Source organism: Phaseolus vulgaris, chromosome 1 (genome assembly GCF_051622355.1).
Source record: "Phaseolus vulgaris cultivar YP4 chromosome 1, ASM5162235v1, whole genome shotgun sequence".
NCBI lineage: Eukaryota > Viridiplantae > Streptophyta > Magnoliopsida > Fabales > Fabaceae > Phaseolus > Phaseolus vulgaris.
The window spans coordinates 27,739,361-27,811,449 of NC_143498.1; positions in this window are offsets into that span (position 1 = coordinate 27,739,361).

The following is a 72,089-nucleotide window of genomic DNA, read 5'->3' on the forward strand; positions in this document are numbered from 1 at the left end:
ATTAGTTGGGTTGAAACTCGTTGTTCGGAAAGTGGTTTCGCGCTGAGGTTCATTATCTTAAAAGTCCACAAGTTGTTAGAAGACTATCGTTCGAAAGTTGGTAGTTTGAAGCAGTTAGTGAACAGTCGCGCTCGCAGAATTGGTAAGTCAATTTCGCTTAAGCGATTTATACAAGAAGAAATAAAGCTAACAGGGAGATTATATAAAGAAGCAGGAAATGTCATAACATAGTGGCATCAGTTCAAAATACATGTACCAAAAGGGGAAATATTATTACAAGTAAGTGTGTGTAAGAGAGAAAACAGATGAATAAGTGATGGAGGGAAGCAGCTAGTCTTCAGAAGGAACGATCTTCCCATCCACCACTTCATTGTTTAGCGACACCATGGAGAGATCCAAATCAGGGTACTGGCAGGCAAATTGCTCCAGGGCAGCGTCAAACCCAGCAGCGAGGATTTGAGCAGAGCTCAGCTCGAGCTCTTCAGTTTGCTTCTTGAGCCCCTCGGTCTGCTGCTCTAACTCATCAGCTCGTTTCTTTAGTTCTTCAGTTGTCTCACGAGCTTAAAGGAGGTCTTCAGTAACCTTCTTGTTTTCCGCCTGCGCCTGGGCCAGCTCTGCGGCGATCCCTTCATTCTCCTTTTTGGCCTCGGCGAGCTTAGCCATGGTGTCATCTCTCTCTTTTTCAACTTTGCCTGTTCTGTCCAGTTGACCGAGACGTCTTCGTGCGCGACCTCAACCGTCAGCTAGGGACTCCTTCCCACTGGTTGCCTGTGGATTCCTGCAAAAAAGAGGACAAAGAGGCGCCCTAGCGGCCGTGTGCACTCCGACGCTCAAGTCAGCCAGCAAGAAACACCAAAACTGTCCACCTACGTCTCTGAGCACCGCGTATGGCACTCTGAAGGTGGTAAAAGAACTGCGTATATGTGTGTGTGTGTTGTCTCTTTCAGGCAAAAATATTCCCCAGTCACTTGTACGTAACCTTGAAGCACGAGCAAGCAACTAGAGAGTTCTCTGGTAAATTTGCCAAAAGTTCCAACCCCGTTTCCAACATTCCCCGCGCTATTTAAACCTCCCAAGCATTTAAAGCGCCTTAAAGCGCTTTTAATCACAAACGTAACGCACTCATTAAAGCGTTTAATTAGAAAACGTAGCGCATTTAAGACGTTGAAACGCTTGGGAGCCATCATAGTGCCTGAACGCTCGAAACGGAAACTGTATTGAATGACTTTAATTACCTGGCACCTGACCAAGGGGTGTTTCCATTCTGATCTGGCTGTTGTACACGTGAAGGGCCTCACGACGCCATGACCCCATCTGGGGGCGCTTCTGCCCACCTGGGGACGTTTCTACGTGTGAGTCCTCCTGCTGGGAGTGCTACTGCGCTAGGGGTGACTTTTTGGGTGCCAACTCATGCGCCCAATCATCTAGTCACTCACTCTGAGAGCGTATCTGCCTTCCTCTTGCACCCTGCACCCGGTTACCCTGGGCGTGACCTTCCTCTTGGGTCGTATCTGTCCCGAAGGCATCTCTGGGGCGGCAGGGGTACTTCACGAGTCAGGCTGCCCTACCCTGATGCTATCACTATGGCCTTGAAGCCACCTTTTCATTCTCTTTATCACTTTCCCGAGCTATCGGGACCTGAGGCCTTCCCACGGTGTCGCTCCCTCCATGGTCTTTCCTACCCATGGGTATCGGGGAACCGCACTGTGATTGCCTTGTTTTTACACTGTTTCATCTGGCGACGCCCTAGTTGGGCGACGCCTTCACCTGGGCGACGCCTTCACCTAGGCGACGCCTTGCCTTGGCGACGCTTCCTCTTGGCGATGCTGGCACTTGGCGTCTCTCCACCTAGGCGACGCCTTGCGTTGACTTTGACTCTTCAGCCGTTGACTTTGACTTGATTTAGTCAACGCCCGGATACGGGACGGTACACAAGCCCCCTAGTCTTAAGCCGAAGACTTGTCTTCAGCGCAAAGACTAAAGCCTCGCCCACGCCGTCCACGTGCCCTCCTGATGACGTGTCATTCTCTGCTGACTCAACAATTCTTCGAATTACTGACGTGACACTTTCTGAACCACTGGGGTATTCTTAATGGCTGATTGGACATCCCCAGAAATGGGAAAAATAATGTCCTTTGAGTCTGCGCTTAATCGCGTGCCACGTGGCTCATCGTGCGGTCATCTTTAAGAACCTCTTGCGCTCCCCCTGAGCGCTTAATCTTGCAACACGTGGCATCATCACACGGTTATCATTTGTTGCCCCTCGCGCTTCTCGTAACGTTTAAGTTACCAACCCCGCGCTTGCCACTACTGTTACATCCACTTTCTCTGCCCTTTCTCACTGTTCATCTTCTCTAAATCCCTTCTCTTGCGACCCCTGTTCGTTCGTGCTTCCGCTCTCCACGCCCTTCAGCACCCAAAGGTACAGTTTTTTCCCTCCTTGATGATTCTCTTTACTGTATGAACTGCCTGGGACTGTCCATATTACCGCATTTCTCTGGATATTGTTTGTGTTCTTCTTTGTTCCTCTCGTTTCCCTTCGTTCTCGTGTGGGTAGGGCGCTCCTAGGGTCCTTCCATTTTTCCCTTTTCTTCTCCCAAACCCCTTTTCTCTGAACCCTTTCTTTTTCTTTTGATCTTCAGCTTTGGCATTGATGGCGAAAACTAAGACCGTCGCGCCTCCCCCGCTCCCTAAGTCTTATTATAAGGGCGAATACGACTGGGCTCCCGACGAACTTCTGGACGAATGTTCCCTCCTGAACTCTGTTGAGGACGTGGAGGCTCACAGGGGGGACCCTGCGCTTTATAATTTCAACGCTTTCCACAAAAATCACGACTCCCAAGTCCTGGTAAGCCGGGTGCGACCTGGGATGCCCGTTTGTGCGGACTCACGGGATACTGGGGGATGCCCCTTCTTCTTCCTCTATCAAATGGTGCTCAAGAGGGTGGGCCTGCGTCTGCCCCTCACTTCTTTCGAAAAAGAGCTACTTACAGAGATAAACACTGCTCCCGCCCAGCTCCACCCCAACAGTTGGGCTTTTGTGAGGGGGTTCCAAATTCTCTGCGGCTATCTAGGTGTTCCCTCTTCTGTAGACGTTTTTCTTCACTTCTTCGAGGTAAAGAAACAGGGGAAGAGCCTATGGATGAGCTTTTCTGGCATCGCCGGGTGCATCATTCTTACGCTCTTCCAAAATTCGTTCAAAGGATGGAAGGGGAAATTCTTCAAGGTACGTGCGACCAAGCGCGATCCTACCATCCTAGAGGGCTTTCCCCTATACTGGACGGATAAGCCCATAACCATGAAGCCCCTGGCTTTGGATGAGCTTGCCCCCTCCGACCGGGATGTGTGCAAAGCCTTGGCGGTACTGGGGATAGTCTTCGATACCGCCAAACTCATCGCAAACGAATTCAACGCCCATGGGCTTTCTACCTACTTCGGTATCTGCCCTTGATTGTTTATGATACATTAGTTGTTGTGGTTATCTGCGTGTGTTTGGCCATAGAATTTTCCCTCTGCTTCCTCTGAACCAACCTTTACCCTACTATTTTTCGCTGTTGCAGGTTCAGTGATGACTTCCTCGAGACGGCTGGCTCTTGCCAAATTTTTGAAGAAGGCAAAATCTACCAAGGAAGGCGGGGACGTCGTAGCCTCCGACGTGCCCACCGTTGCTTCCCTGCCGATCCCTCCACCATCTGCCTCTCCTTCTCCCATTGCTGCGGTTCCGTTAGCCATGGCGTCAACCCCTGCCTCAGCGCGTCCTAACAAAGGGAAAAGGGTGTTGATAGTAGACTCCGACAGCGAAGGCTCGAGTTCTGCTCTGGTTCCTCATAAGAGGAGGGCTACGGGTCTCATTGCCTCACCCGCCGCGCCCCCCCGGCGATGGGAACTCTCTCAGGGACGATCCTCCCAGTGCCACCTCACCGCCGCCTCCGCCAGCCCACGAGGAGCGAGAGGAAAGGATTGACTTGGTTCCCCCACCTTCGCCGTTGCCGCATCGTGACGTAGCTGAAGCGTCGGGCTCCGCCCCTCCTGTATCAGTCCCTGGCTCCACTTCGCGCAAACCCCGGATTCCTCGCTCCATTCATAGGGAGTTGACGCAGGGCTTCACCGAAGGGATGACGCCGACTGATCCTCAAAAAGGGGGAGGTATGCCTTACTATATGGGGGCCTTCCTGGCGGTGGCAATCAAATGGCGCACTCAGGCTCGAAATGCTATCAAAGGGAGGGAGGTTCTTCGCAAGCTGAGGCAAGAGGTGGTGGCGCTGAAGGAGGAGAAGCAGAACTGGGGACTCAAGGAGGAAGCTTCCCAATCTCTGCTAAGACTGGCCCATGAGGGCAGGGAGGGAGCTGAGGCGTACGCGCGAGAACTGAAACAGGCGCATGCCGCTCAACTAGCCCAGCTCACCTCCTATCAAATCCAAAACATTGGCCTCCAGGAGGCGGCTCTCACATCCGAGGTGCAGCGGAAAAAACTTGATGAGTTGGATGCTGCTTGGGGGCAGAAACTGGGTGAAAAAGAAGACGCCTTGACTGCCAAGGTTGAAGCTTTGAGCCTTCTACAAGCCGAGGCTAATAAGCTCCGGGTGGAGAAGGAATTTCTGGAGAAGCAATTCACATCCAAGGATTCCAGGATTACCGAACTAGAGGGGGAGGTCCAAGAACTGACTGGGGAGATGGCGGGGGCGTTTGAGGAGGGTTTCCAAGAGGCTCTGGCCCAGGCGTCCTGCGAGAACGCGGGCATTAATATTTCGAACTGCGACCCCACTCACCATGTCGTCGACGGGAAGGTCGTGCCCATGGACTTGGAAGACTGAACCGCTGTCTCTCACCCGCCACCTTCAGCTTCACGCTTAACTGCTTTATACTTCACCTTCGTTTTTTATTTTATCTGTTAAAACTTGTAATTCTTTGAACTATCCGTACTCTTGTTACTGATTTGGGGCGTTCGCATGATTGCCTTTATGTCTTTGCCATATACGATTCTGCTTGTGCGATCTCATTCTCATCTTTTACCTTCGCGCGCTTCGATTATTTTATCTGTGTTCTGCCTATTTCTTTCACTTCGTTAGAGGGCCTTGTATGCCCGGGAGAGGTCACACGCCAATCCTCACGCCCATGGAGAGGCTCACTTAGTGACGCCGTATCGTCCACGGGATGTCTCTGATACCGAAAGGTCCTTTCCTTGATCCTTAACGCCCAGCGCCCACGCCTAAGGAGAGGCCTGCTACAGCAGCACCGTATCGTCCCCGGGTGTCTAAAACGCCGAGTGCTCTGGGGGGGGTCTGTTCCCTCCATGGTCTTTCCTTCCCAAAGGTATCGGGGAACGCCCTGCCAGCGATTCGCTGGCGTTTGGCGGTCTTATCTCCCTCCACAGTCTTTCCTACCTGTGGGTATCGGGGAGGCGACGCCAGTGACTAACTTTGCCTTCTTTGATTTCGTCTCCCTCCACAGTCTTTCCTACCTGTGGGTATCGGGGAGGCGACGCCAGTTGGTATTTGGGTTGGCGACGCCAGTGACGTCTCACGCTGGCGTCCCCCTTCACGTCCTTTCAGGCGACGCCTCGGGCGTTACCTTCACTTCGACATTGACTTTGATTCTTGCCTTGGTCGACGCCTGATGACAGCGAAGAGCTCAAGGTTTTGTCTGTGCCATCCACGTGGCGCTTCTTGTATGGCTGATGGGACGTTCCGTCATTCGACTTGATCCACGTGGCGCTGCTTGTATGGTTGATGGGGCATTCAGTCATTCCATTAAGTTCTGACTCCTGCTGTGCCCCTGACTCACTTTCGACGGCGCATCGTACCACTGGATATTCTGTTGATACGACGTTTTCTGATTTTAACCAGTGGTGCCAGGGTCATCCTTCCATCTTCTGCCACGTGGACCAATCGTGCGGTGTATCCATTCGCGTCGTTTGGCGCTCTAACCGCTTTATTTAACTCTTCAAACTCTGAAACTATCCTCATCATTTTCCCACTCTTCATAATCTACTTACGTTCTTTCTTCTTGCACCCTTCCTTCTTGCACCCTTCTTTCTTGCACCCTTTCATTTTCACAAAGGGTTGTTCCAGCATTCGCTTCCCACGCCCAACTCTTGCATTTCTTGCGATCTCTACACTCTTGACAATCCCTGATCTTGTTAAAGAATGTCTTCTCACGCTGCTTCCTCCAGGGTCCGTCCCAAAGACTTGTACCCTTGGGCCTCGAGTGAACTTCTTGACGAGTATTCATGCTTGCTCTCAACCAGGGCCATACGGGAACACAAAGGGGATTCGTGTTCCTATGACCACCAGGCCTTCACGAGGAGGCATGACGACGACATCGTTGTGCTCCCTTGCACTCTAGGGGAGCCAGTATGTGGAGACGAACGGGCCAACGAAGGGGTCCCTTTCTTTTACTTTTACCAGGTGGTGTTCAAGACCATCGGAGTGCGCTTACCCTTCTCCTGGTTCGAGAAGGAACTGCTGACGGAGATCAACGTTGCTCCGGCCCAGTTATACCCCAACAGCTGGGCCTTTGTCAAAGCCTTCGACATTCTCTTCGGGTTTTTGGGTTGTGCACCCTTGGTTGACCTCTTTCTTCACTTCTTTGAGGTGAAGAGGCAGAGACACAACCTCTGGGTAACTCTCAGCAATGTACCCGGGAGAGTTCTCTTCACACCCTTCCAAAGCTCGTTCACCGGGTGGAAAGGCCGGTTCTTCAAGATCTGTCGTACTGATCTTGTTCCCGACGCTCTGGATGGGTTTCCGCTGTACTGGGTGAGAGAGGAGAAGGTCCTCAAAGCCAAACCCCTCAAGAAGCTGGGTCCAAGTGATCAAATAGCTTGCCGGATTCTTGCTGGGCGACGCCATGACTTCTCAGGGGCGACGCCTTCTTTCTGGGCGATGCCATGACCTAGGCGACGCCTTCTTTCTTGGCGACGCCATGACATAGGCGGCGCATCACATTACTTCAAACAGAGAAAGATAAAGGCTGAAAACCAAGGCACTTCTTTTTCTCAAACTGGTTTTTCCTTTTATTAGGGTGACCTTATTAAAAAACCCCCAAGAGGGAAAAAGAGCGTCCCCTTCAACTAAATTGTTACATACTGCTTACATAAGTCAACTGAAATAAAATTTTAAGTTGGCTGCATTCCAACTGCGCGGGATGGGGCCTCCATCTAAAGTCTCCAGGTTGTACGAACCGTTGCCCTAAGCCTCAGTAACTCTGAAGGGCCCGGTCCACTTGGGAGACAGCTTATTCTCCAACTCGTATGGGTGAGCTTTCCTCATCACTAGGTCGCCAACCTGAAACTGTCGCGGCTTTACCTTAGAGCTATATTGCCGCTCTACTCTTCTCTTCATCGCTTCAGCTTTTATTCTAGCTTCTTCCCTGGCTTCTTCTAGCAGATCCAGGTTTACCCGCCTCTCTTCATTGGACTCCTCCACCACAAAGTTTTGGAAACGTGGTGAGCTTTCATGTATTTCTACTGGAATCATCGCGTCCGACCCGTACACCAAACTGAAGGGCGTCTCCATAGTAGAGGATTGGGGCGTGGTGTGATATGCCCATACAATTCTTGGCACCTCTTCCGCCCACGCCCCTTTGGCTTTCTCTAACCTTCTTTTTAACCCCCTCAGCAGAACTCTGTTTGCCGACTCTACTTGTCCATTGGTCTGGGGGTGTTCAACCGATGCGAACACTTGTTTGATTCCTACTTCAGCACACAGATTTCTCAACTGCTGACTGGCAAAATGGGTCCCGTTGTCAGATATCAGTCGCCTAGGTACGCCAAAGCGACACACAATGTTTCTCCACACGAAATGCTGTACCTTATGCGCAGTGATCTGTGCCACGGGCTCCGCCTCTATCCACTTAGTGAAGTATTCGATGGCGACGATCAGATACTTCATCTGCCTGATTGCCAGTGGGAAAGGGCCCAGGATGTCAATTCCCCATGTATGGAAAGGCCACGGGCTGTATATGGACCGCAACTCTTCTGGCGGCGCCTTGTGCCAGTCGGCGTGCTTTTGGCATTGCCTACACCGCTGGGTGTGCCGTGCGCAGTCCTCTTTCACTGTTGGCCAGAAGAAGCCTGCGCGTATTACCTTGGAGGCTAAGGATCTTCCCCCTACGTGGCTTCCGCAGATGCCTTCGTGTAGCTCCGCCATTATCCTGGTGCACTCATCGCCACTGACGCACGTTAGGATAGGGTGAGTGAAACCGTGCCTGAACAGCACCCCATCCACCAAAGTATATCTTGCGGCATTTCTTTTGACTTTTTTACCCTCTTCAGGGTCCACTGGAAGAGCCCCATCCGCCATGTATCGCTTATAGGGGGTCATCCAGGTGTCTCCCTTGGACAAAACACATACCTGCATCTGCTCTTCCTCAGGCACACCCGCGTACATGCTGATGCGGGGCGCCCTCTATGTATCTTGGGTCAAAGAGGAATGACTCCTCGGCCTTCCCCTTGATGTATAAATCTGGAGGGCATCCACCCTGTTATCTTCCACGAATCGACGCGGAGCTTTGAGAGTCTCCTGGATCACTGTCCTCTGTCTACCCCCGTTGCCTGAGCTGGCCAGCTTTGCGAGCAGGTCAGCTCTGACATTCTGCTCCCTCAGGACATGTATCAGCTCAAGAGCGTTGAACGCCCCCTTCAATTACTGGACGTATTTCAGATACGCCGCCATCTGTGGGTCCTTCTCCTGTAACTCACCCGACACCTACCCCGTAATCAACTGAGAGTCGCTCTTCACCAGGAGGTTCTGTGCGCCCATCTCCTTGGCCAAGAGCATTCCTGCTATCAGGGCTTCATATTCTGCCTGACTGTTACTTGCCTTGAAGGCGAAGCGCAGGGCCTGCTCGATCAGTATGCCGTCGGGTCCCTCCAAGACTATTCCCGCACCGCTCCCCTGTTGGTTGAAAGAGCCATCAACCGAGAGCAACCACTGCGAACTCGCTTCCACCTCTTGCTCGCCTCCGGGCGAAAGTTCTGCTACAAAATCTGCGTAATGTTCTGTCCGGTTGACCGGGACGTCTTCGTGCGCGACCTCAACCGTCAGCTAGGGACTCCTTCCCACTGGCTGCCTGTGGATTCCTGCAAAAAAGAGGACAAAGAGGCGCCCTAGCGGCCGTGTGCACTCCGACGCTCAAGTCAGCCAGCAAGAAACACCAAAACTGTCCACCTACGTCTCTGAGCACCGCGTATGGCACTCTGAAGGTGGTAAAAGAACTGTGTATATGTGTGTGTGTGTTGTCTCTTTCAGGCAAAAATATTCCCCAGTCACTTGTACGTAACCTTGAAGCACGAGCAAGCAACTAGAGAGTTCTCTGGTAAATTTGCCAAAAGTTCCAACCCCGTTTCCAACATTCCCCGCGCTATTTAAACCTCCCAAGCATTTAAAGCGCCTTAAAGCGCTTTTAATCACAAACGTAACGCACTCATTAAAGCGTTTAATTAGAAAACGTAGCGCATTTAAGACGTTGAAACGCTTGGGAGCCATCATAGTGCCTGAACGCTCGAAACGGAAACTGTATTGAATGACTTTAATTACCTGGCACCTGACCAAGGGGTGTTTCCATTCTGATCTGGCTGTTGTACACGTGAAGGGCCTCACGACGCCATGACCCCATCTGGGGGCGCTTCTGCCCACCTGGGGACGTTTCTACGTGTGAGTCCTCCTGCTGGGAGTGCTACTGCGCTAGGGGTGACTTTTTGGGTGCCAACTCATGCGCCCAACCATCTAGTCACTCACTCTGAGAGCGTATATGCCTTCCTCTCGCACCCTGCACCCGGTTACCCTGGGCGTGACCTTCCTCTTGGGTCGTATCTGTCCCGAAGGCGTCTCTGGGGCGGCAGGGGTACTTCACGAGTCAGGCTGCCCTACCCTGATGCTATCACTATGGCCTTGAAGCCACCTTTTCATTCTCTTTATCACTTTCCCGAGCTATCGGGACCTGAGGCCTTCCCACGGTGTCGCTCCCTCCATGGTCTTTCCTACCCATGGGTATCGGGGAACCACACTGTGATTGCCTTGTTTTTACACTGTTTCATCTAGCGACGCCCTAGTTGGGCGACGCCTTCACCTGGGCGACGCCTTCACCTGGGCGACGCCTTCACCTAGGCGACGCCTTGCCTTGGCGACGCTTCCTCTTGGCGATGCTGGCACTTGGCGTCTCTCCACCTAGGCGACGCCTTGCGTTGACTTTGACTCTTCAGCCGTTGACTTTGACCTTGATTTAGTCAACGCCCGGATACGGGACGGTACATTGCCCAAGAGGACCTCCCGATCTACTGACCTCTTCTCAAGGTTTTCTACCTTGGCTGCGTCTGCTTTGATCGACGCCTCCAGGCTAGCCACCTTGAGACGGTGTGGGACCTGCTTGCTCTCCAGCTTAATTTTCTCTTGAGCTAGGAGGTGCACCCTATGGCGTAGATCGGTGGCCTCCCTGCGCGCCACCCTCAGCTCAGTGCTCATAGCGTCCTCCACTCTCGAATGGTCGATCTCTGCCAGCATAAGGTTGCAAGACAACTTCTCCGCCTCGATCCTTATTAGGCGATTCTCCTCTTGGAGCACGGAGATGTTGTCCTGAAGTTTCTGGCTGGAACTCTCCACAGCTTTTGATATGATGGAGGGGAGGTCCTCTGCCATCATCCTGAGTTTGGCTGTGAAAGGTTCCCAGATTCCCTTAACCGCAAGGGGCAGGTTTGCAACCGCTGTTTGTGGAGGCGCTAAAGGAGCCTGGTGCTGGCTCTCACCACCGCCCTCTTGGATTGGTTGTTGGGTTGGAGCTTCTTGGCGTGGTGGCGACGAGGGGGACTCAGTGATGATGATTGGCGAGTTGTGAGCACCTTCATCCCCCCCTGGCGCGGCTTCGGCGATCGAGGCAGTTGAAGGAGGACCCTCTCCAGCGGATATGAATGGCGTGGAGGCGCTTGAAGGGTTCTCCATGAAGTTGGGCTCAGCAGCCTCAACCACAGGAAATGCAGCCCGCAAAGGTACTGCTTGAACTGGCGGTGTTGCAGCTGGGGGAGAAGGCGGTGTTGGAGTGGGAGCTGGTGGTGAAGACGGTGTTGGTGTTGGAAGAGGGGGTGGAGCAGGTGGTGAAGAGGGTGCCACCCTTCTTCTTTTGGTAATGAGTCCTTCTTCAGTTGCCTCATCGTCCTCTTCTTCATCACTTACCACCTGAGGAGTTTTCCTCTTTGGCTTCCTGAGGATGAGTTTCTTGCGTTGTTGGGCGGGCAAGGCTTCTGAAGGAGCTGGGCCTTGAGGGGGCGATCTGCCCTGAGCAGCGGCGATCTCCACCACTGAGTTGGGCACAGTCTGGGAGCCCGACGCCAACCCATGAGCTCGGGCGAGCGCCCTCAATTCGGCTAGTTTGCCTTTACCCAGCATGAGATTTGCATAATGCGAAGGTATACAGGTCAGCTCAAAGACAAAGATACACACATGGGTAAGTATGCAAGTGAGACAAACAAGTGGTGCAGAAAATAAAGACCAAGTCTAGTGCGCAACAGACAAGACGCCCAGTAGCAGATAACAGAGGTGCAGCACAGGGCAATAACTTAGATGTTAAGATAAGCACTAACCTATGCGAGCCTCGAGTTGGCCCTCGAAGAACTCAAAGGAGATGATCGCAGAAGTGAGAAAGGTAATGTTCGCGGCTGCCACGCTCTTCCAGAAGAGGCATAGGTCCTTGTCCAAAACACCCATGTTGTCGGGGCTTCTTGGCTTTCTGAAGCTTCCCTTGGAGTCTTTATTTCCCTTGTTTACCCAGTACAAGGAAAGCCGTCGAGCAGCGAAGTGTCCCGATCATTTTGGCGCACTTGGACGAATTTTCCTTTCCAATCCTTATAAGATTACTGGAAGATAGAAAGGATCGACCTCCCAGCGATTCCATTCAGGCTCACCCAAAGGCGATCTCCAGGGTTCTTGGCCTCGAACAGGAAGAGGAACATGTCTACCGAGGCCGGTAGTCCCAAATGTGCGCATATAATTTGAAACGCCCGCACGAATGCCCAGCTGTTGGGATGGAGCTGGGCGGCGGCGATGTCAAGCTCGGTTAGTAGTTCCCGTTCGAAACGGGTAAGGGGGAACCTAAGTTTCACCTTCTTGAATAAGGTGGTGTACACAAAGCAGAACAACTCGCCGTTGTTCCCTTTGTCATCTGCGCAGACTGGCACGTCGGGGGGGCAAGGCAGCACTGTCAGTTTGTCATCGTGCTCCTTGTGGAACGAAAGGTTGGGCTCGTCCCCTTTCTTCAATCGAAGCACTGCCACAGCAGAGTTTACTGAGGAAGTCTCCTTCAGTAAAGTTGAAGTGGCCCATGGGTATAACTTCTTATAGTCTGGGGAAGGAATGGAGGCACCTCCGGCGATGGGTGGAGTTGCCTGAGCAAGGTTGGGGTGAGAGGTTGCAGGCCTCTCAGCCTGGGAGGAGGAAGCACCAGGTGCTCGCGGTGGGTTATGAGCTTGAGATGGAGGGTTTCGTGACGAGGGAGGAGGATTCGCGGTGGTCTTTGTTCGAGCCATCGCAGGAACTGCAAAGGAAAAAGGAAAAGAAAGGTGAGCGAAGGTTGCAAAGGTCGACTTGATTGTGAACGAAGGATGAAAAAGACGAACGAACGAAAGTTCGTTATGATGGGAGAAATGAAAGACGAAGCCCTAAGTGCGAAAAGGGAGAAGAAGAAGAAACAACCCACAGTGTATGCACCAGGCAGTTAATGGATGATGCGAATCGGTTAAAATGCAGCAAATATCAACAGAAGAAGTAAAGGGAGTACCTTTCGATGATCAGACGAACGCTGAAGGAAGTTGGGGATTCAGAGAGTTAAAGAGCGTCGTGGGTTTTGCAGAAGAAACTCAGAGCGTTTGAGAAGGCAAAGAGATGATGGAACAGTAGAAATGAAGTGGGTTTAAGGGTTTTTCAAATGATTTTTGGAAGCGTAAACGACAGCTAAAGATGACCATTGATGAAGCCACGTGTCGGGCGATTGGGAAAGTGTTCGGTGGAGCATCAGGAAAGCAGAAAGTGCGAACGTTTGGAATTCTGCGCCAGCGCCACGTAGATCGGTAGTGACGTGACTCCTTTAGTCTTTTCGTTGGACAAGTCTTCGCTTAAGACTGGGGGGCTTATGTGCCGCCCTGGTAGTCGGAAGTGATGACGTGGCATCGAGCTATTATATAGGCGTGTTGAGCAGGACACCTGGATGGCAGAAGGGAAGGAAGTCGGGGGGCTCGTGTAGTCGCCGGTTATTAAGTTGGCGTGCTCCGATCTCCAGCATACCTAAACCGACGGTCACCGGGTTGAAGATGAAGTCGCCAGATGTGAACCCAGGCGACCAAGTGATTAGAGATCGCCGAAACAAGGACATAGCCGAAGATGAAGTCAGATAGTCATTTCCTAGCTAGCCAGAGGATGAGCTCGGGAGACAGCTTACCTGAACATACACGGTGAAGCAGGTAGAGTAGATCATGAAGGCGGCCGGCGAGACCACAGGGAAGGTGTGTACGAAGGCACCCGAACTCGCCACTCAGAAGAGATCACGCTCCAGGGCAACTATGCACTGAGTTGTGTCATGCATAAGTAACTTAGCCGAAAAACCTGAAGAGTAAGAAGTGGCGCCCAAGTCAAGGATACTCCAGATGGTGACACGTGTACAGCTAGATGCGAGCCACGTGTCCAAATGCGTAACTGTCTGGAGAGAGAAAGTGCCCAGGTATATAAGAGATTCTAACGAACTTCTGAGGTACGCACGTTCAGATTATTTCTTTACGCTTGCGAGTCTTGAGTACATTGAGAGAGAATCTTTGCACGGTTCCTTAGAGTTCTTGAGTTTTCTCTTAGTAATTGGTGGTTCAGTCGCTGACTGGGCGTCGGAGCGTGATCGGCCGCAGCGGCGCCGTTCTGTCTTTTGCAGGTTCTTGAGGTGGATCGCGGTGAAGGACGGAGGCTAACACGGTGCAGAAGTCGATCCAGGTTTGACGAGGCAAGGCTCCAGCGTCTTGGTCAGCAGGCAGGATCAGTCCAACTTCTCCAAATTGATGTTCTGCTCATCCTCTCCTGTGTTGTTCTTTGAGACTTGAATGCTTCTATGATCAACTTCATCAAACACCACATGAACAGATTCTTCTACAGTCATGAGCCTCTTGTTGTAGATCCTATAGGCATGGCTATTTAAGGAATAGCCAATAAAGATTCCATGATCAGCTTTTTCATCAAACTTTCCTATATTTTCTTTCCCATTATTCAGAACAAAATAGCTGCATCGAAACACTCTTAGGTTAAAAATGTTTGGCTTCCTTCCATTGAAGAGTTCATAAGGAGTTTTCTTCAAGATTGGCCTTATTAGCACTATATTAATCACATAGTGATCCTGCCTGTTGACCGGAACGCTGGAAACTGCCTCGTCAAAGGATCGACGTGCGCACCGCTTCTCACCTCCGTTCCTCTTCGAGATCCACCTCAAGAACCAGCAAAGAAACAGAGCGGCGCCGCTGCGGCCGATCGCACTCCAACGCTCAAGTCAGTGACCGAATCACCAAATACTAAGAGAACAAGAACCGTGCAAATCCTCTCTCACAGTCCGCTCTACAACTCGCAAGCGTAAAGAGTATAAACTGAACGTGCGTACCTCAGAAAGTCTGTTGAGAACTCTTATATACCTGGTTGTTTTCTCTCTCCTGGCAGTTACAGACCTGGACACGTGGCTTGCATCCAGTCGTACACGTGCCATCATCTGGAGCCTCCTTGACTTGGCGCTGCTTCTACTCTCATTTTGGCTAAGTTACTTATGCATGGTACTGCCCAGTGCATAGCTAACTTGGGAGTGCGATCTCTACTGGAGTTGGCGAGTTAGGGTGTCCTCATACACCTTCCCTGTGGTCTCGCCGGCCGCCTGAGTTCACATCTGGCGACTTCATATTTAACCCGGTGATCGCCTATTCTGATATGCTGGAGATCGGAACACGCCAACTTAATAACTGGCGGCTTCACGAGCCCCCCGACTTCCTTCCCTTCTGCCAGCCTGGCGCCTTGCCAACATGCCTATACTGTAGCAGGATGCCACGTCATCACTCCCGACTACCAGGGCTTTGGTTTTATCTTTCCTGCACATATTATCTGCTTTGCTGTGTACTACCTTATGTACTTATTTTTTCCTTGAGTTAACCCATGCATTTTCGTTCCATGCAGATAACATGTTGGGCAAAGGCATGCTCGCTGAACTGAAGGCGCTCGCCCGAAACCACGGGTTGGCGACGGGTTCTCAAACGATGCCCAACTCGGCGGTGGAGACAGCCATCGTCCAAGGGCGATCACCACCCAAAGAACTTGCCCAACGCAAGAAATTGGTCCTCAATAGACCTAAAAGGAAAGCCCCCCAGGTGATCCACGAGGAAGAGGAAGAAGATGACGAGGCCACCGAAGACGGTTTGGTCTCAAAGAGGAAGAGGGTGGCACCTTCTTCACCGCCTGCTCCACCCCCTCTTCCAACCTCAACACCTCCATCGACGCCTGCTCCTCCTCCATCATCGCCACCCCCACAGGCTCCTGCCTCACCAGTCCAAGCGGTCCCACTGGCCACTGCGCCACCTGCAGTTGAGGCCCAAGAGCCAAACTTCATGGAGGACCCCTCAAACGCCTCTACACCATATGTGTCAGCTGGAGGGGGTCCCCCTTCAAACGCCTCAGCTGCAGAAGTTGCTCCAATCGGGGATGAGGTTGCTCATACCTCTCCGATTCTGATCACCGAATCCCCGATTCCGTCGCCACGCCAGGAAGCGCCTACTGAAGAACCCACTAAGGAAGGTGGCGACGAGAACCAACAACAGGCTCACCTGGTGCCTCTCCAAGCTCCAAGACGACCTCTTCAACCTCAAAACCGAAAACAGCACCATGAGGGTCGAGGTGGAGAAGTTGTCTTTCAGCCTGACGCTCGCAGAAATCGAACACTCCCGAGTGGAGGATGCCATGAACACCGAGCTCAGGCTGGCGCGCAAGGAGGCCGCTGACCTTCGCCACAAGGTGCATCAACTTGCTCAAGAGAAGGTCGAACTGGAGAGCAAGATTGTGCCCCTTCGCGTCAGAGTGGTTGATCTGGAGGCTCTCATGAAGGCTGATGCCGTCAAGGTGCAAAAACTAGAGAAAAGGTCAGCCGACTGAGAGACCCTCCTTGGGCAGGTGGAAAAGGCGAGGGACGACGCCATAGCTGATCTTGCCAACGCCAACGAAGAGAAAGGAAAGGCAGTTGCTGAACTGGCCCAAGCGCAAGCAGAATCCAAAAAGGTTACTGAGGACCTTCTCCAGGCTCAAGAGACCAATGAACAACTCAAGAAACAGGTTGAAGAGCTGGAGCAACAGAATAAAGAGCTGAAAGAGCAAACTGAAGACCTCAAGAAGCGGATTGAGGAACTTCAGAAGCAAATTGAAGAACTCAAGCTGAACTCCGCTCAAATTCTGGCTGCTGGATTCGAAGCTGCGCGGGAACAATTTGCTTGCCTGTTCCCCGACCTGGATCTCAGCATGGTGTCGCTGAACAATGAAGTGGTGGATGGAAAAGTCGTTCCTGCTGAACACTAATCAATTCTTCTTCATCTGCCACCTTTGTGCTTTCCCTTGTATTATAACTTGTAATAAACTTTATGTCCCTTCGTGTATATGCTCTGAACTGTTAACTGTTAATGACAAAGGCTACGTTTTCCCTTTTATAACTTCTTCACTCGCTTCAACTTTCCTTGCTTGTTTAATTTCAAAGAAATGACTTAGGAAAAACTGTAGGTACAACCTTTGGCTTAACTGCTTCGGATCACTTCAGCCTTAAGCAATAAACACTTAACAATTCGTAACCTTAAGGCAATTAACCTTATCGTAAAAGTATCCCTCAAGCAATGAACTGTAACCCAGTCACTGGCTTAAACACCGCTCCACTCGACCTGCTTCACCAAACAGGTCTTTTAACCTTCTCGCCGCTGTTTGAACTCTTCCCGATCGCCAAAGACACTTGGTGATATCAGCTTCTTTCTAGCCTCATGCTTTGGCCATTGCTTCTTTGTCTGGGGGTAGAGACGCCTTTTGGGATCCTTCTTACCTCCCTGAACTTCAGAACAAAGACCGGTTGACTAGGCGTTCTCTTCGAACCTACCTTAGCCACCTTCCGAACTTCTTCCACCCTCTGCACCATACCTGAACTCGTTCGAGACGAGAAGGATTTTATCTTGCCTAAGCTCGCATGTAGGCGAGAAGGTCTTTAACTCGCCTGAACTCGCTCATCGGCGATAAGGTCTTTAACTCGCCTGAACTCGCTCATCGGCGAGAAGGTCTTTAACTTGCCTGAACTCGCTCATCGGCGAGAAGGTCTTTAACTTGCCTGAACTCGCTCATCGGCGAGAAGGTCTTTAACTCGCCTCTACATTGCCCCAGGGGTTACATCTTCTCGCCCCCAGAAACACGGAGGACTTTTTACTGGCGCCTCTACATTGCCCCAGGGGTTACATCTTCTCGCCCCCAGAAACACAGAGGACTTTTCACTGGTGCCTCTACATTGCCCCAGGGGTTACATCTTCTCGCCCCCAGAAACACTGAGGACTTTTTACTCTTCCTCGCCTGCACTCGCTCGACGGCGAGGAGGTCTTTAACTTGCCTCAGAACGCGCGAGGGCGTTGAGGTCTTTCATCTAGTGCCTCCGATCGCCGAAAGACGATGAGGACTTTAAAACTTTAACTGGTGTCTCCAATCGCCGAAACACGATGAGGACTTAAAAACTTTAACTGGTGCCTCCAATCGCCGAAAAACGATGAGGACTCAAAAACTTTAACTGGTGCCTCCAATCGCCGAAAAACGATGAGGACTTAAAAACTTTAACTGGTGCCTCCAATCGCCGAAAAACGATGAGGACTTAAAAACTTTTTAGAAAACATGCGATATATCTTTACTTGCCTTAAATCACGTACAAGCGACAAGGTGTTTCTTCAAAACTTTTGGGAAAAAGCAAACATGCAATCTGAAAACACCTTATACTTCGAAAACTCTTCTTTCATTGGGTGGCCTCATTAAAAACCCTCCTTAGGGAAAAAAGAGTGCCCCCTTCAAACTGTTTCATCAGAGACATTGTGATATGACCTTTGTGTTTGTCTTTACTTACAAAGCTCTTAACTATAGTACAACTTCAGGTGCGTGGCGTTCCAGGTGCGAGGAATCGCCCCTCCTTCCAGCGTTTCTAAGCGGTAGGCGCCGTTCCCGAGCACCTCGGTTATTCTGAACGGTCCAGTCCACTTGGGCGACAGTTTATTCTCCATCTCGTACTGGTGGGCCTTCCTCATCACCAGATCGCCCTCTCTAAACTGCCTTGGCATCACCTTCGAGTTGTATCTTCGTTCGATCCTCCTCTTCACCGCCTCAGCTTTCAGTCTCGCCTCTTCCCTGACCTCGTCCAGTAGATCCAGGTTCAGCCTTCTCTCTTCATTCGAGTCTTCCTCTACGAAGTTCTGGAATCTCGGCGAGCTCTCCTGGATCTCTACTGGAATCATGGCATCACACCCATAGACCAAGCTGAACGGGGTCTCGTGGGTTCCTGACTGCTCAGTGGTGTGGTACGCCCAGACTATACGGGGTACCTCCTCAGCCCAACTTCCCTTGGCTTTCTCAAGCCTTCTCTTCAAACCTCTCAACAACACCCGATTAGCTGACTCCACCTGGCCGTTTGTCTGAGGGTGCTCGACGGATGCAAACACTTGTTGAATTCCCACCCCTTCGCAGAGCTTCTTCAACAGGTGGCTTGCAAACTGAGTCCCATTATCCGACACCAGGCGTTTAGGCACTCCAAACCGGCACACGATGTTCTTCCACACGAAACCTTCGATCTTGTGTGCGGTGATCTGGGCCACTGGTTCTGCTTCGATCCACTTGGTGAAATATTCAATCGCCACCACCAAGTACTTCATCTGCCTGATCGCCAGCGGGAAAGGTCCCAGGATGTCGATTCCCCAGGTATGAAATGGCCAAGGGCTATAAATCGACTTCAACTCCTCGGGAGGCGCCTTATGCCAATCGACGTGCTGCTGGCATTGTTAACAACATTGGGCATACTTCTTGCAATCTTCTCTCATGGATGGCCAGTAGTATCCTGCACGGAGAGTCCTCGCGGCCAGAGCTCGACCCCCGACGTGGCTTCCGCATATACCTTCGTGGAGCTCCGCCATGATTCTCGTGCACTTCTCGCCGTGTATACATTCCAGGAGCGGGTGAGTGAACCCAAACCTGTACAGATCGCCATCAATCAGGGTGTACTTGCTAGAATTCTTCTTTACCTTCCTAGCCTCAGTCGGATCCAGCGGGAGAAGGCCATCTGCCAGGCACCGCTTGTACTGTGTTATCCAAGTTTCTGGCTCATAGGTAGTGCAGACCTGCAGGACATTTATCTTCTCTCCTCGGCATGCTCTAATTCTCGGCGATCTTAGAGTTTCTTGCGTCAGGGACTTATGGTTTCTCGCGGCGTTCTCCGTCGACTTGCTGATCTGAAGGACCAGGTGATCTGCCACAAATGCTCTCGGCGTCTTCAGAGTTTCTTGAATCACCGTCCTCTGCCTACCCCCCTTGCCTGAGCTGGCGAGCTTAGCTAGCAAGTCAGCTCGGGCATTCTGCTCTCTGGGTACATGTACTACTTCAAAGGAGGCAAAGGAACTCTTCAATTCCTGCACGTACGCCAAGTAAGCCGCCATTTGTGGATCTTTAGCCTGGAACTCGCCTGTTACTTGCCCCGTGACTAGCAGTGAGTCACTCTTAGCCATCAGCACCCTAGCTCCCATCTCCTTGGCCAGCAGAATCCCGGCGATCAGCGCCTCATACTCTGCTTGATTGTTGCTGGCTTTGAAGGCGAACCTCAGAGATTGTTCGATCAGCACGCCGTTGGGTCCTTCCAATATGACTCCAGCACCGCTGCCCTGCTGGTTCGACGATCCATCCACTGAAAGTACCCAACGGAAATCGTCTCCTTCAACCTACGTCGCCTCTGATGAGAGCTCAACCACGAAATCTGCAAAGATTTGCCCCTTGATCGGGCCTCGGGGCTCATATTTAATATCAAACTCTGACAACTCTACTGCCCACTTCACCATCCTTCCCACAACGTCGGGTTTCTTCAAGACCTTCTGGATGGGCAGGTCAGTCATCACCAGTATTGTGAAACTATGGAAGTAGTGGCGCAACCTCCTCGCGGAAAACACCACAGCCAGCGCAGCCTTCTCCAGGGCCTGATATCTCGTTTCGGGGCCCTGCAACACCTTGCTCACAAAATAGATAGGCTTCTGAGCCTGATATTGATCCTGGGCGAGCACCACACTCACCGCCCTCTCAGTTACAGCAAAATACAACCTGAGAGGAATTCCCACCAGCGGTTTGCACAGAACCGGCGGGCTCGCCAGATACTCCTTCAGTTTGACGAAAGCTTCCTCGCACTCTTTCGTCCAAACAAACTTATTATTGCGCCGCAGACACTGAAAATAGGGATGCCCCTTTTCTCCGCTAGCTGACACGAAGCGAGATAGGGCTGCCATCCGACCTGTTAGCTGCTGGACTTCTTTCACCGTAGCTGGGCTCCTCATCGCCAAGATGGCGGCACACTTGTCTCGGTTGGCTTCTATCCCTCTTTCAGTCAAGAGGAAACCCAAAAACTTTCCAGCCTCCACGCCGAAAATGCATTTCTCCGGATTGAGCTTTAACTTGAACTTGGCGATCGTCGTGAACAATTCTTCCAAGTCTGCAACGTGCTTGCTTTTTTCCTGCGAGGTCACGACCATGTCATCGACGTACGCTTGCACGTTCCTTCCCAGCATTGGTGCAAGTACTCGATCCATCAGCCTCTGGTACGTGGCCCCCGCGTTCTTCAGCCCAAACGACATCACCTTATAGCAATAGCACGATCTCTCCGTCATGAAGGCTGTCCTCTCTTCATCCATGGGATGCATCTTGATCTGATTATATCCTGAGAAGGCATCCAGGAAACTCAGCAACTTACACCCTGCAGCACTATCGACCAGGGCATCTATGCTTGGTAAAGGATACGAATCCTTTGGGCAAGCTTTGTTCAGGTCGGTGAAGTCGACGCACATGCGCCATTTCCCGTTACTCTTCTTCACCAGCACGACATTTGCCAGCCATTCAGGGTACTGGACTTCCCTGATGTGGCCTGCAACGAGGAGTTTCTGTGTTTCGTCCATGATCGCCTGCCTCCTCTCCTCGTTGAACTTTCTTCTCCTTTGTCGCACCGGTCTCACCAAATTGTCCATCGCCAGATGATGGCACAAGAAGCCGGGATCAATCCCGGGCATGTCCGAAGCGGACCATGCAAACACGTCCAGATGCCGCTCAATCACCTCGGCGATCTGGTCCTGGAGCTCGACCTCCAGAGATCTTCCCAGCTTGAAGATCTTTCCTCCGATCTCCTTTTCGAGCCACTGCTCGACAGGTTTTGGCCTGGATTCTCTGGCGATCACCTCCCTGGCGATTCCCTGCTCCCTCGCTTCCTCAGGGCGATTCCGCTCCTCTTCCTCCTCCAGACCAGCATTCTTCTCCCCCAGCTCAGCGTCCACCATCTCCACATCTCTTCCGGCGGCCTCCTCTGTTACCGTCGATCTGGGCTTCACACCGGGAGGTGGGGTGGTTGTTACATAACTCACCGATCTCTTGTTTTTCAGGCTATTCTCATAGCACTTTTTCGCTACTTTCTGATCAGACTTGATCGTGATCACCACCCCTTCCATGGACGGCAACTTTACCTTCATGTGCCGAGTCGACGGGATGGCGCCTATCCTGTTAAGCGTGGGCCTTCCCAACAGGATGTTGTATGCTGAAGGAGCGTTTACGATGAGGTACTTGATTTTCTCCGTCCTCGACCCAGCCTCATCTGTAAACGTGGTTCTCAGCTCAATGTACCCCCTGACCTCCACCTGGTCACCAGCGAACCCATATAGGCACCCTCCATAGGGCCTTAGCTGGTCAAGGGGCAACTCCAGCTGCGTGAAAGTCGGCCAGAACATTACGTCTGCCGAGCTTCCTTGGTCCACCAGAACTCTGTGGACCTTCCTTCCCGCTGTAACCAACGAAATGACTATGGGATCGTTGTCATGGGGCACAACGTCCCGAAGATCCTGTTTGGTGAACGTAATGTCCACTTCCGGCGAGTGATCTTCAAACATATCCACTGTCATCACCGATCGCGCGTACTTCTTCCTCTGCGATGCGGTGCATCCACCACCTGAGAAGCCCCCTGCAATGGTGTGGATCTCCCCGTGGATAGGCATCTCGTGTTGCTGGGCTTCTCCACCTGCTGGCTGGGAACTCGACGCTCCCCCCGTCCTCCTGTCCAGCAGATAGTCATTTAGGAACCCGCTCTTAACCAGATCGTCGAGCTAATATCCCAAGGACAAACACGAGTCCAAAGTCCTGAGAAGAGAGGGAGCCTGGCTCCCGCTAGGCCACGCGCCCAAACCAGAATCCAGCCGCAAAGGGTGCTGGAAACAGCGGCGGCGGCCAGGAAGGACCAGAGGACTCGCCATTTGGCCACGCTTTGGACTCGTGTTTGTCTTTGGGATATCAGCTCGACGATCTGGTTAAGAGCGGGTTCCTAAATGACTATCTGCTGGACAGGAGGACGGGGGGAGCGTCGAGTTCCCAGCCCGCAGGTGGAGAAGTCCAGCAACACGAGATGCCTATCCACGGGGAGATCCACACCATTGCAGGGGGCTTCTCAGGTGGTGGATGCACCGCATCGCAGAGGAAGAAGTACGCGCGATCGGTGATGACAGTGGATATGTTTGAAGATCACTCGCCGGAAGTGGACATTACGTTCACCAAACAGGATCTTCGGGACGTTGTGCCCCATGACAACGATCCCATAGTCATTTCGTTGGTTACGGCGGGAAGGAAGGTCCACAGAGTTCTGGTGGACCAAGGGAGCTCGGCAGACGTGATGTTCTGGTCGACTTTCACGCAGCTGGAGTTGCCCCTTGACCAACTAAGGCCCTATGGAGGGTGCCTATATGGGTTCTCTGGTGACCAGGTGGAGGTCAGGGGGTACATTGAGCTGAGAACCACGTTTACAGATGAGGCTGGGTCGAGGACAGAGAAAATCAAGTACCTCATTGTGAACGCTCCTTCAGCATACAACATCCTGTTGGGAAGGCCCACGCTTAACAGGATAGGCGCCATCCCGTCGACTCGGCACATGAAGGTAAAGTTGCCGTCCATGGAAGGGGTGGTGATCACGATCAGGTCTGATAAAAAAGAAGCGAAAAAGTGCTATGAGAATAGCCTGAAAAACAAGAGATCGGTGAGTTATGTAACAACCACCCCACCTCCCGGCGTGAAGCCCAGATCGACGGTAACAGAGGAGGCCGCCGGAAGAGATGTGGAGATGGTGGACGCTGAGCTGGGGGAGAAGAATGCTGGTCTGGAGGAGGAAGAGGAGCGGAATCGCCCTGAGGAAGCCAGGGAGCAGGGAATCGCCAGGGCGGTGATCGCCAGAGAATCCAGGCCAAAACCTGTCGAGCAGTGGCTCGAAAAGGAGATCGGAGGAAAGATCTTCAAGTTGGGAAGATCTCTGGAGGTCGAGCTCCAGGACCAGATCGCCAAGGTGATTGAGCGGCATCTGGACGCGTTTGCATGGTCCGCTTCGGACATGCCCGGGATTGATCCCGACTTCTTGTGCCATCATCTGGCGATGGACAACTTGATGAAACCAGTGCGACAAAGGAGAAGAAAGTTCAACGAGGAGAGGAGGCAGGCGATCAGGGACGAAACACAGAAACTCCTCGCTGCAGGCCACATCAGGGAAGTCCAGTACCCTGAATGGCTGGCAAATGTCGTGCTGGTAAAGAAGAGTAACGGGAAATGGCGCATGTGCGTCGATTTCACCGACCTGAACAAAGCTTGCCCAAAGGATTCGTATCCTTTACCAAACATTGATGCCCTGGTCGATAGTGCTGCAGGGTGCAAGTTGCTGAGTTTCATGGATGCCTTCTCGGGATACAATCAGATCAAGATGCATCCCATGGATGAAGAGAAGACAGCCTTCATGACGGAGAGATCGTGCTACTGCTATAAGGTGATGCCGTTTGGGTTGAAGAACGCGGGGGCCACGTACCAGAGGCTGATGGATCGAGTACTTGCACCAATGCTGGGAAGGAACGTGCAAGCTTACGTCGATGACATGGTCGTGACCTCGCCGGAAAAAAGCAAGCACGTTGCAGACTTGGAAGAATTGTTCACGACGATCGCTAAGTTCAAGTTAAAGCTCAATCCGGAGAAATGCATTTTCGGCGTGGAGGCTGGAAAGTTTTTGGGTTTCCTCTTGACTGAAAGAGGAATAGAAGCCAACCCAGACAAGTGTGCCGCCATCTTGGCGATGAGGAGCCCAGCTACGGTGAAAGAAGTCCAGCAGCTAACAGGTCGGATGGCAGCCCTATCTCGCTTCGTGTCAGCTAGCGGAGAAAAGGGGCATCCCTATTTTCAGTGACTGCGGCGCAATAATAAGTTCGTTTGGACGAAAGAGTGCGAGGAAGCTTTCGTCAAACTAAAGGAGTATCTGGCGAGCCCGCCAGTTCTGTGCAAACCGCTGGTGGGAATCCCTCTCAGGTTGTATTTTGCTGTGACTGAGAGGGCGGTGAGTGCGGTGCTCGCCCAGGATCAAGATCAGGCTCAGAAGCCTATTTATTTTGTGAGCAAGGTGTTGCAGGGCCCAGAAACGAGATATCAGGCCCTGGAGAAGGCTGCACTGGCCGTGGTATTTTCGGTGAGGAGGTTGCGCCACTACTTCCATAGTTTCACAATACTGGTGATGACTGACCTGCCCATCCAGAAGGTCTTGAAGAAACCTGACGTTGCGGGAAGGATGGTGAAGTGGGCCGTAGAGTTGTCAGAGTTTGATATCAAATATGAGCCCCGAGGCCCGATCAAGGGGCAAATCTTTGCAGATTTCGTGGTTGAGCTCTCATCAGAGGCGACGCGGGTTGAAGGAGACGATTTCCGTTGGGTACTTTCAGTGGATGGATCGTCGAACCAGCAGGGCAGCGGTGCTGGAGTCATATTGGAGGGACCCAACGGCGTGCTGATCGAACAATCTTTGAGATTTGCCTTCAAGGCCAGTAACAATCAAGCAGAGTATGAGGCGCTGATCGCCGGAATTTTACTGGCCAAGGAGATGGGAGCTAGGGTGCTGATGGCTAAGAGTGACTCGCTGCTGGTCACGGGGCAAGTAACAGGCGAGTTCCAGGCTAAAGATCCACAAATGGCGGCTTACTTGGCATATGTGCAGGAATTGAGGAGTTCCTTTGCCTCCTTTGAAGTAGTACATGTGCCCAGAGAGCAGAATGCCCGAGCTGACTTGCTTGCTAAGCTCGCCAGCTCAGGCAAGGGGGGTAGGCAGAGGACGGTGATTCAAGAAACTCTGAAGACGCCAAGGGCATTTGTAGCAGATCACCTGGTCCTTCAGATAAGCAAGTCGACGAAGAAAGCAGCGAAAAGCCATAAGTCCTTGACGCAAGAAACTCTGAGATCGCCGAGAATTAGAGCATGTCGAGGAGAGAAGGTGAATGTGATGCAGGTCTGCGCCACCCATGAGCCAGACACTTGGATAACACAGTACAAGTGGTGCCTGGCAGATGGCCTCCTCCCACTGGATCCGACAGAAGCTAGGAAGGTAAAGAAAAATTCCAGCAAGTACACATTGATTGATGGCGATCTGTACAGGTTTGGGTTCACTCACCCGCTCCTGGAATGCGTACACGGCGAGAAGTGCACGAGGATCATGGTAGAGCTCCACGAGGGTATATGCGGAAGCCACGTTGGGGGTCGAGCTCTGGCCGCGAGGACTCTCCGTGCAGGCTACTACTGGCCATCGATGAGAGAAGATTGCAAGAAGTATGCCCAGTGTTGCAAACAATGCCAACAGCACGCCGATTGGCACAAGGCACCTCCCGAGGAGTTGAAGTCGATCTATAGCCCTTGGCCGTTTCATACTTGGGGAATCGACATCCTGGGACCTTTCCCGCTGGCGATCAGGCAGATGAAGTACTTGGTGGTGGCGATTGAGTATTTCACCAAGTGGATTGAAGCAGAACCAGTGGCCCAGATCACCGCACACAAGATCGAAGGTTTCGTGTGGAAGAACATCGTGTGCCGGTTTGGAGTGCCTAAACGCCTGGTGTCGGATAATGGGACGCAGTTTGCAAGCCACCTGTTGAAGAAGCTTTGCGAAGGGGTGGGAATTCAACAAGTGTTTGCATCCGTCGAGCACCCTCAGACAAATGGCCAGGTGGAGTCAGCTAATCGGGTGTTGTTGAGAGGTTTGAAGAGAAGGCTTGAGAAAGCCAAGGGAAGTTGGGCTGAGGAGGTGCCCCGTATAGTCTGGGCGTACCACACCACCGAGCAGTCAGGAACCCATGAGACCCCGTTCAGCTTGGTCTATGGGTGTGATGCCATGATTCTGGTGGAGATCCAGGAGAGCTCGCCGAGATTCCAGAACTTCGTAGAGGAAGACTCGAATGAAGAGAGAAGGCTGAACCTGGATCTACTGGATGAGGTCAGGGAAGAGGCGAGGTTGAAGGCTGAAGCCGTGAAGAGAAGGGTTGAACGAAGATACAACTCGAAGGTGATGCCAAGGCAGTTTAGAGAAGGCGACTTGGTGATGAGGAAGGCCCACCAGTACGAGATGGAGAATAAACTGTCACACAAGTGGACTGGACCGTTCAGAATAACCGAGGCGCTCGGGAACGGCGCCTACCGCTTAGAGACGCTGGAAGGAGGGGCGATTCCTCGCACCTGGAACGCCACACACCTGAAGTTGTACTATAGTTAAGAGCTTTGTAAGTAAAGACAAACACAAAGTCATATTACAATGTCTCTGATGAAACAGTTTGAAGGGGGCACTCTTTTTTCCCTAAGGAGGGTTTTTAACGAGGCCACCCAATAAAAGAAAAGTTTTCGAAGTACAAGGTGTTTTCAGATTGCATGTGTGCTATTTTCTGTACCGTCCCGTATAAGGGCGTTGACTAAGTCAAGGTCAAAGTCAACGACTGGAAGGTCAAAGTCAACTCAAGGTGTCGCTAAGGCACGGCGCTAAGGCACGGCGTCGCCTAGGTGAAGGCGTCGCCTGGGTGAAGGCGTCGCCTAGGTGAAGGCGTCGCCTCGGTGAAGGCGTCGCCCAGGTGAAGGCGTCGCCCAGGTGAGGGCGTCGCCAGATCGAACAGTGTAAAAGCAAGGCAATCACGGTGTGGTTCCCCGATACCCATGGGTAGGAAAGACCATGGAGGGAGCGACGTCGTGGGAAAGCCTCAAGTCCCGATATCTCGGGAAAGTGATAAAGAGAAGGAAAAGGTGGCTTCAAGGCCATAGTGATGGTACCAGTGAAGGGCAGCCTAACTCGCGAAGTACCCCTGCCGCCCCAGAGACGCCTTCGGGACAGATACGACCCAAGAGGAAGGTCACGCCCAGGATAACCGGGTGCAGGGTGTGAGAGGAAGGCAGATACGCTCTCAGAGTAAGTGGCTAGATACTTGGGGGCATGAGTTGGCACCCAAAAAGCCACCCCTAGCGGCCGTTTGCACTCCGACGCTCAAGTCAGCCAGCAAGAAACACCAAAACTGTCCACCCACGTATCTGAGCACCGCGTATGGCACTCTGCGGGTGGTAAAAGAAACTGAAATATGTGTGTGTGTGTTGTCCCCTTCAGGCAAAAAACTTCTCCAATCACTTGTACGTAGTATTTAAGCACAGGCAAGCAACCAGACAGTTTCTCCTAAATTTGTCGAAGGTTCCAACCCTTTTTCCGACATTCCCAGCGCTATTTAAACTGCCCTAGCATTTAAAGCGCCTTAAAGCGCTTTTAATCTCAAACGTAACGCACTCATTAAAGCGCTTAATTACGAAACGTAGCGCATTTAAGACGTTGAAACGCTCGGGAGCCCTAATAGTACCTGAATGCTCGAAAGGGAAACTGTATTGAATATCTTTAATTACCTGGCACCTGACTGGAGGGTGTTTCTATTCCGGCATGGCTGTCACACACGTGGAGGGCCTCACGACGCCATGACCCCATTTGGGGGCGTTTCTGCCCATCTGGGGACGTTTCTACGTGTGGGTCCTCCTGTTTAGGAGTGCTACTGCGCTAGGGGTGGCTTTTTGGGTGCCAACTCATGCCCCCAAGTATCTAGCCACTTACTCTGAGAGCGTATCTGCCTTCCTCTCACACCCTGCACCCGGTTATCCTGGGCGTGACCTTCCTCTTGGGTCGTATCTGTCCCGAAGGCGTCTCTGGGGCGGCAGGGGTACTTCGCGAGTCAGGCTGCCCTTCACTGGTACCATCACTATGGCCTTGAAGCCACCTTTTCCTTCTCTTTATCACTTTCCCGAGATATTGGGACTTGAGGCTTTCCCACGACGTCGCTTCCTCCATGGTCTTTCCTACCCATGGGTATCGGGGAACCACACCGTGATTGCCTTGCTTTTACACTGTTCGATCTGGCGACGCCCTCACCTGGGCGATGCCTTCACCTGGGCGACGCCTTCACCTGGGCGACGCCTTCACCGAGGCGACGCCTTCATCTAGGCGACGCCTTCACCTAGGCGACGCCTTCACCTAGGCAACGCCTTCACCCAGGCGACGCCTTCACCTAGGCGACGCCGTGCCTTAGCGCCGTGCCTTAGCGACACCTTGAGTTGACTTTGACCTTCCAGTCGTTGACTTTGACCTTGACTTAGTCAACGCCCTTATACGGGACGTTACACAAGCCCCCCAGTCTTAAGCCGAAGACTTGTCTTCTGCGCAAAGACTAAAGCCTTGCCCCCGCCATCCACGTGCCTTCCCGATGACGTGTCATTCTCTGCTGACTCAGCGAATTTTCGAATTACTGACGCGACATTTTCTGAACCGCAGGGGTATTCTTAATGGGCGATTGGACATTCCCTGAAATGGGGATGACTACACCTTTTGAGCTACCCTTGATCGCGCGCCACGTGGCCCATCGCGTGGCCCTCCTTTAGAGACCCTTGCGCTTCCCCTGGGCAATCAACCTTTTGACGCGTGGCTCGATCCTGCGGCCCTCAATTTGCGCCTCTTGGGTTACGAAATGTAACGTTTAAGTTACCCCAAACCCCGCGCTCTCCCCACTGTTACATTCATTCGCTCTGCAACTCCGCACTGTTCATCGCCTTCGAAAACTCTTTTTCTCTGCGACTGCGATTCTCTCCTTCTTGTGCCTTCTGCTGCCTCCATTCCAATAGCAAAGGTATGATCTCGGATACTCACGACCTTTCCCCTTCGTCGCATTAGATTGATTTATTGAACTGCCTGGGACTGTTATTATTCACGTATTATTGCATTTCTCCGCTTCTTCTTCCTCCTCTGATTTTTTCCGCGTGGGTGACGCTTCCTGGGGTTCTTTCCCCTTCTTGCCATGGCTAAACTTGCTAAACCCTTTTTCCTCTCTTCTTTCTCCAGCTATCTATTTTCACCATGACGCGCGCGAATGCGGAGCCTGATTCTTCCCCTACGACCCCCAAGTCCAACTACAAAGCCTTCTACCCCTGGGCCTCCGATGAGCTCCTGAGTGAATGCACCAGCCTGACTTCCTTCCAGGACCTGGAAGCTCACCGGGGGGATCCCCATTTGTACAACTTTAACGCCTTCTGCCGCACACACGACGCCCACATATCCGTCCGTCCCGGCAGGCCTGGGGAACCTGTTTGTTTGGACGACAGACCTAGAAAGGGGAAACCCTTCTTCTTCATGTACCAGACCGTGTTCAAGCGCGTAGGAGTGCGTCTCCCGTTCACTCCCTTCGAACGGGAGCTTCTTACTGAAATCAACACCGCCCCCGCCCAGCTTCATCCCAATAGCTGGGCATTTGTGAGGGGCTTTCAAATTCTTTGTGGATACCTGGGCATCCCTCCTTCCGTGGACGTCTTCCTGCATTTTTTCGAGGTGAAAAAACAGGGGAAAAGCTTTTGGGTAAGCTTTTCCGGGATCGCTGGCAGGATCCTCCTCTCCCTCTTCCAGAATTCTTACAAGAACTGGAAAGGGAAGTTCTTCAAGGTGTGCTGCGCCAAGCATGATCCCACAGCTTTGGATGGCTTCCCTCTTTACTGGACGGAACGCCCCAAATTGCTCAGGGCCAAAACCCTGGAAGAGCTATCCCCCGCCGATAGGGAGGTAAGCAAAGCCTTGGCGGGGTTGGGGATCGTCTTTGATACCTTGAAGCTGGTCGCTAGCGAGTACAACGCTCACGCCCTGACCACCTATTTTGGTAAGGGGCTCTCCCCTCATCTTTTGTGTTATAAACAGCCTGCTATCGATCGTTTGTTTTCCCGGACTCTTATTCTCATTTTACATTGTGCCATGTTACTTGCATTTCACGCCCCCATGTGTGTTGTAACTTTGCATAGCTGTTTTAGTACTAACCCTTGCTGTTTGGTCTGTCTTGATGTAGGATCGGTGATGGGCGCTTCTAAGAGAATGATGCTGGCGAAGGCAATGAAGGAGGCACGTGCCGCCAAGACGGGCGCCTCCTCCACCCTTGCTGCTGATCCGGTTCCCCCACCGACTCTGTCGCCGCCTCCTCCGATCACCGCCGAAGCTCCCCTGAGTTCACCTCCGTCGTCTCCACACAGCCCCGCCGCACTTCAGACTCCTCGCTCTCCTCTACCCATCGCCGTTGTTCCCCTAGCCACGGCCTCGTCACCGGCTCCAACCCTCCTTGACAAAGGGAAACGGGTTCTGGAGATTCTATCAGATGATGAGGACTCAGGAGGCGTGGCTCCCTTCAAAAGAAGAAAATTTGCGCGGGTTCCTCTTTCGGTAGAGGCGTCGCCCCAGGGAGGGAACCCCTTCATGGATAACCCCCCGAGCGCGACCTCACTCCCTCCCATGACACTTCAAGAGGAAAGGGGCGAAGGCGCCGAATCTGCCCCGCCTCCGCCGCCGGCAGAAACCATTGCTTCCCCTGCTTCCGTCGCAGCCGCCCCTGACTTCATTGCCATCCCTCCTCCGATTATGCATCTAATGAGGGGCTTCAGTGGCGGGACTCTGCCAGAGGGCACCGACAGGAAGGAAGGCATGCCCTTCTACTTGGGGGCCTTCTTGGCGGTGGCCCTTGAATGGCGCGCCCAAGCCAGGAACGCGGTCATGCAAGCTCAAACTCTCCAGGCCTTGGAAACAAAGGCGACTATTCTGGAGGAGGAAATGAGGACCCTGGGGCGTCAGAACGAAACTTACCAAACCTCTCTGAAGCAAGCGCAAGAGTCCAAAGAAGAAACTGAGAGGCAACTGGCAGAGGCATTGGAGCTCCAGGCTGGCTTCTTTACTCGTGAAGTCGCCCTCCAAGTCCAGGTAACGGGCCTTCAGGAATCGCTCAAAGCTGATGCAGAAATTCACAAGGACCTGACGGACCGTTGCCGTGAGCAGGCTGACAAGACGGAGCGGATGGAGGGGGAAATGGCCACCCAGGCCAAAGCCATGGACCTTCTCCGGGCTGACTACGACAAACTACAGGTCGAGGTCAGTCGACTTCGCGTTGAGAAAGAGGCTCTGGAGAAGCAGGTGACCTCTGGGGATGCCGCCGTTGAGGAGCTGGAGAAGGAGAAAAAGTACCTTATCCAGGAGATGGCGGGTACTTTCGAGGAGGGGTTCCAGGAGGCTCTGACCCAGGCGTCCTGTGAGAACCCTGGCATCAATATTTCGAACTGCGACCCCCTGCACCATGTCGTCGTCGAGAAAGTCAGTATGCCCATGGACGTGGACGACTGAACCGCTGTCTCTCAACCGCCACCTTCACTTTCAAGCTTAATTCCTTTATTCTTTACGCTTGCTTTTGACTTTCTCCGTTTAAACTTGTAATTCTTTGAACTATCCGCACTCTTGTTACTGACTTAGGACATTCGCACGGTTGTCTTTATTTCTTTTTCACATACGATTCTGCCTATGCGATCTCGCTCTCATCTTTTCCCTTCATACGCTTCAATTATTTTATCTGTGTCCTGCTCGTTTCTCACACTTCGTTGGGCGGTTTGGTATGATTGGGTAGGCTCGCTCGCCAACCCTTACGCCCGTGGAGAGGCCCACTAAGTGGCGCCGTATCGTCCACGAGGCGACTCTAATACCGAAAGGCTCTTTCTTTGATCTTTTAACACTCGGCGCCCACGCCTAAGGAGAGGCCTGTCAAAGCAGCACCGTATCGTCCCCGGGTGTCTAAAACGCTGAGTACTGGAGGGTTTTTGTTCCCTCCATGGTCTTTCCTGCCCATAGGTATCGGGGAACACCCTGCCAGTGACTCGCTGGCATTCGACGGTCTCGTCTCCCTCCACAGTCTTTCCTACCTGTGGGTATCGGGGAGGCGACGTCTGCAACTAACTTTGCCTTTCTCTGATTTCTTCTCCCTCCTCAGTCTTTCCTACCTGTGGGTATCGGGGAGGTAACGCCAGTCGGTATTTGAGTTGGCGACGCCTGCGCCTTCTCGTCTGTCGTCGCCCTTTACGTCTTTCCTGGAAACGCCTCAGGCGTTACCTTTGCTTCGACATTGACTTTAATTCTTGCCTTGGTCAATGTCTGATAGTAGCGAAGAGCCCAAGGCTTTGTCTGTGCCCTGCACGTGGCGCTTCTTGTACAGCTGATGGGGCCTTCTGTCATTCGACTTGATCCACGTGGCGCTGCTTGTATGGTTGGTGGGGTATCTAGTCATTTCATTTTCTGACTCCTGCTGTACCCCTGGCTCATTTTCGACGGCGCATCGTACCACTGGATGATACGACGTTTTCTGATTTAAACCAGTGGTGCCAGCATCATCCTTTCACCTTCTGCCACGTGTATCAATCGCACGGTGCATCCGTTCGTGTCGTTTGGCGCGCTAGGCGCTTTATTTAACTCTTCAAACTCTGGAACTATCTTCAACACTATTTTCTCACTCTTCATAACCTACTTGCGTTCTTTCTTCTTGTACCCTTTCTTCTTGCACCCTTTCTTCTCTGTCGAAGGGCTGTTCCAACTGCTCCCCTCGCTCAACTCTTGCATTTCCAGCCATCTTGATCTTGTTAAAGAATGTCCTCTCACGATGCTTCCTCCAGGGTCCGTCCCAAAGACTTGTACCCTTGGGCCTCGAGCGAACTTCTTGATGAGTGTTCATGCTTGCTTTCCACCAGGGCCGTACGAGAACACAAAGGGGAGTTGTGTTCTTACGACCACCGGGCCTTCGCGAGGAGGCACGATGACGACATCGCTGTGCTCCCATGCACTCTGGGGGAGCCAGTGTGTGGCGACGAACGGGCCAACGACGGGGTCCCTTTCTTTTACTTTTACCAGGTGGTGTTTAAGACCATCGGGGTGCGCTTACCCTTCTCCTGGTTCGAGAAGGAACTGCTGACGGAGATCAACGTGGCTCCAGCCCAGCTATACCCCAACAGCTGGGCCTTTGTCAAGGCCTTCGATGTCCTCTTTGGGTTTCTGGGTTGTGCACCCTTGGTTGACCTCTTTCTTCACTTTTTTGAGGTGAAGAGACAGAGACACAACCTCTGGGTAACTCTCAGCAATGTACCCGGAAGAGTTCTCTTCACGCCTTTTCAAAGCTCGTTCACGGGGTGGAAAGGCCGGTTCTTCAAGATCTGCTGTACTGATCTTATTCCCGACGTCCTCGATGGGTTTCCGTTGTACTGGGTGAGAGAGGAAAAGGTCCTCAAAGCCAAACCCCTCAAGAATCTGGCTCCAAGTGATCAAATAGCTTGCCGGATTCTTGCTGAGGCGGGAGGTTTTGACTCTGCTACGGTGATCAGCTTGGAGTTCAACGCTAGGACTCTTGAGAAGTACATAAGTAAGAACCATTGCCTTAGGCAACTTCGGCCTTCGTTACTTTCTAGAAGTGCCTGTCTTTCTTCACTGTGTCTCTAATACATCAGTTCCCTTTGTGCAGGCTCGAAAATAAGCCAAGAAAAGAGGACACGACTTACTCGAGCGCTGCGGGCTGGGAAAGGGGCTTCGCCTTCCTCCAGTGATGACTCTGATGAGCGCTGAGAAGTGGCTTGTTTGTGTTTTTGCACTTTGTACTGTACATTGCTTGTAACAACAATTTTCCAATATCATAACTCTTTACAATGCGACTTTACTTTTCATATGCCTCTTTACAATGCGACTTCCTTTCGTCTCGTTCTGTCGACGATGCATGCTTTTACTTGGGCGACGCCTTCTTTCTGGGCGACGCCAAGGCCTAGGCGACGCCTTCCTCCTTGGCGACGCCATGGTCTAGGCGGCGCATCACATTACTTCTAACAAGGGAAAATAATGGCTGAAAACCAAAGCACTTCTTTTTCTCAACTGGTTATTCCATTCATTAGGGTGACCTCATTAAAAAACCCCCAAAAGGGGAAAAAGAGCGTCCCCTTCAACTAAACTGTTACATGCTGCTTACATAAATCAACTGAAATAAAATTTTAAGTTGGTTGCATTCCAACTGCGCGGGATAGGGCCCCCATCTAAAGTCTCTAGGTTGTACAAACCGTTGCCCTTAGCCTCAGTAACTCTGAAGGGCCCGGTCCACTTGGGAGACAGCTTATTCTCCAACTCGTAAGGGTGAGCTTTCCTCATCACCAGGTCGCCCACCTGAAACTGTCGTGGCTTTACTTTAGAGCTATATTGCCGCTCCACTCTTCTCTTCATCGCTTCAGCTTTTATTCTAGCTTCTTCCCTGGCCTCTTCTAGCAGATCTAGGTTTACCCGTCTCTCCTCGTTAGACTCCTCCACCACAAAGTTTTGAAAACGTGGTGAGCTTTCGTGTATTTCTACTGGAATCATCGCGTCCGACCCGTACACCAAACTGAACGGCGTCTCCATAGTAGAGGATTGGGGCGTGGTGTGGTATGCCCACACAATCCTTGGCACCTCTTCCGCCCACGCCCCTTTGGCCTTCTCTAACCTTCTTTTTAACCCCCTCAGCAGAACTCTGTTTGCTGACTCTACTTGTCCATTGGTCTGGGGGTGTTCGACCGACGCGAACACTTGCTTGATTCCCACTTCAGCGCACAGATTTCTCAACTGCTGACTGGCGAACTGGGTCCCGTTGTCAGATATCAGGCGCCTGGGTACGCCAAAGCGACACACGATGTTTCTCCACACAAAATGCTGTACCTTATGCGCAGTGATTTGTGCCACGGGTTCTGCCTCTATCCACTTGGTGAAGTATTCGATGGCGACAATCAGATACTTCATCTGCCTGATTGCCAGTGGGAAAGGGCCCAGGATGTCAATACCCCATGTGTGGAAAGGCCACGGGCTGTATATGGACCGCAACTCTTCAGGCGGCGCCTTGTGCCAGTCGGCATGCTTTTGGCATTGCCTACACCGTTGGGCGTGCCGCGCGCAATCTTCTTTCACTGTTGGCCAGAAGAACCCTGCGCGTATTACCTTGGAGGCTAAGGATCTTCCTCCTACATGGCTTCCGCAGATGCCTTCGTGTAGCTCTGCCATTATCCTGGTGCACTCATCGCCACTGACACATGTTAGGATAGGGTGAGTGAAACCGTGCCTGAACAACACCCCATCCACCAAGGTATATCTTACGGCGTTCCTTTTGATTTTCTTACCCTCTTCAGGGTCTACTGGAAGGGCCCCATCCGCCAGGTACCGTTTATAGGGCGTCATCCAGGTGTCTCCCGTGGACAGGACACAAACCTGCATCTGCTCTTCCTCAGACACACCCGCGTACGTACTGATGCGGGGCGCCCTCTGCGTATCTTGGGTTAATGAGGAATGACTCCTCGGCCTTCCCCTTGATGCATAAATCTGGAGGACATCCACCCTGTTGTCTTCCACGAATCGACGCGGAGCTTTGAGGGTCTCCTGGATCACTGTCCTCTGTCTACCCCCCTTGCCTGAGCTGGCCAGCTTGCAAGCAGGTCAGCTCTGGCATTCTGTTCCCTCGGGACGTGTATCAACTCAAGAGCGTTGAACGCCCCTCTCAACAACTGGACGTATTTGAGATACGCCGCCATCTGTGGGTCCTTCGCCTGGAACCCACCCGACACCTGCCCCGTGACCAACTGGGAGTCGCTCTTCACCAGGAGGTTCTGCGCAGTCGCAGAGAAAAAGAGTTTTCGAAGGCGATGAACAGTGCGGAGTTGCAGAGCGAATGAATGTAACAGTAGGGAGAGCGCGGGGTTTGGGGTAACTTAAACGTTACATTTCGTAACCCAAGAGGCGCAAATTGAGGGCCGCAGGATCGAGCCACGCGTCAAAAGGTCGATTGCCCAGGGGAAGCGCAAGGGTCTCTAAAGGAGGGCCACGCGATGGGCCACGTGGCGCGCGATCAAGGGTAGCTCAAAAGGTGTAATCATCCCCATTTCAGGGAATGTTCAATCGCCCATTAAGAATACCCCTGCGGTTCAGAAAATGTCGCGTCAGTAATTCGAAAATTCGCTGAGTCAGCAGAGAATGACACGTCATCGGGAAGGCACGTGGATGGCGGGGGCAAGGCTTTAGTCTTTGCGCAGAAGACAAGTCTTCGGCTTAAGACTGGGGGGCTTGTGTACCGTCCCGTATAAGGGCGTTGACTAAGTCAAGGTCAAAGTCAACGACTGGAAGGTCAAAGTCAACTCAAGGTGTCGCTAAGGCACGGCGCTAAGGCACGGCGTCGCCTAGGTGAAGGCGTCGCCTGGGTGAAGGCGTCGCCTAGGTGAAGGCGTCGCCTAGGTGAAGGCGTCGCCTAGATGAAGGCGTCGCCTCGGTGAAGGCGTCGCCCAGGTGAAGGCGTCGCCCAGGTGAGGGCGTCGCCAGATCGAACAGTGTAAAAGCAAGGCAATCACGGTGTGGTTCCCCGATACCCATGGGTAGGAAAGACCATGGAGGGAGCGACGTCGTGGGAAAGCCTCAAGTCCTGATATCTCGGGAAAGTGATAAAGAGAAGGAAAAGGTGGCTTCAAGGCCATAGTGATGGTACCAGTGAAGGGCAGCCTGACTCGCGAAGTACCCCTGCCGCCCCAGAGACGCCTTCGGGACAGATACGACCCAAGAGGAAGGTCACGCCCAGGATAACCGGGTGCAGGGTGTGAGAGGAAGGCAGATACGCTCTCAGAGTAAGTGGCTAGATACTCGGGGGCATGAGTTGGCACCCAAAAATCCACCCCTAGCGCAGTAGCACTCCTAAACAGGAGGACCCACACGTAGAAACGTCCCCAGATGGGCAGAAACGCCCCCAGATGGGGTCATGGCGTCATGAGGCCCTCCACGTGTGTGACAGCCATGCCGGAATAGAAACACCCTCCAGTCAGGTGCCAGGTAATTAAATATATTCAATACAGTTTCCCTTTCGAGCATTCAGGTACTATTAGGGCTTCCGAGCGTTTCAACGTCTTAAATGCGCTACGTTTCGTAATTAAGCGCTTTAATGAGTGCGTTACGTTTGAGATTAAAAGCGCTTTAAGGCGCTTTAAATGCTAGGGCAGTTTAAATAGCGCTGGGAATGTTGGAAAAAGGGTTGGAACCTTCGACAAATTTAGGAGAAACTCTCTGGTTGCTTGCCTGTGCTTAAATACTACGTACAAGTGATTGGAGAAGTTTTTTGCCTGAAGGGGACAACACACACACATATTTCAGTTTCTTTTACCACCCGCAGAGTGCGATACGCGGTGCTCAGATACGTGGGTGGACAGTTTTGGTGTTTCTTGCTGGCTGACTTGAGCGTCGGAGTGCAAACGGCCGCTAGGGCGCCTCTTTGTCCTTCTTTTTTGCAGGAATTCACAGGCAATCAGTGGGAAGGAGTCCTTAGCTGACGGTTGAGGTCGCGCACGAAGACGTCCCGGTCAACCGGACGGAACATTTTCCAAAAGTTTTGAAGAAAGACCTTGTCACTTGTACGTGATTTAAGGCGAGTAAAGATAAATCGCGTGCTTTCTAAAAGGTTTTTAAGTCCTCATCGTTTTTCGGCGATTGGAGGCACCAGTAAAAGTTTTTAAATCCTCATCGCTTTTCGGCGATTGGAGGCATCAGTTAAAGTTTTTAAGTCCTCGTCGTTTTTCGGCGATTGGAGGCACCAGTAAAAGTTTTTAAGTCCTCATCGTTTTTCGGCGATTAGAGGCATCAGTTAAAGTTTTTAAATCCTCATCGTCTTTCGGCGATCGGAGGCACTAGATGAAAGACCTCAACGCCCTCGCGCGTTCTGAGGCAAGATAAAGACCTCCTCGCCGTCGAGCGAGTGCAGGCGAGGAAAAGTAAAAAGTCCTCAGTGTTTCTGGGGGCGAGAAGATGTAACCCCTGGGGCAATGTAAAGGCACCAGTAAAAAGTCCTCAATGTTTCTAGGGGCGAGAAGATGTAACCCCTGGGGCAATGTAGAGGCACCAGTAAAAAGTCCTCCGTGTTTCTGGGGGCGAGAAGATGTAACCCCTGGGGCAATGTAGAGGCGCCAGTAAAAAGTCCTCCGTGTTTCTGGGGGCGAGAAGATGTAACCCCTGGGGCAATGTAGAGGCGAGTTAAAGACCTTCTCGCCGATGAGCGAGTTCAGGCGAGTTAAAGACCTTCTCGCCGATGAGCGAGTTCAGGCGAGTTAAAGACCTTCTCGCTTACATGCGAGCTTAGGCAAGATAAAATCCTTCTCGTCTCGAACGAGTTCAGGTATGGTGCAGAGGGTGGAAGAAGTTTGGAAGGTGGCTAAGGTAGGTTCGAAGAGAACGCCTAGTCAACCGGTCTTTTGTTCTGAAGTTCAGGGAGGCAAAGAAGGATCCCAAAAGGCGTTTCTACCCCTAGACAAAGAAACAATGGCTAAAGCATGAGGCTAGAAAGAAACAGATATCACCAACAGTCTTTGGCGATCAGGAAGAGCTCGAACAGCGGCGGGAAGGTTAAAAGACCTGTTTGATGAAGCAGGTCGAGTGGAGCGGTGTTTAAGCCAGCAACTGAGTTACAGTTCATTGCTTGAAGGATATTTTTACGATAAGGTTAATTGCCTTAAGGTTACGAATTGTTAAGTGTTTGTTGCTTAGGGCTGAAGTGATCCGAAGCAGTTAAGTCAAAGGTTGTACCTACAGTTTTCCTGAGTCATTCCTTTGAAATTAAACAAGCAAGGAAAGTTGAAGCGAGTGAAGAAGTTATAAAAGGAAAAACGTAAACCTTTGTCATTAACAGATAGCAGTGAATAACAGTTCGAAACATATATGCGAGGGGACATAAAAGTTTATTACAAGTTATAATACAAGGGAAAGCACAAAGGTAGCAGATGAAGAAGAGTTGATTAATCTTCAGCAGGAACGACTTTTCCATCCACCACCTCATTGTTCAGCGACACCATGCTGAGATCCAGGTCGGGGAATAGGCAAGCAAATTGTTCCCGCGCAGCTTCGAATCCAGCAGCCAGAATTTGAGCAGAGTTTAGCTTGAGTTCTTCAATTTGCCTCTGAAGTTCCTCAATCCGCTTCTTGAGGTCTTCAGTTTGCTCTTTCAGCTCTTTATTCTGTTGCTCCAGCTCTTCAACCTGTTTTTTGAGTTGTTCGTTGGTCTCTTGAGCCTGGAGAAGGTCTTCAGTGACCTTATTGGATTCCGCTTGTGCTTGGGCCAATTCAGCAGCCACCTTTCCCTTCTCTTTGTTGGCCTCGGCAAGATCAGCTATGGCGTCGTCCCTCGCCTTTTCCACTTGCCCAAGGAATTTCTCTCGGTCGACTGACCTCTGCTCCAATTTTTGCACCTTAGCGGCGTCAGCTTTCATGAGAGCCTCCAGGTCAACCACCCTGACGCGAAGAGGCACGATCTTGCTCTCCAGTTCGACCTTCTCTTGAGCAAGTTGATGCACCTTGTGGCGAAGGTCAGTGGCCTCTTTGCGCGCCAGCCTGAGCTCGGTGTTCATTGCATCCTCCACTCGGGAGTGTTCGATTTCTGCGAGCGTCAGGCTGAAAGACAACTTCTCCACCTTGACCCTCATGGTGCTGTTTTCGATTTTGAGGTTGAAGAGGTCGTCTTGGAGCCTCCTGGTTGAGCCCTCCACAGCTCTGGTTATGATCGCCGGGATATCTTCCGCTATGGTTTTCAGCTTGGCAGTTAGAGGCTCCCACATCCTTGTGACCTCCAAAGGGAGGTTTGCTGCTTGTAGAGGCACCAGGTGAGCCTGTTGTTGGTTCTCGCCGCCACCTTCCTTAGCAGGTTCTTCAGTGGGCGCTTCCTGGCGTGGCGACGGAATCGGGATTCGGTGATCAGAATCGGAGAGGTATGAGCAACCTCATCCCCGATTGGAGCAGCTTCTGCAGCTGAGGCGTTTGAAGGGGGACCCCCTCCAGCTGACACATATGGTGTAGAGGCGCTTGGGGGGTCCTCCATGAAGTTTGGCTCTTGGGCCTCAACTGCAGGTGGCGCAGTGGCCAGTGGGACCGCTTGGACTGGTGAGGCAGGAGCCCGTGGGGGTGGCGATGATGGAGGAGGAGCAGGCGTTGATGGAGGTGTTGAGGTTGGAAGAGGGGGTGGAGCAGGCGGTGAAGAAGGTGCCACCCTCTTCCTCTTTGAGACCAAACCATCTTCGGTGGCTTCGTCATCTTCTTCCTCTTCCTCGTGGATCACCTGAGGGGCTTTCCTTTTAGGTCTCTTGAGGACCAATTTCTTGCGTTGGGTAGGTTCCTTGGGAGGTGATCGCCCTTGGACGATGGCTGTCTCCACCACCGAGTTGGGCACCGTTTGAGAACCTGTCGCCAACCCGTGGTTTCGGGCGAGCGCCTTCAGTTCAGCGAGCATGCCTTTGCCCAACATGTTATCTGCATGGAACAAAAGTGCATGGGTTAACTCAAGGAAAAAATTAGTGCATAAGGTAGTACACGGCAAAGCAGATGATATGTGCAGGAAAGATAAAACCAAAGTCTTGCGCATAACGCACAAGACGCCCAAAAACAGCTAAACAGAAACAGTATTAAAACAACAGTTTTTAATGTCCTAACCTATTCGAATTTCTAGCTGCTCTTCGTAAAATTCGAAGCAGATCAAGGTGGTGGTAAGGAAAGTGATGTTGGCGTCCGCCACCCTTTTCCAGAAGAGACAGAGATCTCTGTCCAATGCTCCCATGCTGTCAGGACTTCTGGGTCTCCTGAAACAGCTCTTGGACTCTTTCTTCCCCTTGTCCACCCAGTACAAGGGGAAGCCGTCGAGAAGGGAGGCGTCCTTGTCATTCGCGCGCACTTGGACGAACTTCCCCTTCCAGTCCTTGTAGGATTGCTGGAAGATAGCAAAGATGGACCTCCCAGCAATCGCGTTCAAGCTAACCCACAGGCGGTCTCCTGGGTGCTTGGCTTCGAAGAGGAATAGGAACACGTCCACCGATGCGGGCAACCCCAGGTGGTCGCACATCACTTGAAAAGCTCGAACAAACGCCCAGCTGTTGGGGTGAAGCTGGGCGGCGGCAATGTTGAGCTCAGTAAGAAGTTCCCTCTCGAATCGGGTGAAAGGGAACTTGAGCTTCACCTTCTTGAATAAGGTCGTGTAGACAAAGCAGAAGGGCCCATCGGCGCTTACTTTGTCATCGACACAAACAGGCAGATCGGGGGGGCAAGGCAGCACCATCATCTTCTCGTCGTGCTCCTTGTGAAATGATTGATGAAGCTCGTCCCCCTTAGTCAGCCGCAAAACTGCTCCCGCAGTGTTCACAGAGGATGTCTCCCTCAGAAAGGTCGAGTTGGCCCAGGGATACAAGGTTTTGAAGTCTGGCAGGGGAACGGGGGCTCCTCCAGCGATAGGTGGAGTCGCCTGGGCCAGGACAGGACGGGAAGACGCAGGCCTCTCAGCCTGCAAAGATGAAGCGCCACGAACTCGTGGTGGGTCGTGTGCTTGTGAAGGGAGGTTTCGTGATGAAGGAGGAGGATTCGGGGTGATCTTTGTGCGAGTCATGGTAGCAGCTGCAAAGGAAGAAGAAAGGAAAAATGATCAGGGGTTACAGAGGCTGACTCGATCATAGAAGGAAGGTGAAAAACGAACGAATGTAGGTTCGTTGCGACGATTGACGAAGCCCTAAGTTACGCAGAAGGAGAAATGGAAAAACAACCCACAGCGTATGCACCAGGCAGTTACAGGATGATGCGAATCGGTTAAAATGCAAGGAAGGTACAACCGCTTGGAATTCTGCGTCAGTGCCACGTAGATCGGTGTTGACGTGGCTCTTTCAGTCTTTTCGCTAGACAAGTCTTCGCTTAAGACTGGGGGGCTTGTGTACAGTATAGGCGTGTTGGCAAGGCGCCAGGTTGGCAAAAGGGAAGGAAGTCGGGGGGCTCGTGAAGCCGCCAGTTATTAAGTTGGCGTGTTCCAATCTCCAGCATATCAGAATAGGCGATCACCGGGTTAAATACGAAGTCGCCAGATGTGAACTCGGGCGACCAAGCAGTTGGAGATCGCTGGAGAAAGCACATCGCCGAAGATGAAGGAGAAGTAAGTTATGAAGGCGGCCGACAAGACCACAGGGAAGGTGTATGAGGACACCCTAACTAGCCAACTCCAGTAGAGATCGCACTCCCAAGTTAGCTATGCACTGGGCAGTACCATGCATAAGTAACTTAGCCAAAATGAGAGTAGAAGCAGCGCCAAGTCAAGGAGGCTCCAGATGATGGCACGTGTACGACTGGATGCAAGCCACGTGTCCAGGTCTGTAACTGCCAGGAGAGAGAAAACAACCAGGTATATAAGAGTTCTCAACAGACTTTCTGAGGTACGCATGTTCAGTTTATACTCTTTATGCTTGCGAGTTGTAGAGCTGACTGTGAGAGAGGATTTGCACGGTTCTTGTTCTCTTAGTATTTGGTGATACCGTCACTGACTTGGGCGTTGGAGTGCGATCGGCCGCAGCGGCGCCGCTCTGTTTCTTTGCAGGTTCTTGAGGTGGATCTCGAAGAAGAACGGAGGTTCGAAGCGGTGCACACGTCGATCCTTTGACGAGGCAGTTTCCAGCGTTCTGGTCAACAGGCAGGATCAATAGCCTTAAACGAGATGGGGGGGTGAATTGTTTAAGAGGGATTTTTGAAAACTTTTTCAACTAGAACAAAATCCTTTGTATGAAACTCAATCAGAAAATCAGTTAGCCAAGATATTAAGCACAAAATAGCAAAGCACCAGAAAAACAATCGGTTGTTTATATTAGCAAAGCAATAACAACTGAATTTAAATGAGTTTAAGGGAAGAAAGAGATACACAAACAGTTTATACTGGTTCACTCTTAAACCAAGAGCTACATCCAGTCCCCAGAAGCCACTGGGCTATCCACTAAGCAATCAAAACAAATTACACACAAACCACCAAAGAAGTGACCTTGAACCCTTCAAGAAACACACTCTCTTTGGCACAACACACAACAAGAATGTTGATCTTGACCACCTCAAGAGCACACAACACTCCTTGGCAACAACACCAGAATTTACAAAATATTCAGAATGAATTACACTTCTTTACCGAACAATCTGAAATCAATACAGATGTAATCCTATTCCACTCTCTCTTGAGAAAACCCAAAGCTTGATGTGAATGTTCAAAACTTGAAAGTAATCTTTCACAACAGAAAAACTCAAATCTGTTTTTCTTGTTTGTTATAAAACATAAACAAACTATTTATATCTTTCAAAGATTGGTCAAAGCATTTAATATAGAGCGTATTCAGTTGGAAATCATTTAAAGCACACTCAACTAAAAAAACAAAATTCTGTTAGGATTTTCAAAGAAACAATCGATTGAAATCACGGAACAATCGATTGTTTTGGTGTGACAGCAAGTCAACCAACCAAAACAGTTTTCAACCTTTTCAAAAACACCTAAGAGTAAAAAAATCGGTTGTTTCGACAAAACAACAGGTTGTTTTTCACTTAGTTTGAAAAACACTTTAAACTTAAAAAGGTATTTAAAATACATTAGCTTTAGATTCAACAAAGAGTGAATTACACATTTAAACTACCTAGATCCTATCCTAAACACAACAGCAACTTCAGTCTTGCATCAAACACTTGGATTTGGATTCTTCAAAGCCTTTGATCACTCTTGATCAACACAATTTACCAAAAGAAGATAGGTGGAGTACCGTAGATTCCCAGGAAAGGGAGGTGGATCCCTTGGATCACTTAAGTACCAAGCCTTTCCTAGCCAGATTCTATTCCACAATACTTTCACAAACCCTTCTCTAAGTAATTCACTTAGAACACAATCAAAGATGAAAACAAAGTTTTATGCAAGAAAACAATGTAAAGCAATAAAACACATAAGAAAATTGTTATCTAGAAAGCTTTAAAACTAGTCGAATCCTAAGGTGAGGCTTCTTGACACTTTGGAACCTTGAAGACACACTCACCGACTAAAGCGTATTAATCCACTAACTAATCAAAGTTCTTGCAAATTACAACTCAAAGAAATACAATGAAATTAGGTCAACAATTTTTTTTATGCACAAAAATTAAAGTCTTATTCTATGCACTCCTTCACTTGTAGTTCCTTTATGTATATTTGTGTATTTTTCAAGAGAGGTTGTTGTTGTCCCTTTCTTTGTCTCCTTAGTTTATTCAACCTTGAGTCTTTAATCCAACTCCCTTTTAGTGATATAGCTTTCACCAAAACAAAAATTTAGCTCCATTACTCACCAAAACACTTTTTAGATAAATTCCACCAAAGAGAGGTCAAGCAAGTTTTAAAGCAACAAAACTCAAATTTAAAAATCAAGGACTACTGCAAATGGAGTTGATATTTGACAAGACTTGAAAGAGTATTCAATAAAATTGACAAGCAAAAAAAGGCAGCACACAAAGTGGAATCCTAGTGAATGGAACTAGAATAGATGAATAAAACCAAAAGAGCACTACAAATTTTTTTTGTGTAAATTTTTCACAATTTCCCAAATTTATGCTGGATATAATGCTTCAAAATTGAGCTTGAAATTTTAACCACAGAAACTTAAATGTTTTAGCTCAAAATAGGCGTTGGAATTTCACCAAAACAGTCAGCCAAATAATTTTAATATTTTTTCAAGATCACTGTCGCATCACCGTTTTTCCAGAGTCAGAATTTTTGCACTCTATTCGTATTTCATTTATCATTTTTTTATTTTGAATTTTGATGTACTTCTTTTTTTCACTTTTCCTCAATACAAAAAACTACTCAAATACAAAATTTCATAATATTTCACCCACAAAATTAATTTCTAGGAAAGATTCCAGCTAGCACAGTAATAGTGAAAACAGAGAAATCCTAAACTGGAATGAGAAAACAGAAAGGAAACTTCAAAAACACAATGGAAATTATTGGAAAAGAATATGTATGGAACTAACACACAAGTATGAACTCAATTATGGAAATATAAAAGGCACCAAACCTTCAAAAACAAAAATATAAACTACACTCAAAATCAAAATTAAGCATCCAAATCAATAATAAAAGGCACCACTAGGAATTTATGACATTGTAGGATGAACATGACTTTGACAAAACTTGTATGGATTAAAAAATCAAAAAGACTCAACCACAAACACTTTGGACCGATTAAAACATCAATCAGACTAAAACAAAACAGCCAACACAAAATACTCAATGGAACCTAAATAAAATAGTACAGCAATTTAAAAACAACAACACAATTAAAATGACATAGAAAACAACAAGACAACCAAGGAAAGATGAACAACACGGATTTGAATAAAAATAAAAAATAAAATGAAGAGAACACTTATCTCTTGAATAACCTTGGCTCTAGATACCAAATTATGGGTTGATACCAAAAGATGGGTTGTTCTTCTTTGAGATTTGAAAAGGGTGGCGGAAGCAATGGATGTGACGGATCAAGGAGGGCTCATATAGAGCTATGGGTTCCTTGTAGGTGCATGAAAGGTATTGAGAGTGATTGGTTGGGCCATACCACTTGGAGAAAGGTGGAGGTGAAGATAAAAGTGTATAACCTAGAGAGACTAGACAAGGGAGTAGAAGCTTGCAATATTTGGCAGCATTTTACTCATAAAATTGATCTTACAAAACATGAGCCAAAGCACCCTATTTATAGGAGATGGTGCCTTAGAGAGCAAGGAGCAAGGGTAGGATGGGAAATACACAAAAGAGCGGCTGCTAGGGTTTTGACTAAAGTCAATGCCACACCCTAGGAGCAAACTTCTAGAAGCTAGGTTAACTTCTTACCCTAAAAGGCTTTACTCAAGCTACAATGATAAGCACACCCCCCCCCATTATGCTAAAGGAACCCTATTCTACTGAAATTACAAATAAAGAAACTAGCTTTCATGGCTTGGGCTTTACTTCTTGTGGTCCTCTTTGAACATATAAAGAAACATTTCTCTGCCATCAGTAGTAGGGTCCCAATCTTCTCGAATCCTCTTTGCCATGGACCTAGTTGTTGGACTTGAACTCGGGCCCGAGCTTGGGTCTCTTCCATCACGGTTGGTGTCCGATAATGGCACCCACTTTGCAAGCCAATAGTTGGGCAAGCTGTGCACAGAGCTGGGCATAAAAAAGGTGTTTGCATCAGTCGAACACCCCAGACGAACGGGCAGGTCGAGTCTGCCAACCGAGTTCTGCTCAGAGGTCTGAAGAGAAGGCTGGAGAAAGCCAAGGGGACCTGGGCAGAAGAAGTTCCTAGAATTGTGTGGGCTTACCACACCACTCCCCATTCCACTACCAAAGAAACACCCTTTAGCTTGGTGTATGGTTCGGTCGCGATGATTCCAATAGAAATCCAGGAGAGCTCACCACGTTTCCAGAACTTTGTGGCTGAAGAATCCAACAAAGAAAGAAAGGTGAACCTGGATCTACTGGATGAAGTCAGGGAAGAAGCAAGAATCAAGGCTGAAGCCTTTAAGAGAAAGGTGGAGTATAGGTACAACTCCAAGCTGAGACTTCGGCAGTTCCAGGTCACTGACTTGGTGATGTGAAAAGCCCACCCATACCAGTTACAAAATAAGTTGTCTCCCTAGTGGACTAGTCCCTTCCGTGTGACAGAGGCCCTTGGACAGGCTTGAGACTATAGAAGGTGGAGCAATTCCTCGTACGTGGAATGCGACCAACCTTAAGTTTTATTTCAGTTAAGTTATTGCATTGTACACAGTTTTAGGGGACACTCTTTTTCCCTTAAGGGTTTTTTAACGAGGTCACCCAATAAAATTTCAGTTATTCAGATAAGATATATTTTTTTTGTACAGTGCAGTAATGAACCTCTTCCTTAGGTTAGAACACCAAGACTGGGAATAGTATGGTTCCTAAGTGAGCCTCCTTCTTACGTGGGAAAGCCAAGGTCGAGAACAATAAGGTTCTTAGTTGAAATCCTCCTTTGCCCCTATACGGCGAGGACGAGGTCAATAATGAACCTCTCCCTTGGGTATTGTTAAAGATGGTTGCTGCCCCTTCAAGACATGTGTTTGATGAAGCCATTTGTGTAAATTTCATGTGTATTTACATTTGCTTTAAGAATGTCTTAGGTATAGGTTAGAGGTTGTTTAGAGTAGGCTTTTTGCTAGGTAACTCACCTCTTAACCCCTAACCATATGATAAGAGCAAGCACAAGTTTTCTGAAACTATTTTTCACATGTTTTGCAAAAACACCCTTACTGCATAAAAAATAAATTTGTTCTTTTCTAAATGAATAGATTCTTTTTTAAACTGATGCATTGACTAAGGCCTTTGAAAATCAGGTTTTGTGCATCAAGTATTTTGACTAAGTCTTCACTCTCTCAAAACGACTGTGTTTCAATAGTTAAGTTTTTTCTGTTATTGTTTTGAAAAATATATCTGTTCATTTGTAAATGAATGGATTCTTTCTAGTCTGGTGCCATGTGTATCTTAAAAGCTTTTTTTCGTTTTTTCCTTGCACCAGTGTGTTTGACTAAGTCTCCTTCACATAACAGATTCTCTAACTGCTTTTAAAAATAAATTTGTTCATTTTATTTTCAATTTGTTCTTTTTATAACAGCTTTAACTATTTTTTGAAATCTGTTATAAGTTGTTTTTCTATAAAAGAAAATTTCTTCCTGCGTTTAAAAGGGAATCATACAATTGAGAAAACAAGTTTTACAACAGAGAATTAAGGATTTACAGAGAATTAGCATGTGTTCTTGAAAGTTTTTACAAATCAAAAGTGTGCTTGTTCTTGGTTGGCTCTAAGGCTTCGTTAGAGGTGCTACTACTGTGTGAGCAATCTGTTCTACTGGTCTAAGGCAAACTTCTGCATCCTCTATCAGGTGTATTCGTTTCATATTTCAAATTCTTGTAAAAGTGTGATTATAACTCTTCTTGATAGGGTTACTTGAAGAGTGTGTGTGCTGAAATAGTGTTTTTCAGCAAGTGTGTCAAGGTTCTTGTAGGGTTCAAGAACAGTGCCTGTGTAAGTATGTTTGGTATGATTGTTTAGTGGATTTCACAGGTGAGACTGGATGATGTGAATGCAATAACAAGAATACATGATTCTTTGACATTCTTAGGAGCAACTTGAGTTGGTCATGAAATGGCACTTTACTTAGAATTGGATCAATGTTCTAATTCAAGAACTCACCAAGACTTTGCACCAAACCAAAACTCATATGGAAGTCCATATATTGTCAAATGGAATCAAACCACAAGGAATGAAGAACAAGAATGGAAAACCGAACAGAACTGTAAGAATAAACTACTGTACGGAACCGAACAATAGAAACAAAGCTGGAAACACCAATTTCAAACAGTAAAAATGAAAGGAAACATTAGAAACTAAGAAACTACCGAATGAAAATTGAAGAAATGAAAGAAGAACAATTATAGAAAGGAGCTTGCTGAATTTTGAGACTTGGAGAAGCAATTCACGCCACTTGGATCCTTATTCCAAGATAAGTGAAGGAGTGCCGCCACTTGAAGCTCACCATAGCATACAAGATAAGGCAAGGGAGAAGAAGACTCAAGACTCACAATTTCTCTCTAAATTTGAGTATAGTCTCTCTACTTTAAATTCCAAATCTGAAAATTACAAAGGAAAGCACCTTATTTATAGCCTAAGAGGTGCTGAAAAATAGGTGGAAAAATTCAAATGAAACTCATTTGAAATTCCCACCAGAAACAAGTCACATGGGAGGTGTGACCTTTTTCTACTATGACACCTCCTAAAAACTACACCTACACCCCCATACTAAGTCACATGGACAAAGTGACTCTCTCTAATACATTCACACCTATTTATTTAATATCCACACCTCCTACAAGAGTCATTCAAATGATGCTCTTTTATTTAATGCTTGGCCTTGCCCCTCATGGTTTGGACTTGGGCTTCTTGGGCTTGGGCCTTCTTGGGCTTTGGGCTTGGGCCTCATCTTTTGCAAAGACTAATAAGAAGAACTTTAAATGCTTTGGCCCTTGTCCATTTCTTCTATAGATAACATCTTTTTGATTCTCATCATACTCCCCAAGTTGGAGAGAATTCATCCACGAATTCAGTACTCCTGCATAAAACAAAGTCAGTTTGCAATTAGATAAGAGAATACAAGAAGAAATAGGCAAACATGATTTAGTACGTGGAAATGTTGGGAGTTCAAAAAAAGATGTCCTATACATAGCCCATGTTGGAAAAGATTGTTTAGAAATGATATTATTTGGAAAACTAGAAGGTATGAAAAAATCATCCTTAACATTCTTCATCCAATATGGTGTATAAGTAGGAACCTTGGGTAATGTACAAGACAAAGAAGAAGGATACCTTGTAGGCGTAGCACGAGTCAACAAAATTGAATTAGTTGAGAAGGTATTATGACTCGGTTTATCAAGTACTTCATTTGTTTTTTCATTTTCTCTTTTAGTTTCTTTGGGATTGGTCCTATATGCAGGGCTATTTGGTAAAGAAACCCCGGGCATGAAGTCTATTTGGTGTTCAATCCCTCTTAGAGGTGGTAAGCCTTTAGGAGGATCTTGAAACATATCTTCATATTCTTTTACCAAATTGTCCAAACATGTGGGACTATCCTTAGCCGACTCACATTCAATAGTCCTAGGAATAGCTAAAAAAATAGGCTTTTGAGTAACTATTCCCTTTTTAACTTGTTGTGTGGACATGAGAAGGTTTCTCTTGGAATTTTTTATATCATTTTCTTTCTCTCTCTTTTCTCTCATTTTAACTTGGTCCTCATGAACTTCCTTTGGAGAGAGAGATTTAAGAATGACTTTGTGCCCATGGAAGTTAAAAGACATTTTGTTGGTAAAGCCATCGTGAAAATTTTTTCTATCAAATTACCATGGCCTACCTAAAAGAATATGTGTGGCTTCCATTGGGACAACATCACACAAGACCTCATCTTTATATTTACCAATAGAAAATGTAATGGGGACTTGCTTGTTAACAACAATCTCACCTACCTCACTTAACCATTGTAATTTGTAGGGCTTGGCATGAGAGATGGTAGGTAATCCAAGTTTATCTACCACTCTTGTGCTTGCCACATTAGCACAACTCCCCCCATCCACAATCAAAGAGCATACCCTATCATTAATAAGACACCTTGAATGAAAAATATTTTCTCTTTGAGTTTCATCAAAAGGTTTTAAAACTTGTCCAAGCATGCGTCTTATTACTAATAGGTCACCCTCATGTGGGCTTTCACTCTCACTCTCACTTGGGGATCTAGAAGGTGAGGAATGTCTAGAAGATTCAGACTCATGCTCACTACCATCTACCCCATCATGCATATACATAGTTCGCTTAGAAGGGCAATTAGAAGCAATATGTCCATAGCTTAAGCATTTAAAACACTTCTTACTAGACGATTTAGGTGGTGATTTAGGCCTAGAAGTGGAAGTGGAAGGCTTAGAATCTCTAGGTTTGAAAGTAGAGTCCTTAGAAGGGATATTTGAGAAAGAGCTATTTTTATTTTTCCAAGAAGAGTGGTAGTAGTTATCCTTAGAAGAATTTTTTAAAGCATTTTTCCTTGCAAGTTGATTTTCAATTTTACTAGCAAGGTGAACCACATTTTCCAAAGAAGAATATTCTTGTAACTCTACCACATCTTGAATGTCCCTTCGAAGGCCACTCACAAACCTAGCTATCTTAGCTTCCTCACTCTCATCCATATGAACTCGAATTAAAAGCGTGTCTAGTTGTTTAAAGTAATCATCCACACTTAGCGTGCCTTGATGAAACCGTTGGAGTTTCAACAATAGGTCTTTCCTAAAGTGTGGGGGTACGAATCTAGCACGTAAACAAGCTTTCAAATCGTTCCAAGAGAGCACGAGCGGTCTCTTGTGTTGGTCAATGTCCATGAGATATTGATGCCACCATTGCATGGCATAGTCTAAGAATTCTAAAGATGCTAATCTAACCCTATTCTCATCTCTAACCCCATTTACATCAAATATTTGCTCAACCTTAGCCTCCCATCCTAAGTATACATTGGGATCACTTTCACTACTAAAACTAGGAAGTTTTACATTAGGAGAACAAGGGCCAGCCACATGTTGGCGCCTCTCTTCATGGTGATGATGTCTTGGCCGTGCATTGTCTTCATAATAACCATGAGAAGAATGAGAGTGCCTTGAAGAATGCCGAAGAGGGGGATGAGGTCTTCTCTCACGGTTTTGATGTATTTCTTCACGGCTTAACTCCAAACTTTGGAGCCTTGCCTCCATTTGCCTTATCACATCAAGATAGTGAGCATTAGATTGCTTGGCATTCTTTAAGTCTTCAAAAAGGGCTGCCTTTTGGGGTGAGCACGGTTTGGAGGACTCTCCACTAGAAAAATGAGCCATGATAAAAAAATACAAAAAACAGAAAACAAACAGTGAAAGAAACTTGTTAGACAAATAAAAGTGAGATATAGGTTGCTGGAAAATGCCCAAGAAAATACTCAAGCCACTCCAAGAAAGTAGGCTGTCCTCAACCAAGCCTTTCTTGTGGAATGGAGGAGCTTCAAATGAAATAATGTCACAGCAAACCAACTTACTTAAGAACAAGTCTCTACACAACTTTTAGAAGAACAAAAAAGACAAGCAAGAAAAGGTATAAACAAGAAAAGCTAAACCAAAAACAGAAAGCAATGTATGACAAACTAGAAAAAATATGAATGAAAGACAAGCAAGAAAATAAGGAACTCAATGAACAAAGAAGAAGGCACACCAAAATAGTCCTAAAGAAAAGTGCTAGAGAAGATTGAAGAAAACAGAAAACAGCTACTGGAATTTTTTTTTTTTTTTTTATGCAAACTGTGCTATGTTTACAGATTTAACTGGAATGATTGAAAGCGAACTGGCATGTGAAAAATTAACCACAGAAACTTCAATGTCTCAAATCAATAATGGCACTGGAATGAGTTAAAAACAGTAAGCCAATTGAGAGAACTAAATTTTTCAAAATCGCTGCCCAATTACCGTATTTTTTTCGGCAGAATTGTACACTGTTCGTATTTTATTTATCATTTTTTGTGTACTTGGAATTTTTGAGTACTTCTTTTTGCTATGCTTTTGTAACACTTTGAAGAATGTAAATACAAATTTTCACAAATTTCCAGTGAGCCAATTAATTGCAGTAAATTGAAAACAGTAGCACGTTTGTAAGAAAACAGAGTATCCTATTTAGGAATGAAAAACAGTATAATGAACTAGCAAAGACATAATGGAATGTGTGTAAAGGAACATGTATAGAATGAAAATACAAGCATGAACTCAAATCTAAAAATGAAAATGCACAAAGGATCAAGCAATAAACTCAAAAAACAGAGAGTAAACCAAACAAAAAACAATCAAAGCAATAAAAGTACTACAAGAAGTAATGACAATTATGGAATAACATGACTAAGACAAAACTTGACATGATTACAAAATTAAAAGACATATCACAAGATATAACAACAAGTGAAAGGAAGCTTAAGGTCAGCTCTAGGAAGGAGAGTGCCATTCCAAAAGAGCAGCCATACTCATATGAACAATGAGTGCCATAATCCTTTTCACAAACACTTGGTGTAACAAAAGAAAAACAGCAAGGAAACTCAAAATAAATCCTAAAACAGAATGGGAAACTACTTGAATTAAAGAGCTCTTGAAAGTAAAGTGGAATACAACTCAAAATTTAAGCAACAACAAGCCTAGACTCTAGATACCACATGATGTGAATGCAATAACAAGAATACATGATTCTTTGACATTCTTAGGAGCAACTTGAGTTGGTCATGAAATGGCACTTTACTTAGAATTGGATCAATGTTCTAATTCAAGAACTCACCAAGACTTTGCACCAAACCAAAACTCATATGGAAGTCCATATATTGTCAAATGGAATCAAACTACAAAGAATGAAGAACAAGAATGGAAAACCGAACAGAACTGTAAGAATAAACTACTGTACGGAACCGAACAATAGAAACAAAGCTGGAAACACCAATTTCAAACGGTAAAAATGAAAGGAAACATTAGAAACTAAGAAACTACCGAATGAAAATTGAAGAAATGAAAGAAGAACACTTATAAAAAGGAGCTTGCTGGATTTTGAGACTTGGAGAAGCAATTCACGGCACTTGGAGCCTTATTCCAAGATAAGTGAAGGAGTGTCGCCACTTGAAGCTCACCATAACATACAAGATAAGGTAAGGAAGAAGAAGACTCAAGACTCACAATTTCTCTCTAAATTTGAGTATAGTCTCTCTACTTTAAATTCCAAATCTGAAAATTACAAAGGAAAGCACCTTATTTATAGCCTAAGAGGTGCTGAAAATAGGTGGGAAAATTCAAATGAAACTCATTTGAAATTCCCACCAAAAACAAGTCACATGGGAGGTGTGACCTTTTTCTACTATGACACCTCCTAAAAACTACACCTACACCCCCCTACTAAGTCACATGGACAATGTGACTCTCTCTAATACATTCACACCTATTTATTTAATATCCACACCTCCTACAAGAGTCATTCAAATGATGCTTTTTTATTTAATGCTTGGCCTTGGCCCTCATGGTTTGGACTTGGGCTTCTTGGGCTTGGGCCTTCTTGGGCTTTGGGCTTGGGCCTCATCTTTTGCAAAGACTAATAAGAAGAACTTTAAATGCTTTGGCCCTTGTCCATTTCTTCTATTGATAACATCTTTTTGATTCTCATCACTGGATGTAGCTCATTTGAGTGAACCAGTATAACTGTTGTGTGTTAATTTCTCTTCATCCCTGCACTCGGTTTCTTGCTTATCTGTTAATCTGTCTAAAATTGAATCTGTTCAATTAAAAATAAGCATGTTCTTTCTGGGCTTGTTCATTCTGTTCTTATTTTCAGGAAAATCAGTTTGGTTCTGTTAAGAAGATATATGAACTATTAATTACCACTGAAACAATTTTGGTTGTGATAGGTTACCCAATTGATTGTCAAGCTAATAATTGAACCTTCATAACTTGCTTAAAAATTGAAGGTCACTGATTTTGCTTTTCATAATATTCTCTTAAAATCAGTGTGTGTATAACTTGCAAATCAATCTGCATATCTTCAAGAATTACTTGACTGGTATAAACACTTCAATACATAAACAGTGCAAAAATAAATTTGTTCATTGCTAAACAGTTTATCCAGGATAAGTTGATTTTCAGAAAATTAAGTGTCAGTTTGTGCTAACTTATATTGGTTAAGCAAATTCAGCTAGTTACATCGGATAATTGCACAACAGACAAAGGTGAAGATATACAAAGCTAAGACAGATTGAATTGCCATGAATAGGTGACACCGCGTATACAAAGGTAGTTTATACAAAATGAGAGCTATTACAGATAAATCAAAGGGCTCAAAATGAAAGTTTTTGAGGTAATAAGGTTGAAATGGCAAATGAAAGCAGTTAAGTCGAAGGAGCGATCTTGCCATCCACCATTTCATTGTACATAGAGAATTTGGAGAGGTCGAGATCGGGAAATTCACAAGCAAACTGCTCCAGAGCGGCCCCAAAGCCTGAGGTGAGAACATGGGCGGCATTGAGTTCAAGTTCGTCGATCCTCTTCTTAAGTTCACTGTTCTCTTCATGCACTTGGGCAAGCTCCAGGGTCGTTTTGCTCAATTCTTCAGACTTTTGATCCCGTTCTGTTTTGACTTGTCCTAGAAGGTTTTCTCTCACAGCTGATTTTTCCTTTAGTATAACCATCTCAGCCTTGTCGGTTTCGTGGGCCTTCTCCAGCTCATATGTTTTGACCTTCAAAGAAGCAAGCCCATTCTCTAACTTAACGGCTTTTTGGAGCTTGGCATCCAACCTTTGGCGCAGATCAGCATTATCCTCGCGCAAACTTTGAAGCTCGGCGTTAAGGGCATTTTCTACTCGCGAGAACTCTAACCTGTTCCTGCTGGTTGACCTGGATACGTCTTTCTGTGCAACCTTGCCCGTCTGCTAGGTCACCCCTTTCTGGTCTGCGAACACCTGCAAAGAAGTGAACAAATGGGCGCCCTAGTGGCCGTTTGCACTCCGACGCTCAAGTCAGCTAACAAGAAACACCAAAACTCTCCACCTTCGTATCGAAGCATCGTGGAAGGCACTCTGAAGGTGGTAAAGAACTGTATATTGTGTGTTGTTTTCTGGTTGTGGCAAACAATCCTTCTCTAGTCCCTTGTGCATAGCCTGAGGGCTCAAGCAAACAACTAGAGTGTGTTCTAGGAAAAATTTGCCAAAAGTCCGATCCTTGCTTCGAACGTTCAAAACCCCTTTAATGCCACCCTGCATTAAACACGTCTTAAAGTGCATTTAAGGAGCTTTAAGGCGCATTTAACACGTTTCCTTAAAACCTTTAATGGAGGCATTTAAAGTGTTTTTAAAGCGTTTGAAACGTTAACTGGAATAAAAAAATACCTGATGAGGAAACATTAATGTTCCCTCATTTACTGCCTTCGCTAACTTCCCGCTGACTCACTAGCCTTTCGCTAACTTGATTACTATTACACGTGGAGGACCTCATGGCGCCGTATCCCAATCTTAGGGACATTCTGTCGCGTGAGTTCCCCCATTCTCGAAGTGCCGCGGGCGCAGGGGGTGACATTCTGGGTGCCAACTCATGCCTCCCAGGTTTCAGCCACTCACCCTGGGAGGGTATCTACCTTCCTCTCGCCCCACACACCTGGTTCATCCCTGGGCATGACCCTCTCTTGGGTCGTAACTATCCCAAGGATCACCCTGAGGTGGCGTGGGCTTCACGAGCCAGGATACTCCCCACTGGTATTGGAACTATGGCCTTGAAGCCACCTCTATTAGTATTATAACTGCGGCCTTAAAGCCATCTTTCTCTTCTCTCTAACTTGGCTTCTGGCGATTTCGTCCCCTCCACAATCTTTCCTACCTGTGGGTATCGGGGGGTGACGCCATCAGTGCCTTATATTGGCGACGCCATCAGCGCCTTATACTGGCGACTCCCCTCTACTGGCGACGCCTCTTCTTCTTCCTCGGGACCCTCACGTATCTTTGACTTTGACTTTAGTCAACGCCCGGGGACGGGACTGTACACAAGCCCCCCAGTCTTGAGCTGATGACTTGTCTTCAGCGAAAAGACTAAGGCCTCGCCCACGCCATCCACGTGGCACTCTGGTGACATGTCATTCTTGCTGACGTGACATTCCCCGAATAGTTGACGTGACATTCCCTAAACAGTTGACATGACATCTTCTTAATGGCTGACGGGACATCCTCTTAATCGGGAAAAGTGACGCTTTGGGTCACGCTTAATCGCTCGCCACGTGGCCCATCACGCGGTCACCATCCAGAGCCTCTTGCGCTCCTAGGGAGCGCATGATCCTTCGACACATGGACTTATCGAACGGTCCTGATTTAACATCCTTTGGGCTTCCTTCGTAACGTTTAAGTTACCCCAGAGCCCGCGCTTGAAGTCACTGTTCCATTCAATCTCTTTCGCACTTCACTGTTCATCTTCTTTCTCTGAACGCTCGACGCTCTCTGCGATCTTCGTTCTTCCTGCACACTCTCCATCTCCAACCACTCCAATACTCAAAGGTATGATTTTTTCCCCCTCAATGACTCTTCTTCTTCACTGCCTTGCTTTATGTGCGAATGAACTGCCTGGGACTGTTTATCTTCTTACCTTGTTGTACTGTTCTTGTGTTTCCCTGTTCCCCCATCGTTCTCCTCTTTCTCGCGTGGGTAGGGTTTGTCGAGGGTTTCTCTTTTTCCCCCTTTTTCTTCTTCAAACCCCCTTTTGCTGAACCCTTTCTTTTTCTTCAGTCTTCAGCTCTTGAGTCGATGGCAAAAACCAAGACTACTGCTACTCCTCCACCCCCCAGGTCCAACTGCAAAGAGGAATACCGCTGGGCCTCCGATGAACTTCTTGCAGAGTGCTCCACCTTAACCTCTGTCGAAGACGTTGAAGCCCACAGGGGGGACCCCACACTCTACAACTTCAAGGCGTTCCATAAGACCCACGACTCCCACATCTTCGTATGTCGTGTAAGGCCGGGGGAGCCCGTTTGCGTAGACGAAAGGGCCACTGGGGAAGCCCTTTCTTCTTCATCTACCAAATGGTGTTTAAACGAGTGGGTCTGCGCCTTCCCTTTACTCCTTTCGAAAGGGAGTTACTCATTGAGATCAACACTGCCCCTGCCCAGCTTCACCCCAACAGCTGGGCGATCGTAAGGGGCTTCCAAATTCTTTGCGGGTACCTGGGCATCCCCCCCTCCGTGGACGTCTTTCTTCACTTCTTCGAGGTGAAAAAGCAGGGCAAGAGTCTCTGGATGAGCTTCTCCGGCGTCGCCGGTCGCATCATTCTCACCCTCTTCCAAAACTCATTCAAGGGGTGGAAGGGAAAGTTCTTCAAGGTGCGCGCCACTAAATTCGATCCCACTGCACTGGAGGGCTTTCCCCTGTACTGGTCGGAGGAGCCCATATCGACCAAGCCCAAGGCCTTGGATGAACATGCCTCCGCTGACAGGAGGTATGCAAGGTCTTAGCTGGGCTCGGGGTGGTCTTCGACACCACCAAGCTTATTGACAACGAGTTCAAGGCCCACGACCTTTCCACCTACTTCGGTATTTGCCTTTGATTACATCTGCTCGAACTTGCTTGCACTAACTTTGTCTTGTTTGAATATGCTTGGATTGTTCGAACCGTTGAGGTTATGTGAACTTACTTGAATTGCTTGAACTTCAGTGGTTTGCCTGCATGTGCTTTCATTCTTTCTCACCCGAGTTAATCTTTGCTTGGTTATTCTGACTGGTGCAGGCTCGATAATGGACTCTTCAAGGCGTCGCACACTCGCCAAGGCCTTGAAGCAGATAAAACCCGCCAAGGGAGGTGGGGGCTCCCTCGCCCTCAACGTGCCTCCCACTACTTCCCCCGCGCCGGTCACTTCCCTACCATCTCCACCATCCTCTCCCCAAACATACCAAACTCCTAACTCCCCTTCTCCCATTGATGCGGTCCCACTGGCCGCGGCGTCAACATGTGCTCCAGCACCCCCAGATAAAGGGAAAAGGGTGCTGGAGATAACCTCTGATAGCGAAGACTCAGATGGCGGCTTGGTCTTCAAAAAGAGGAGGGCTACTAGGGTCCCTACCCTACCAACCGCGCCTCCAGGTGGCGTGGATTCCCTAAGGGACAGCCCTCCAAGTGCCATGTCGCCTCCACCTCAAACAGTCCAAGAAGAACGAGAGGAAGGGGCTGAGTCTGTTCCTCGCCACTACCACTGCCTGTAGGAGCTGCAGCTTCGGGTTCAGCCCCTCCCGCGCCTGCTCCTGTTCCTTCTCCCTCCGAGATTCTGATCCCCCGCCCCATCTATATGCAGTTGGCGCGGGGATTCGCCGAGGGGATGTCGCCAGGGAACCCCAACAGAGGGGAAGGCATGCCCTTCTACATGGGGGCCTTCCTGGCGATAACACTCGACTGGCGCTCCCAGGCCCAGAGCGTCGCAACGGGGAGGCAGGCCCTCCAAAGGCTGAAACAGGAGGTGGGGGCACTGAAGGAGGAGAAACAGGCTTGGGGGCTTAGGGAGGAAGCTCACCAAGCTTCACTGAAGATGACCCAAGAGGCCAAAGAGGGGGGCGAAGCATACGCATATGAGGTCGAACAAGCGTATGCGGACCTACTGGCCCACTTCACCTACCACCAAATCCAGAACATTGGCCTCCAAGAGGTGGTTCGTGCCTTCGAAGTGCAGTAGAAAGAAATTGAAGAGCTGTATGCTGCTCGGGGGCAGAAGCTGACCTTGGCTGAGGGTGTCCTGGCGGCAAAGGTCGAGGCCCTCGACCTTCTCCAAGCTGAGTGTAAGAGGCTCCACACTGAAGCCAACAAGCTCCAGGTGGGGAAGGAGTTCTTGGACAAGCAGCTGGCGTCCAAGGATTCCAGGATCGATGAGCTGGAGAGGGCAAACCAGGAGCTCACCAACGAGATTGCGGGCGTGTTCGATGAAGGCTTCAAGGAGGCCCTGGCTCAAGCATCTTGCGAGAACCCAGGGATCAACGTCTCGAACTGCGACCCTACCAGCCACATCGTTGATGGAAAGGTGGTGCCTCTTGATCTGGACGATTGAACTGCAGGCCCTCATCTTCCATTTTTACTTCTTGTCTTTTCCTTTGCTTTGGTGATTTGTAAATATCTCAACATTCGTAGCACTTGACCCTTCTTTACATTTACTGGGAACGCAATCTATGCTTTACTTTCACTATTAATCTCCGTTTTATTGCTTGCTCATTCCTGAGAAACCGAATGTCATTGGATTGCTATCTCTGCTCTTAGAGCCTCACTTGGGCCTTGTATTTTTCTTGTCTTTGGCATCTCGCGCTTTCACGCTTCTTCTTCTTCTTATTCTTCGAGTCTCCCCGACCCTCTGGGCTCATGAAAGCCTTCGATTGGCTTTCTACTTGCTTGTTTCGAGCCCTCAGGCACTTACTGCCAAAGGCACAGCTGGTTCTTCCATCACTTCAAGATGGGAAAAAGGGGGAGGGGTCTCGTTTCTTCTCTGGCCTCGACGTCGCTCAAGGGCGAGGGGGGCTTATCTCATCTGTACTGAGTGTCCACACTCGACGAGAGACCTGCTCTGGGTGTCCTTAGCGTGTCTGAACACTTGGGACAAAGTCGCGCTTTGGTGCCCACGCCCATGGAGAGGCCTGTGTAACAGCGTCGTATCGTCCATGGAGTGTCTCAAACACCAAGGCAACTTGTCCTTTAACTCTTGGTGTTTGGCGCCCACGCCTGATGATGTGAATGCAATAGCAAGAATACATGATTCTTTGACATTCTTAGGAACAACTTGAGTTGGTCATGAATCGGCACTTTAATTAGAATTGGATCAATGTTCTAATTCAAGAACTCACCAAGACTTTGCACCAAACCTGTTCCGGCCGATTGACCCGGGACGTCTTTGTGCGCAGCCTCACCCATCAGCTAGGATTCCTTCCCACTGGTTACCTGTGGATTCCTGCAAAGGAGGACAAAAGGGCGCCCTAGCGGCTGTTTGCACTCCGATGCTCAAGTCAACCAGCAAGAAACACCAAAAACTATTCACCTCCGTATCGGAGCACCGTGTATGGCACTCTGAAGGTGGTAAAAAGGAACTGTGTCTAGTGTATATTTTCTCGTTCTGGCAAAAATCTCTCCCTAGTCTCTTGTGCGTAACCTCAAGGCTCGAGCAAGCAACTAGATTGTTTCTGGAAAATTTGCCAAAAGTCTGAACCCTGTTCCCAACATTCAAAGCGCTATTTAAGCTCTTCCAGCATTCAAAGTGCCTTAAAGCACATTTAATTATAAAACGCTCAGCGCATTTAAGACGTTCGAAACGCTTGGGAGCATTTATAGTACCTTAAACGCTCGAAACGGAAACTGTATTAAATAACTTTAATTACCTTGTACCTGACAAACTAGCGTTTCTATTCGGACTTGACTGTTGTACACGTGGAGGGCCTCACAGTACCGTCACCCTATTTGAGGGTATTTCCTCGTGTGAGTCCTCCTACCTGGGAGTGCAACTGCGCAAGGGGTGACTTTTTGGGTGCCAACTCATGCCCCCAAGCTTCTAGTCACTCACTGTGAGAGTGTATCTACCTTCCTCTCGTACCCTGTACCTGGCTGCCCCCGGGCATGACCCCTCTCATGAGTCGTATCTATCCCAAGGGCGTCTCTGGGGCGACAGGGGCACTTCACAAGTCAGGCTGCTCTACACTGGCGCTATTTCTATGGCCTTGAAGCCACCTTTCTCTTCTCTTTAACGCTGTCCCCTGGTTGTCGGGGTTTGAGGCCTTCCCACGGCGTCACCCCCTCCATAGTCTTTCCTACCCATGGGTATCGGGGAGCAACGTTGTGGTCGCCTTGCTCATGTGTCATTTTCCCTTGGCGACGCCCTACTTTGGCGACGCCTACTAGAGCGACGCCTTATCTTGGCGACACTCTCTCTGGGCGACGCTTCCTCTTGGCGACGCCCCGCCTTGGTGATGCTTGCGCTGGGCGTCACCCCACCTGGGCGACGCCTTACGTTGACTTTGACTTCGACGTTGACTTTGACCTTGACTTTGTCAACGCCCGGGTACGGGACGGTACACAAGCCCCCCAGTCTTAACCTGATGACTTGTCTTCAGCGAAAAGACTAAGGCCTCGCCCACGCCATCCACGTGGCACCCCGGTGACGTGTCATTCTTGCTGACGTGACAACCTTTAAACCATTGACATGACACTCTCTGAACCATTGGGATACCCTTAATGGCTGATTGGACATCCTCTGAAGCGGGGAAAGTAACACCTTTTGGGGCCACGCTTAATCGCGTGCCACGTGGCTCATCACGCGGCCAGCCTCTAGAGTCCCTTGCGCTCCCCTTGAGCGCTTAATCCTTTGACACGTGGCACGATCACACGGTCCCCAATTAGCGCCTCTTGGGTTGCAAATGTAATGTTCAAGTTACCCAAAACCCCGCGCTCAAACCACTGTTTCATCCATTCTCTCTGCATTTCTGCACTGTTCATCGCCTTCGAGCCCTTTCTCTGCAATCTCTGCTCTTTCCTTCGCGCTTCCCTTCCTTCCACACTTCGACATCAAAGGTATGTGTACCGTCCCGTACCCGGGCGTTCAGAAAGTCAAGGTCAAAGTCAACGTCGGGGGTCAAAGTCAACATAAGGCGTCGCCTAGGTGAAGAGACACCAAGTGCCAGCGTCGCCAAGAGGAAGCGTCGCCAAGGTCAAGGCGTCGCCTAGTTAAGGCATCGCCCGGTTATGGCGTTGCCCAACTAGGGTGTCGCTAAGGTCCAATGTCACAAAGGCAAGGCGATCACAGTGTGGCTCCCCGATACCCATGGGTAGGAAAGACCATGGAGGGAGCGACGCCGTGGGGAGGCCTCGAATCCCGATAATCCAGGGTAGTAATAAAGAAAAGAGAAAGGTAGCTTCAAGGCCATAGTGATAGCGCCAGTGTAGGGCAGCCTGACTCGTGAAGTGCCCCTGCCGCCCCAGAGAAGCCCTTGGGATAGATACGACTCAAGAGGAGGGTCACGCCCAGGGTAGCCAGGTGCAGGGTACGAGAGGAAGGCAGATACGCTCTCAAAGTGAGTGACTAGATGTTCGGGGGCATGAGTTAGCACCCAAAAAGTCACCTTTAGCGCAGATGCACTCCCATGTAGGAGGACTCACACGAAGAAATGCCCCCAGATGGGGTCACGGCGCTGTGAGGCCCTCCACGTGTACAACAGCCAGGTCAGTTTAGAAACGCCATTTTGTCAGGTACAAGGTAATTAAGGTTATTTAATACAGTTTCCGTTTCGAGCGTTTAAGGTACTATAAATGCTCCCAATCGGTTTAAACGTCTTAAATGCGCTACAATTAAATGCGCTTTAAGGCGCTTTGAATGCGGGAGTAGCTTAAATAGCGCCTTGAATGTTGGAAACGGGGTTCGAACTTTTGGCAAATTTTCCAGAAACTCTCTAGTTGCTTGCTCGAGCCTGGAGGTTACGCACAAGGGACTAGGGAAAGATCTTTGCCAGAACAAGAAAATACACACTAGACACAGTCCTTTCTACCACCTTCAGAGTGCCACACACGGTGCTCCGATACGGAGGTGCATAGTTTTTGGTGTTTCTTGCTGGCTGACTTGAGCGTCGGAGTGCAAACGGCCGCTAGGGCTCCCTTTTGTCCTTCTTTGCAGGAATCCACAGGTAACCAGTGGGAAGGAGTCCCTAGCTGACGGTTGAGGTCGCGCACGAAGACGTCCCAGGTCAACCGGACAGAACAGTATGATTTTTCCATCTCCATGACTCTTCTTCTTCGTCGCATTGCATCGCTGTGTATTAAACTGCCTGGGACTGTTTATGTTTCTGCATTGCTGTGTTCTTTCGCTCCTCCGTTCTTCTCCGTTCTCTTCCCTCCTTTTTGGGTTTCCTCGCGTGGGTGGCATTTTTCTAGGGTTTTGTTCCCTTTTCTGCCTTGGCATCGCTTGTTAAACCCTTTTCCTTTCTTCTTTCTCCAGTTATTTATCCGCATCATGGTGCGCCTGAAACCAAGGTCCGGTTCTCCCCCCAAGACCGACTATAAAGCCTTCTATACATGGGCCCCTGGCGAGCTTTTAAATGAATGCACCACTCTGACGACCATTCAGGACTTGGAGAACCATCGCGGTGATCCCCATTTGTACAATTTTAATGCCTTCTGTCGCACCCATGATGCCCACATTTCCGTTCGTCCCGGGAGGCCAAACCTGTGTGTGTGGACGACAGGCCCAGGAAAGGGAACCCCTTCTTCTTCATGTATCAAACGGTATTTAAACGCATCGGGGTACGCCTTCCGTTCACACCCTTCGAGAGGGAACTCCTTACAGAAATCAATACGGCCCCGGCCCAGTTACATCCCAATAGCTGGGCCTTCGTTCGGGCTTTTCAGATTCTTTGCGGGTATCTAGGCATCCTTCCTTCTGTGGACGTCTTCTTACACTTCTTCGAGGTGAAGAAGCAGGGGAAAAGCTTCTGGGTAAGCTTTTCCGGGATCGCTGACAGGATCCTTCTTTCTCTCTTCCAGAACTCGTACAAAAGCTGGAAGGGAAAATTCTTCAGGGTGTGCTGCGCCAAGCACGACCCCACAGCCTTGGACGGCTTCCCTCTGTATTGGACAGAGCATCCCAAGATGCTCAAGGCCAAGGCCCTGGATGAGCTATCCCCTACCGATACGGAGGTATGCAAGGCCTTGGCTGGCCTGGGGATCGTCTTTGACACGCTGAAGCTCATCGCGTGCGAGTACAACGCCCATTTCCTGACCACCTACTTTGGTAGGGAGACTCCTCTCTTATTGCCTTCTGTTATCTGTATTTTACTGCATCATGCTTGCTCTATTGGCCTCTTCCACCTGTTTTCCTCTGTGCTAAGTGCCTTATGTCTCATTCATCTGCGCGTTTTGTGGACTTGTATAACTGTTTTAACCTTAACTTCTGCTATTCGGTTTGTCTGAATGTAGGATCGGTGATGGATGCTTCCAAGAGGATGGTCTTGGCGAAAGCGCTGAAGGCTGCTCGTGCCGCCAAGGCTGGCGCCTCCTCCGCCCCTGCTGCTGACCCAAACCTCTCATCAACCTTGCCCTTACCACCGCCAACCACTACCGAAGCCCCCCTAGGCTCATCTTCACCACCCTCACATAGCCCCCAACCGCTTCAAACACCTGGATCACCTCCGCCCATCGCCGCAGTCCCCCTGGCCGTGGCTTCATCACCGGCTCCAACCCCCATTGACAAAGGAAAAAGGGTTTTGGAGATCCTCTCCAATGAGAAGGACTCTGATGGTGTGGTATCCTTTAAGAGGAGGAAAGCTGCGAGGGTTCCCGTTCTACCGACGGCATCGCCCCAGGGAGGGAACTCCTTCAGGGACAACCCTCCCAGTGCTACCTCTCTTCCTCCCACAATGGTCCAAGAGGAAACAGGCGAAGGGGCCGAATCTGCTCCGCCTCCACCACCGGCAGAGGTCTCTGTCGCTCTTGCCTCCGTCGCTGCCACCCCAGACCTTATTGCCATCCCTCCTCCAATTATGCATCTGATGAGGGGCTTCAACGGGGGATCAATGCCAGAAGGTTCTGACAGGAGGGAGGGAATGCCCTTCTACTTGGGAGCCTTCTTGTCCGTGGCCCTTGACTGGCGTGCCCAAGCTAGAAGTGCTGCTTTGCACACACAAGCCCTCCCAGCCCTGGAAACAAGGGTTGCTGCTCTGGAGGAGGAAAAGAAAACTCTGGGACGCCAAAACGAGGCCTACCAAACCTCTCTGAAGTTGGTGCAAGAGGCCAAGGAGGAGGCTGAAAAGTAGCTGGGTGAGGCGATGGAGCTACAAGCCGACTTCTACGCTCGGGAAGTCACTCTCCAAGTTCAAGTGACAAGCCTCCAGGACATGGTCGAAGCCTCCGACGAGCTTCAGAAGGACCTGCAGGAACAATGTTGTGGGCAGGCTGAAAAACTGGAGCGGATGGAGGGGGAGATGGCTGCCCAGGTCAAGACATTGGGCCTTCTCCAGGTTGACCACGACAAATTGCAGATCGAGGTCAGCCGGCTCCGTGTGGAGAAGGAGGCTCTGGAGAAACAGGTAGCTTCTGGGATGCCACCATCGAGGAGTTGGAGAAGGCCAAGAAAACTCTTATCAACGACATGGCGGGCACCTTCGAGGAGGGGTTCAAAGAGGCTCTGGCCCAAGCCGTCTGTGAGAACCCGGGGAACGACGTTTCTAACTGCGATTCCACTCATCACATCGTCGACGGGAAGGTCGTGCCCTTTGAGCTGGATGACTGAACCGCCACCCTCAACCGCCACCTTTACCTTTCGAGCTTTATACTTGTTTTTGCCACTCTGTGATAAACTTGTAACTCCTTTGAACTATTTGCACTTTTGTCAGATCTTTGGATTTTGCATGACAATTTTACACTCGTTTTTAATTTTCATGTGCTTCGTTTGCTTTGCCTGTACTTTTACCCGTTTCTCATGCTGTGTTGGGCGATCCCGTACATCCGGCAACCTACTTCTAACATGTACTTCGAACCCGCCCAGCCTTCATATCTATGAGGCTCCTGCCTCGTGAAGGCGCTGGCTGCTCCACCATCGCTCCAAACACCAAAGTCGAGACCTGCTCTGGGTCGAAACGTTTGGGACCAGATCGCGTTCCAGTGCCCACGCCCGTGGAGAGGCCTGTCTAAAAGCGCCGTAGCGTCCACGGAGTTTCTTAAACACCAAAGCGATTTGTCCCTAACTCATGGTGCTTGGCGCCCACGCCTGAGGAGAGACCTACGAAAGCAGTGTCGTATCGTCCCCAGGGTGTCTAGAAACGCCAAGCACCGGGAAGGCTCGAAGCCTCCCATGGGTCGTTCCCTCTATGGTCTTTCCTTCCCATGGATTTCGGGGAACAACCCTGCCGGCGGTTCACTCGGCTTCTGGCGATCTCGTCTCCCTCCACAGTCTTTCCTACCTGTGGGTATCGGGGAGGCGACGCCGCTGGCGACTAGTTTTGGCTTCTTCGATTTCGCCTCCCTCCACAGTCTTTCCTACCTGTGGGTATCGGGGAGGCGACACCATTAATAACTTATACTGGCGACGCCCTCTGCGTCTTGACGATGCCTGGTGCGGTCAACCCGTTGACTTTACCTTGGCATTGACTTTGACTTCGACTCTGGTCGACGCCTGGGAATACCGGGAAGCCTAAGGTCTCACCCGTGCCATCCACGTGGCATCCTCTGTATGGCTGATGGGACGTTTCCCCTCTTGGCTAGATTCTGACATACTCTGAGCTTCTACAAGATACTCCCGTTCTCGACGGCGCACCGTACCCTTGGGCATTCTGTTGATGCGACGTTTTTCCTGAATGTTAACCAGTGATGCCAGGATCATCCTCCCATCCTCTGATACGTGGCCCAATCGCACGGTGTTCCCATTGCGTTACTTGGCGCTTGAATTGCAATATTTGGATCTTCGAAATCTTGCACCTGCCTTCATCACCTCTGTGCTTTCGTAGCCTACTTGCACCACTTCTCTTCTCGCAAAGAGTTCTTCTGGTGTTCATTCTAGCCAACGTTTTACCCCCGCGTTTCCAGCAAGTCATTCTCCTTCAACCTTCCAACTCCTTCCCAGATACCGTTCCGACATGTCTTCTCATGTTCCTCCCCCCAGGGTTAACCCCAAGGACTTGTATACTTGGGCCTCGAGCGAGCTCCTTGACGAGTGCTCATGCTTGATTTCTACCAGGGCCATAAGGCAACACAAAGGGGATTCGTGCTCCTATGATCACCGTGCCTTCGTGAAGAGGCACGACGACGATATTGCCTTGCTCCCTTGCACTTTTGGGGAGCCAGTGTGCGGAGATGAACGAGCCAACGACGGGGTCCCCTTCTTTTACTTCTATCAGGTGGTATTCAAGAGCATCGGTGTGTGCCTGCCTTTCTCCAGGTTTGAGAGGGAACTATTGACGGAGATTAATGCTGCTCCGGCCCAGTTGTATTCTAATAGCTGGGCTTTCTTCAAGGCCTTTGACATACTTTTTGGCCTTCTGGGGTGTGCACCCTCGGTTGATATCTTTCTTCACTTCTTTGAGGTGAAGAGGCAAAGGAACAACCTTTGGGTGACCCTCAGTAATGTTCCCGGCAGGGTTCTCTTGGCTCCCCTCCAAAACTCCTTCACTGGGTGGAAGGGCAGATTTTTCAAATTCTGTTGCTCTGATCTCGTGCCCTCCGCCCTAGATGGTTTTCCACTGTACTGGGTGAGGGAGACGAGGGCCCTCAAGTCCAAACCCTTCAAGAAACTAACCCCGAACGACCAGGTGGCGTGCCGGATCCTAGATGAGGGGGGGGGGGGGTTTGACTCCGCCACCTTGATCAGTTTGGAGTTCAACGCCGGAACCCTAGAGAAGTATATATGTATGAGTGGCTGCCCCAGAAACTTCCGCCTTTGATGCTTTCTAAATCTGTGTATGTTTTGTGTACCGCCCTGGTAGTCGGAAGTGATGACGTGGCATCCAGCTACAGTATAGACGTGTTGACAAGGCGCCAGGTTAGCAGAAGGGAAGGAAGTCGGGGGGCTCGTGAAGTCGCCAGTTATTAAGTTGGAGTGTTCCGATCTCCAGCATACCAGAACCGGCGATCACCGGGTTAAAGATGAAGTCGCCAGATGTAAACTCAGGCGACCAAGTGATTGGAGATCGCCAAGAGCAAGCACATTGCCAGAGATGAAGGTGGTGCAGATTATGAAGGCGGCCGGCGAGACCACAGGGAAGGTGTACGAAGGCATCCTAACTCGCCAAGTTCCAGTAGAGATCGCGCTCCCAAGTTAGCTATGCACTGGGCAATACCATGCATAAGTAACTTAGCCAAAAGAGAGTCAGAAGCAGCGCCCAAGTCAAGGAGGCTCCAGATGATGGCACGTGTACGACTGGACGCGAGCCACGTGTCCAGCTGCGTAACTGCTAGGAGAGAGAAAGTGGCCAGGTATTTAAGGGTTTCCCAACGAACTTTCGAGGTACGGACATTCAGATTATACTCTTTACGCTTGCGAGTTCTTGAGCATACTGTGAGAGAGAACATTGCACGGTTCCTTGAGAGTTCTTGAGTGTTATTGCTCTTAGTATTTGGTGGTTTAGTCACTGACTTGGGCGTTGGAGTGCGATCGGCCGCAACGGCGCCGCTCTGTTCTTTTGCAGGTTCTTGAAGTGGATCGCGACGAAGGACGGAGGTAGAAGTGGTGCACACGTCGATCCATTAACGAGGCAAGTTCCAAGGTTCAGGTCAACAGGCAGGATCATCAGGCGCCCACCGTGGGGCCCGTGTAAAACCTGTTCCCATCCACAGCGTGAGTTCTTGGAGGTTTTCGTAGTTTTCTGCGTGGTTGTGTGCTAGTGCAACCACTGTTCGCTGTTCATCTAGTTTTGTTCGGTGATTTCGCGTTTTCCACCGTTCGCTTGGGTTTTTGTTCGGTGAAGAGAGATTTCCTGCTGTTTACGCGAGATTTGTTCGGTGAAGTTTGAGTTCTTTGGTTCGTTTGGTTTTTCGTGGGAGAAGCGGTGGTTTCTGGTGGAGTTGCAGGTTTCTTTGGAGGTTTTGCGGTGTTCTTGAGTTTTCTTGTGGAGTTTGGCGCAGTTTTTACCGATTGATCGCTGAATCGATCGTAGCTTAAGTAAGTGTTGTTCGCTGCATTCTGTGATTCGTCAAGTTTCATGAGAAAAATGAGAACCAATCGTTCAAGTCCAGTTGCGCCTGTCGCTGCTGAAGGCGCCGCCGCCATGACCATGGCGCAGATGGCAGAGATTATGCGCTCGTTGCACACACGTAGAAACGTCCCCGGATGGGCAGAAACGCCCCCAGATGGGGTCATGGCGTCGTGAGGCCCTCCACGTGTACGACAGCCAGGTCAGAATAGAAACACCCTTTAGTCAGGCACAAGGTAATTAAAGTCATTCAATACAGTTTCTGTTTTGAGCGTTCAGGTACTATAATGGCTCCCAAGCGTTTCAACGTCTTAAATGCGCTACGTTTTCTAATTAGACGCCTTAATTGAGCGCGTTACGTTTGTGATTAAAAGCGCTTTAAGGCGCTTTAAATGCTTGGGTAGTTTAAATAGCGCTGAGAATGTTGGGAACAGGGTTGGAAGTTTTGGCAAATTTTCCCAGAATACACTCCAGTTGCTTGCTCGAAGTCGTGAGGCTACGCACAAGGGACTGGAAAAGAGGTTGTTTGCCTGAGCGGGAATATACACACAATACACAGTTCTTTTTACCACCTTCAGAGTGCCATACGCGGTGCTCAGATACGGAGGTGCACAGTTTTTGGTGTTTCTTGCTGGCTGACTTGAGCGTCGGAGTGCAAACGGCCGCTAGGGCGCCCTTTTGTCCTCTTTTTGCAGGAATCCACAGGTAACCAGTGGGAAGGAGTCCCTAGCTGACGGTTGAGGTTGCGCACAAAGACGTCACAGGTCAACCGGACGGAACACATGGCATATGCTCCTTTTCTGCTTGAGGCTGTTCACATAACAGCGCCTAGCCTCAGCCTGATCTGACTTGATTGTTATTACGGTCCCCTCCATCAACGGCAGCTTCAGCTTCATGTGCCTCGTCGATGGCACTGCACCCAACCTATTGAGTGTTGGCCTTCCCAGCAAGATGTTGTACGCAGAAGGGGCGTTCACCACCAAGTACCTTATCTTTTCGTTGCGGGCTGTTGTTCCATCGGTGAACGTCGTCCTCAGCTCAATGTACCCCCACACCTCTACCTGATCCCCTGCAAAGCCGTAAAGACATTCGGTATACGGCCTTAGTTGATTGGGGGACAGCTGCAACTTGTTGAACGTCGGCCAGAACATGACGTCTGCCGAGCTCCCTTGGTCTACGAGCACTCTGTGCACTCGCCTTCTTGCTGTGATGAGGGAGATGACCACAGGATCGTTGTCGTGCGGTACAACGTCTCGTAGATTAGCTTTCTTGAAAGTGATATCTACGTCGGGAAAATGGCCCTCGTCCACCGAGTCTACGGCCATTACCGATCGAGCATACCTTCTTCTTTGTGATGCGGTGCATCCCCCACCGGAGAAGCCCCCCGCAATCGTATGCACCTCCCCGTGCACAGGGATTTCATGCTGCTGCTCTCCTGCCTGGGACCCCGATACGCGATCACCCGGCGCCTCCCGCAGGTAATCTGCTAGGAACCCAGACTTTACCAACTCCGCCAGCTGGTGCCCCAACGCCAAGCAGGAGTGGAGTGTGTGACCAAAGGCTTGGTGAAACTCACACCACTCGTTCTTTTTCCTCCCTAGTACCTTGTTTGTCCTCTCTGGTACTCGGAGTCTCGCGGCTATGGCAGGAAGGGCGATCAGATCCGCCAACCCTACCATGAAATCGTATCTTGGGGGTGCATTGTTCTCCCTTGCGCGCCCCCTGCCCTGGTCCTTCCTGGGTGCATAAGGACGAGGTTTCCCTTGCACCTTCTTTCCCTCCTTTGCCTCATGCACCCTCGTGTGCTGCTGTTGCTTCCCCTGTCCTCCACGCGGCTTCAGCGGTGCAGCACTTCCTCTTTTCTCAGAAACCTCTGTCTCTGCCACTATGTGCGCCACCGTGCGTCGCCGTATCTCCGCAAAGGTGCTGGGATGGCTTCTGATGAGCGACTCACTGAAAGGACCAGGCAGCACTCCCTTCTTAAACGCATGCACCAGCATATCCTCGTCCTTGCTGGGCAATCTAACCACTTGTGCTCCGAAGCGGTTGAGGTAGTCTTTCAGCGACTCACCTTGATACTGGCGTACATTGAACAGATCGTACGACACCACTGAAGGTGCTCTGTTAACGATGTACTGCTTAGTGAAGAGCTTCGAAAACTAATGGAAGGACGTGATATGACCCTCTGGCAGACTCACGAACCATTCCATGGCGATTCCACTCAGAGTGCTCATGAACATCTTGCAATACACGGCATCTGAGCCCTCAGACAGCATCATCTGAGCCCCCAGACAGCATCATCTGAGTGTGGAACGCCGTCAGATGCGCTTCTGGATCTTCTACCCCTGTGAATGACGCCTTCACTCCCACTAGGTTGGGAGGTACCATGGTTTGCATGATTTCAGGGGAGAACGGCATAGGGAACGCTCTCGGAGGCGATGGTGGCATCGGCATCATTTCTCCAACTACGCGTTCCTTCTGCGTCTGTAACGTCCTTCTCAGCTCCTCATTAACGCGATTCAGCTCATCATTCCTACTCTGCGATGCAGCCAACTCCGCCTGCATCTTTTCTTGTTCAGCTCTCGACGCTGCGACATTGTCCTGCAGCGTACGCATCATCTCCAGGACCTGCGCCATTGTCACAGCTCCTTCCTCAACAGATGGCTCAGGTGATGTTTGTCTTGTTCTCCTCATTTTCTCAGCAAAGACTTTGAGAAACTCCAGAAACTTTGGTGTGGATGGGACCACGATTCAAACGTGGAGGAATTGCTTTGTCGCTTCCTTACCCCGCCTATGCAACTGTGCTATCTGCAAGAATACTCTTAAAACCTCCTCCTCCGGGAACTCCAAACGCAACCTGCAAACACACAGACGGCGCCTCTAGCGGCCGTTTGCACTCCGACGCTCAAGTTAGATCACAGAATCACTAACCAAAATAATGTGTGTATGTCTCTCTATGATTCTCTCTTTTTATTCTTTCTCTGTGTCTGTGCCTAATAGAATTCTGTTACGCTATTCTCTGCGTGTGTCAGAATTCTGTTATGCTTTTTTGCGAAAACGTACCAC